General features: G+C 37.1%; 1 pseudogene; it reads right to left on the bottom strand.

Annotated features, from left to right (window-relative positions):
* Positions 1 to 40,912: 40,912 nt before the first annotated feature.
* Positions 40,913 to 66,155, bottom strand: LOC143589227 (protein trichome birefringence-like 34; annotated as a pseudogene).
* Positions 66,156 to 72,089: the final 5,934 nt, after the last annotated feature.

Raw genomic sequence — 72,089 nt, 5'->3', positions numbered from 1 at the left:
GCCACATAGGATCGATAACTCTAATAAAGTTGGTCTTCAAGCTTTTCCCAAGGACAATGACGGCCTCACCAGGATGATTTTCGTAGTAGCAACGGTTGGACTTTAGGTGAAGACCTTGTGGGAAAGTCTTCACAGGTACGTACCTCGTCGTTTTTGGTGGTTTTATCTTAAGCACGAGCTTCCTCCATCCCGTACGTAAATCTACCTCTTTAATACACTTACGGATCAGAATTTGCGGCTTAAAGAACTTAAACTCGCGGTTTACCTCAAAAAGCAAGTGTTGATGAAACCAATCTGCTTGATGATTTCCACCGCGGTTTATGAAAGGTCGACTTGCGAGGGTACGAACATCCCAACATGGTAGTGACAGAACGTTAGTGATATTTTCAAAGTACTGAACGTCGTTCTCCCACTTGATGATGTAGACCTTAAGTTCAGAATCGTAAAGCCAGGAAACAATATCTCCTTTAACAGTCGACATGGCCTTGAACTTTGTCTTCTGATTGGCTTTAGCTCGTGCGATCTCATCCTGCTTCAATTCTTCATTCACGTACCTGTACGCCTGAATAATCTTACGTGACTTTTTGCACTGATACTTAAACCATTCCCTAATATCCTTCACTGATGGATCAGGAATCCAATCAAACTTCTTCTCTTTACCTTTTGAGACCTTTTCCAAATGATCTTCAACAGCTTTTACATTTTCTTCGTTGAAGGTAGGAATACCCTCTTCAACATTGGATCATTGATAAAGGTCGGGGTATTCCTCTGTTGTCACATGTTGTAAAACAAAAGACATGTTCATCTCAGGAAATTTCGGATCTTGTAAAATTTCTTCATCGTTTATTACTTCCACGTCATCCTTAGCTTCCAAAGCATTATGCTCTTCATCATTCAAACCCAGCAGTATTGAAATCTGCTCACGTGTCAACGACCCATCAACAAACTGTCCCTCCTCTATCTCATCCGCATTCACCATACTCCTCACCACCCACTTATCATCCACAAATATAACATTATTAGCCTTTATCGACTCGATTGGTTGTACATTCGTCGTGTCATGATAAACAACCACCTGTGTATCCAAATTACCAACATCACTCGTTCCAGCACCAGAGGATGAGCCGTGAGCTTGTTTCGGCTCATTACCTCCAGCACCTGAGGCATCAGCATCAGGATCATCGTCATCATTCTCAGCTTTTTGAGTTGATCGCCCTTGCATGTGAGCTGAAGAATCAGATCCTCTTGTTCTTTTATTTTCACCCCATGAGACGTAACAATCTCATGGAGCTCCTTTGTCTCTTTCTAACAGTATGAGATAAATCCCATCAAACGCCTTTGATTAAGTAACATCTGCTCTTGAGCTTGACGATCGGCCGCCATTTAATTCTCATACAGATGTTACAAACTTAAGAGCATGTTCGTGTGATTTTCCTGAGGCATGGCATGAAAGTATGGAGGGATCGACTGCACAGGACCTTGAGGACGATTAAGCCTCATGAACAAAATGTCCATAGGCTATGTCGGCATCATAGTAGGTGTTGGAGACACCACCGATGTAGCAGCAGTAGGCCTTGGTAAAGTAGATAAAACAAATTGAGGGATCATACCATGCCTAGGATCCGAAGTAAGTGTAGTCGTCAAAGTCAATTCCGGGATGCTAGTAGTAAGCGGCACCGCCGGTCTTTGAGGAGTAAACAACCTTGGAACTTGAGGACCAAATTAAACACTAGCACATTGTGTTATACGACATTTGGCTGGCTCGTCAGAAGCAATCTCTTTACCCTTTCGTTTATGTGGTGATGCGGAAGAACTTACCAATACAACCTCAAACTAATGTTGGTCATCCCCTTGACCACCATCTCCACCATCATCTCCATCATCACCTTCATCATTTTTCCCACCTGGACCCTCTTCACGTTCGAAATCCGAATCATCGTGGATTCAACGATCATCAAAAGGACAGACATACGCCGGATTAGAAATGTGACCAATCAAGTGTTTGGTCCTCGGTGTATCCTGATGGTACAGCTTCATTCTTCTCATTGTATCAGCTTTAATATGTTTAAGCTTCAACACGTCATTTGAAGCGTTGGATCAATCACCAGATCAGGAATCGCATCCTGAATAAGCAACTGGAGAAACCGGGGATTCATAAGAAATTTGTTTTGATGCTTGACTAAACAGTTTTCGTTGAGATGATAGAAAATCATCTCGGAGAAATTGAACGGCTTTTTCAATATCAAAGCGACGAATGCCGACTGGAGCATAATCCGGCACTCGTCAAATCCACCCTTTCGTCCACCAAGGCAATGAATGAGTGCGTGCAATAAATACTTGTACGTGGGACACAAGTTTACCTTGTTATACATGGACTTTTCCAGTTCGCCAACATAAAATACTCGGCCGAAAAGACCACAGATCAACCCTATATCAATATCACACGGGTTATTCACATTATCACCAAACCTCAACACCCTTTGTATCTCCTCGGTTGATATTACAACCGGTTTTCCGTTAACCTCGGCAGCTATATGATCCTCAGACTCCACATATCGAGCTGAGTTCCAGAATTGACGGATAATACTAAAGCGAATCTCAGGGTTCGCTGTGACGGCATAACTAATACGTGAACGATGTATAAAATTTAGCATCTCCCTAAAAATATCCTCATCAGCAAAGTTCGTTCCAACAAAAGCGCAGATGTTATGCTACTTGTCGAACAGCAGTAACGGGAGATCCTGTTCTTGTGGCTGCTGCACTGCCTGTTGTTGTATTGGTTTTTAATCAGCTATCGGAGGATCCTGAACAATCTCGTCAGCCATAACTGAAAATATATAAATCCGAGATTTAGTAAAACGAAAAACAAATAATATAAATATTATAAAAAAATTTATTTAAAATAAATATAAATATAATTCGTTATATTTTTTGATTCTTTATAACGAATTGGGTGATTTGTTATATCGTTATCATGGAAAGAACACGAATTAGATATAACGAATCATGGTTAAAGAGATAACAAATTAAAGAACGAATGTGAAGTAATTTGTTATCATTTTTCATGAAGAAGGTTGATTCGTTAAGTCATTGGTAACGAATTGAACACGAATGAGTTTCAATTCGTTAACCTATAACGAATTAGCACCAATGATGTTCAATTTTGACTTGCATGAGTGAAAGTCAAAATTAACAAGAACATTGATGGTCAAACATTTCAACCCAGACTCAATTACCCCATAATACACGATGTAAAACCTTAGAAATGACCTTAATCATCTCGAAAACACATTGACGATCGATTTGTGTTGTCCATTTTGATTGGATCTTAGTATAAAATAGGTTAATTGATGTTTATGTATATAAGTTCAAAATCGATCAAAAGACCCCTGAAATGGTCATGATAATCAACGAAACTTATTGCGTTTTGATCCTCTATATCTTACGATACTTGATTGATGATCAAAAACAGGTTTAGTGACGATTGATTTTTCTGGAAAAAATTGGCCAGAGGTTTGCTTAGTGAAGAAGAAAAGTGAATAGTGAACGAATGAATTCGAATCGGTCTTCACAGTTCCCTATAAGCATTGAGTTGGCACTTTTTCCAAGACAACGAATCATCTGATTCGTTAATTTTGAAATAACGAATTAGTCGATTCGTTATCATATTCGTTACACGTGGAAACAAATTCGTTACTCGTGGCAAACGAATGAGTGATTCGTTAATACTTAACACGAATCAATAACGAATTAGAATTTGATTCATGCTTAATTCGTTATATGATGGATGACGAATTGGGGTCATTCGTTACAGAGTAGCAGAAGCGAATTAGAGTGTTAACGAATTGAGATAATTCGTTATAAATAACCCCATTCGTTATTCATAAATAACGAATCAAAATTAATATCTTTTTCAAATTTTCTCAAATATTCTTTTATTTAAGTTAAAATCTAAAAAACAATTAAAGGGATTACTCCATAGAATAGTAACCAACTTTGAAAGTTGTTCCAATCAGGTCACTGATGTAAACTTTTGTTTCAATTAGGTCATTAAACTTTCATTTTTGTTCCAATCCTAGATATTTTACCTGCATAGCAGGTAATCTAGGTTTTTTTTAATTTGTCAATGTTTTTACTTTGCATAATAATTTTTAAAGGTTGCGAAAATTAATAAAAATGCGAAATATAATTTTAAAATTCCGAAAATTTGTAAAAAAAGTTCGAAAAATTGCAATAAATTGCAAAAATTGACAAAAAAATAAAAAAAATGTTCAAAACGGGTCGGAACGGGTTAGGGTCAACATGTTCGGGTTAGAACGGGTCAAGATCGAAACTGGTCAAAACAGGTTTCGGGTCAGCTTTTTTTTTTTAACCAACGAATCAGCGCGTTTTCAACACGTTACAGCTCGTTTTAACAACAAAAGCTCATTTAAGCGATTTATTCAGTTCGTTTCAGCACCTAACAGCTCGTTTAAGCGATTTTTCAGCTCGTTTCAGCACCTAACGGCTCATTTAAGCGATTTTTCAGCTCATTTCAACATCTAACAGCTCGTTTAAGCGATTTTTCAGCTCGTTTCAGCAACTAATAGCTCGTTTAAGCCATTTTTCAGCTCGTTTCAGCACCTAAGAGCTCATTTAAGCGATTTTTCAGCTCGTTTAAGCGATTTTTCAGCGAGTTTCAACACCTAATAGCTCATTTAAACGATAATTCAGTTCGTTCCGACCCAAAACCCGTTCCTAAATCATTGTTAGGTGCTGAAAAGAACTGAAAAAATCGCTTAAATGAGCTGTTAGGCGCTTAAACGAACTAAAAAATCACTTAAACGAGCTGTTAGGTGCTGAAACGAACTCAAAAATCGCTTAAACGAGTTGTTAGGTGCTTAAACGAGCTGAAAAACGCTTAAACGAGCTGTTAGGTGCTAAAACGAGCTGAAAAACGCTTAAACGAGCTATTAGGTGCTGAAACGAGCTGAAAAATCGCTTAAACGAGCTGTTAGGTGCTGAAACAAGCTGAAAAATGCTTAAACGAGCCGTTAGGTGCTGAAACAAGCTGAAAATCGCTTAAACGAGCTGTTAGGTGCTGAAAAATCGCTTAAACGAGCCGTTAGATGCTTAAACGAACAGAATAAATCGCTTAAACGAGCTTTTGTTGTTAAAATGAGCTGTAACGTGTTGAAAACGAGCTGAGTCGTTGGTCAAAAAAAAATGGCCCGAAACCCGTTTTTACCCGTTCCGGTCTTGACCCGTTCTAACCCGAATATGTTGATCCTAACCCGTTCCGACCCGTTTTGAACATTTTTTTAATTTTTTTTACAATTTATTGCAATTTTTCAAACTTTTTTTACAAATTTTCGGAATTTTAAAATTATATTTCGTATTCTTACTAATTTTCATAACCTTTAAAAGTTATTATGCAAAGTAAAAACATTGAAAAACTAAAAAAAAAACCTAGATTACCTGCTGTCCAGGTAAAATATCTAGGATTGGAACAAAAATGAAAGTTTAATGACCTAATTGGAATAAAAGTTTACATCAGTGACCTGATTAGAACAACTTTCAAAGTTGGTTACTATTCTATGGAGTAATCCCATAATTAAATCAAATAAAATGAATAATAAATAAATCAATAAATAAATTAAACATCGAAAATCGTGTCCCAATGATATAATACCTTACTGATCTTACCCACCGTGGTAAGATGAAATACCTTAACGTGTTTTACGTTCAAAACACTTAACTTAAAATAACTTAAAAACACAAATAAAATGATTAAATAATATAAAAGGAAAATAAAAAATCTTTTTGGTATTTTTCTTTTTCGAGTCAAATTATTTACAAGCAAATCCGAAAAATAAGCATAAAGTAGAAAACAAAAAAAAAATTGTTTTTGTAAGTTTTACGAAAGCAATACATATTTTTGTATTTATGGTGAGTTTATGCAGAGAATCATATTGACTAAATTGCCCTTCCATCACAGTTTTATATTTCACCGATATTATGACTAGTGTTAAGTCGGTCATTGATATTGTTGTCCAGTTAAATCTTATAACAAACTTTCAAGTGTTTTTGTGATATGATTAATTGGTTCAATTAAAGCACAGAATATCAGAAACTAGCGGCCTCTAATCTTCGTTCAAGCTTAATTTGATTTTTACCGTATCACCCCAACTTGACTTAAACAATTATGTTGTCGATCAAAATTTTTGATTTTATAGATTTTGTTTGATGCACTAAGATTCTTTTACTATGAGTGAGTATGCGTGAGTCCATATGTCGGCTTACATACATTGTGTCCCCTGGGGTCCATTTCTTATTGGTATTAAGATGCGCGCAAGGGAGGAACAATGTATGACTAAGAGCGAATTTTGATCAAGTCAGTAATTCAAATTGTACAATGTACAGCAGCGATCAAGTTTAATGACTTTGGGTTTACTCTAAAAGCATTTGAAATATTCATGCATATGAATATCCAGATGATTATGCCACATAAAGAATCACAGTGTCCAGAATCCTAAAGCTTTTTAATCAAAAGTTATTTTGTTTTTGGTGATCAAACAGACATAAGGCTTGAGTATGACAGGCTATTACATTTTTGCCATCACTACCGAGATTTTTGATAGAGACTAACACCCCTTTCAATTTGGCATTTTTTATGTTTATATTACATACTTTACTCTAACTGCTTGTTTAAGACCTATAAATGCACCAATACAATTAAACACTCAGTCTTTTAAGCTTATTTCTTTTTGGATATGGGACCAGATGATCAATGTACTATCATTTTCTTTTTTTTGCTTCAAACTCAAAATATTTAAGGAGCATAAAAATAAATTCAATCGCCCTAGTTACTTTTAGTCTATAGATTAATGGTTATCCTATCAATCCACAAGTAGATTACAGGACCAAAACATGCAAGCTTGTTCCACAATGGAAACTTAAATAACCGACATAATTTTCAGCAAGAGAAATAAAAAACGCACAATAGTCACTCCAACTACTTTCCATTATCATGTAAATGCCTATCCCGAAGAATTACGAGTAAATATTAGGACCAAACATATACAAGTATATGTACTTCAAATATGAGTAAATGGCATAATTTTAAGTGAAAGTATACAAAATTCTTTTTGGTTTTTCTCTGTACATACTTTAAAAATACAATCTTTTTGGCTTTTCGGATTTTTCTATACAAACAGAAAATCACAATATTTTTGTTTTTTTAATCTTTCAATGTTTTTGACTTTTTTAAAATATTTTAAAACACGAAATCACAATATTTTGGTATTTTTCAAAAAATTTCAATGTTTTTGGATTTTTTCTATACGAACAAAAAGCACAATATTTTTGTATTTTCTATTTCACCCTCAAAACCCAAAACATAAAAATTAACTGAAAGAAAAATAAACAGAAAATAAAGATATCCTTGTTTCAGGATATCAGCAAGAGTTTTTAATCCATTTAAACCAAGCAGAAAGTTAAAACGTGTTTTATCAAATGCCTTTGTAAACAGATCGCATTTTTGAAAATTGGTGTGCACTTTCTCAATATCAATTAATTTCTTTTCAAAGCAATTCCATATAAAATGATATCGAATTTGGATATGTTTAGTTTTTGAATGTTGCACGGGATTCTTGGTGATACTTATAGCAGAAGAGTTATCAATATAGATGGGAGTGGTAAGAAACTTCAATCCGTAATCCTGAAAGTGTTGTTGGATCCATAAAACATGTGAACAACAACTCGAGGCTGCCACGTATTCGGCTTCGACAGTTGAAGTGGAGACCGTTGTCTGCTTCTTACACTGCCAGGAAACAAACCGACTTCCTGGGAATTGACAACCCGTTGTAATCGATTTAAAGTTGATCTTGCACCCTCCATAGTCCGAGTCAAAAAACGCAGTGAAATCGAAACTATCGTCCTTGGGATACCATAACCCGATGTCAGGATTACCCCTCAGATATTGAAGTATACGCTTTACCGCTGCCATGTGAGTCACTCGGGAAATTTCTTGGTACCTAGCACAAAAACAAATTGCAAACATTATGTCAGGTCGAGAAGCAGTAAGATACAATAAAGAACCTATCATCGCTCGATAAATGGTAGGGTCGATGGTATCCTCCAATACATCCGGTGATAAATTGTGACCCACGGGGAGAGGAGTTGAGGGTATTTTTCTGGCAGTTATCTTAAATCGGCTCAAGACATCGTTCACGTACTTCGTCTGATGAATGAAGATTCCTTTGTCTGACTGGTGAACCTGCAAACCTAAAAAGAAGTTCATCTCTCCCATCGAGGTCATTTTGAATTTAGTTAGCATTGACTTCTCGAAATCCTTACATAACTTGTCATTTGTTGACCCAAAGATAATGTCGTCGACATATAACTGGATGAGTAGCAAATCATCACCAACATGCTTATAAAATAATGTGTAGTCTACAGTCCCTCGCTTAAAGTCGTTATCAGTAAGATGGTCAGCAAGCGTGCCATACCAAGCTCTCGGGACTTGGTGTAGACCATACAGGGCCTTGTTTAAATGGTAAACTCGGTCCGGATAATCAGGATCTTTAAAGCCAGGAGGCTGCAAACAAATACTTCCTCATGTAATTCTCTGTTGAGAAAAGCATTATTCACATCCATCTGAAAAACTTTAATATTCTTGTAAGCCGCATAAGCCAAAAATATACGTATACCTTCCAATCTTGCGAATGGAGCATATACCTTAGTGTAGTCTATTCCCTCTTGCTGATGGAAACCTTGCACCACAAACCGTACTTTGTTTCTCACGATCAACCCACGATCGTCCTTTTTACATTTAAATACCCACTTCGTATGGATAGGCTTCTTAACTCTAGCGAGATTATCGATGAGATCCCATACACCCAGTAGGTTAAACTATTGCAATTCCTCTTGCATCGCTTCTACCCAAGAAGGATCTGCAAGTGCCATACAAGTAATCTTAGGCTCCACTTGAGATAGAAAGCAAATGTATTTGGCGAGATTCATGATTCCCGAAGAATGTAAATCCGCATAAGCACGCAATATGTTAGACTCACTTGAGGTAGCAACTTGATGACGTGTTTGCACACCTACATCAAGTTCCCCAATGATGTTGTCCTGTGGATGGTAATTATGAATCCAAAGCATAGGATTCTCAATCACAACAACATTGTTTGTTAAATTAGTGAGATTCTCCTTAGTATCATGAGACTATTCACCAATCTCATGTGTTTCAGGAAATGGAGCTGAGGAAGAATCAACAAACTGACTATCATCCGAAGATATAGAAATCACATCGGATACATCAGGAAGACCATCTTATGGAGCATCTTCATGATTAGCAGCTGAAAATCTTGGAGGTAAGTATTGGTCTTCCAAATACGCACGCACCAAGTCTTCCTCAGGTTTATCTACAGTTACAGTGAATGAATTAAATAAAATCTCATAGTCGAACATCCAAACAGGTCATTTACCTTGGGAAGGTGTCGTATACCTTTGGCAATCAACATGGTACCACTCCTCTACACAGCCCGAGTAAAGTTAAATACATGTTTCTTAGGTGATGCGTAACCTAAGAAATAACCTTCAATTACTTTTTCTTCAAATTTTCCCTCATCTTTCTTCAACATGGTATTTTGTATCATTTTTGTCAAAAACAACCTCTCGATTTTTATTTTGCATATCCAGACCCGAATCACCATTCACCAAAACCTAAAATAAATAAGAAATAAAAATCTTTTTGGTTTATGAACGAAAAGATGTAAACAAGACAAAATATATCAAACGAGTACATAAACGAAAATGAAAACACATATTTTTGTGAGTTGAGCAAGGAATCATATTGATCAATTCGTTCTTTTATCATGGTTTTCAGTTTTATTATGTCTGATGTTAAGTCGGTTATGAATATTGTTGTCCAACTTTTGTAACAAAAGATTCAGATACATCAGTGATATGATTAAGGTTCAATTAAGCACATAATATCATAACATGATCAATTTCTAATCTTGATTCAGGCTTATTTTGATCTTTACCATATCACCCCAACTTGACTTAATCCTTAGAACCAGCTGATCAAAACATTTAAAAATTTTAACTTTTTTCCAATCATAGCAACGACTTTCCACAACAAGACATACCCCCGTTATCAAGCAACACACCAAGCTTCCTTTGCCAAGGATGAGTATTCGCGATTTCATCTGTTATCTTACATACATCATATTCCCTTGGGGTACGTTTCTTAATGGTATTAAGACACGAGCAAGGGAGGAACAATGTATGACTAACATTTTTGATCAAGTATGTAGAGAAATTTTGTACATTTGAGCATAGCGATAAAGTTTAATGACTTATTAGGGGTTCACTCGCTAGAGCAGGATTTAAAGTATTCTTTTGAATACCCAGATGAAAACCGCATAAAGATCTCATGGCTCCAGAAGCCTAATGCATCCCATCAATACAGGGTTGAATGCCATAAAACCATAAACCATTGAAGTGTAGACCATGTACCAGACGCTTAAAACACTTTATTAACACTTTATTTTTGGTGATCTACTGAAATATAAGGATTAAGTATGACAGGCTATTATATTTCTGCCTTCATTACAAAGACTTTTGCTAGAATACTAACCCATCTTTCAACATGGCAATTTATGTTTATATCACTTATTCCCTTAATTGTTTGTTCAAAAGCCTACCCATACACTGAACATTAAGAAATTGACTTTTATTCTTCAATTTACCGGATTTGAAACAAGACAATCAATGTACTAACATCTTCCTTTTATGCTTCAAAACTCATTTTGAGGAACAATTTTCTATTGTTTTTGTATTTTTCACATTTTTCAATGTTTTGACTTTGAGTTTTTCAAATGTTTTTAGATTTTACCAAACGCCCCAGTTACTTTCCATTCTCAGGTAAATGGCTCTCCCAAATATCTATAAGTAAATATCAGGACCAAACATATACAAGTATATGTCCTTTAAATGTAAGTAACTGACATAATTTTCAGTGAAAGGGTATATCTGAATGTTTTCAGTTTTTCTCTATACATACTGAAATCATAATATTTATATTTTCAAAACCCATTTCTCCCCCTAATATCAAAAACCATTTAAAGAAAATATTTAAAAAGAAAATTTGACCAGGTGAACAGTTACTCAAAGGTCGGAATCCATAACCTCGGTATCACTCACTTTCCCACTGACCATAGACTTTATACCATTAGGCGCCAACAAATACAAAAATATGTTTTTATCAAAAGCTTTAGTAAAAAGATCAGCTTTTGGTTCATCGGTGTGAATTTTGTCTACGGTAATCAACTTCTTCTTGTAACAATCACGGATGAAGTGATACCGTATGTCAATATGTTTTGTTTTTGAGTGACTTACCGGGTTTTTAGTTAGGGAAATAGCAGCAGTATTATCTACAAAAATAGGAGTAGTAAGAAAATTCAAACTGTAGTCGCGCATTTGTTGTTGTATCCAAAAAACCTGGGAATAACAGCTAGAAACAGTTACATATTCGGCTTCACATGTGGATAGCGATGCAGTCGTCTGCTTCTTACACTGCCATGTCACTAACCTACTACCAAAGAATTGACACCCGGCGGTTGTAGATTAGTTCAGCTTTCAGCTACCATAGTCAGAATTAGAAAATGCTCTCAGCTCATATACATCGTCTCGAGGATACCAAAGACCAACCCCTGGATTCCCCTTAAGATACCGAAGTATCCGCTTCACCAACGTTAGGTGAGAGAACCTTGGACTGGATTGATATCGGGCACAAAGACACGTTGGATACATGATGTCTGGCCTAGAAGCAGTAAGATACATGAGGGAACTAATAATATAACGGTAAAGTGTTTCATCCACCTTCTCCCCGGTGGGATCAGGACCAATTCCATGATTAATCGAGATAGGAGTGCTACTCGGCGATGAGTCAGCCATGTTGAAATTTTTCAAGGATATCATTGACAAATTTTGTCTGGTGAATAAAGATCCCATCAGACTCTTGTTCGACTTTCAATCCCAAGAAAAACTTCAACTCTCCCATAGCTCTCATTTCTAATTTCGACTTCATAACCTCCTTAAAATCTTTGCACAACACATCGTTATCCCAAAAATAATATCGTCCACATAGACACGGACTATCAGTAAATGACCATCCATTTCCTTTGTGAAGAGTGTACAATCAAGGTGCCACGAACAAAACTATTGTCTAACAAATGTTGAGACAATGTGTCATACCAAGCTCTCGGGGCTTGATGTAGACCATAAAGAGCTTTGTCCAGAAAGTACACTTTGTCTTTGTGGATCGAATTGACAAACCCCGGTGGTTGTCCTACAAAGACTTCTACAACAAATTTACTGGTTAGGAAAGCAGACTTAACATCCAACTGGTAGACCTTGAATCCCTTCCAAGATGCAAAGGCTAAGAAAATTCTAATTGCCTCAAGTCTAGCAACAGGAGCATAGACATCGTTAAAATCAATTCCTCCCCTTTGATTATAACCAAGAACCACTAATCGAGCCTTATTTCTGACAATTATACCATTTTCGTCCCTTTTGCACTTGAAAACCCACTTGGTATATGTAACATCCTAAATATTACATTAATAAATAAAAGGAATGATGCTCGTTATTTAAATAAGGGATTAAATAAAATAAAGAGTATGGACTTGGGTGGGAAAGATGGAATAAGGGATGAGATGGGCCTTGGGTCCATGGGCTTGAGAGGGTATAAATACCCCCCCTTAAACCTCCCTAAAACCCTCATTTTTATCTTTCTTATTCCTTACACACTCTAAAACACACACACCCTTCCCTATCCACGGTTGTGAGCTAGGAAGAAGATCCAAGGCCAAACCAAACTATATCTTGTTAGATCTTTAATACATGAGCAGGATACAAGATTACTGTTCATAACCGAAGCTAACCGAAGCCTAGAAAAGGTATGTCCTTTGAATATAAAGGTATAGTTTTTATGAACAGTTTTCCATGAAAGCTTAACCTTAGAGTAGATTGGGTGTAGATGGTTCATAAAGTTGCAAACTTGTTGATAAAATGGACTAGATGAGCCTGTCTATGGTTACGGCTCAAAAAGGAAACCCCAGATCTAGCCTTTGAACGTTGTAAACCCATAAAGGTTCAGGCTTTATGGGTGAGCGGGCTAGACCTTAACCAAAAATGGAAACGGGGACGTTCAAGGGTTAATATAATACCCTAATATAAGTGAAAATGATAAAATACTCTTTGATTAGGGTAATATAAGGAACGAACAGGATCAACCCGTTCGATTACAATAGTTACATTCGATTACAATGGTTACATTCGCATACAATATTATGTTTGATTACATTATGGTTCGGATACATACAAATACCCGAATACAATCTGGACTCGCATACAATGAGTATTTCGATTACACAAGGCCTACTCGAATACAATGCCTAAGTTCGATTACATAAGGCCTACTCAAATACAATATGCATTTCATATACATGCATAACTCGATTACAATGAAAGGGTTCGAATACACATATGTTCGATTACATGTATGAATCGAATACAATGCTTATAATCGATTACACATATATATTCGATTACAATACACTGATTTGATTACATGTGAACTTGATTACAATACGTCAACTCGAATACAAGGGACATGATAGATTACATATGCATATTTGAATACATACAAAAACTCGAATACATTATACTTGTTCGCATACATGGCATACTCAAATACATTAATGTATTCGAATACAGCAGTCCGCATGCATTGTGTATTAGAATAATTACATGTCCTTGAACCCCATATGATTAGAATACAAATTGTAACCTCCATTCGAATACAGAAAAGGAGAAAGAAAGATTAGGCAAGTGAGTATTCAATTACAAAAGGAGAGAAAGAGAGGAACACATTGTATTCAAATACAAAGTATTTGAACACATTAGTGTTGAGGGTAAAATTATATTCTAAGTAAAATCTATTCTAATACAAGTCCATGCTTTTATAGAGCCATTAGAATAGACTAGACTTAGCCATTTTGGGCTTAAATATGAATAATGTGATTAGAACAAGTATTGATACACATGATTAATATGCAGTTAGCAAAGCTCAGTTAAAGAAGGGAATAACAATTAACGGAGAGCGTAACAGAATCCAGATGAGTTTCAAGCCCCATTTCCTTGTTATGTTTTCGGGGCTGTGTGCATACTCAATGTGAATGTTAATACACTTACCTTAAATGGTAAGTGTATGTCTTGATGATGAATGTAATAGTTATGTTTATATTATGAATGAATGTTTGATTGTACGTGAACGATCTTCGAAAATTGCACGTGTTGTTAAGGAAAGTATGTATGTTTATATTATGAATGAATGCCTTATAGTACGTTAACGATCTTCGGATATTGCACGTATTATTAAGGAAAGTATGTATAGAAAGTTAAGGATGGTTATAGGATGTGTGGAAGGTTACGGGTTGCATACCTAAATAATAAATGCGAAGGTTACGGGTTTTCATACCCTAATAATATATGCGAAGGATACAGGGTTGCATACCCTAATATTATGTGCGAAGTTTATAGGATTGCATACCCTAACAATATATGTGAAGGTTGCAGGGTTGCATACCTTAATAATATATGTGAACTTATAGGGCGTAATGCTCTTTAAAACGTAATGTATGGATATGAAAGAAAGAAGGTACGAAGGTAAGTAAGTATGTTGTAAACGAAAGTATGAAAGTATGAAGTATGTACGAACGTAAGTAATTATGAATGTGTAGTATGTTGTATGATTAACTATAACTCACTCAGCGTAGCTTACTTTTAATATGCACGTAGGTGAGTAGAATGAGACAGCTAGCTTGAGCAGGACACATGGCAGAAAAATAAGAGGCTGGAATCTGAAGACACGAGATGTTTTTATGTTTATTAATGTTTAGTTTGAAAGACAAGATGTTTGTTTAAGATAAGTTATGAAATGTTATGTAATATTGAATGAAGTTTTTATATTCCGTGAAAGTATTAATTAACTCTGATATTTAGAACTGTGTTTATGACTAAATCCAATGTCCAACGTGAGGCACCGGTAACGGGGCCTTACTAGTTGGTATCAGAGAAAAGTTTGAGAGAATTAAGCATCCTACATGATTAGACTCGAACAGAGAATGGGATTTAAGTAAGAATGGAAGAAGATGCCAGTTCAAGATAGCCATGTGTCACTCAAGCAAGCTAAGTAAAGGTAAAGTGTATGGTTAAATAATGTGTATTGATGTTAGCTTAATTGCTAAAGAAAGGATATGTGAATGTCAGGGGTAGGATTAATTGATTGTCTGATTTATTAACTGTTTAAAAGTAGAACTTAGCACAGATAGACTCATAAGGGGAAGTGTATAGGACACGGAAAGTAACGTGATCAGCAAATCAACTCTGGCCACTGTTATTACCTGTTGTTAGTGCACGGTTTTGTGACTGGTGATTTGCAGTTAAATTATTCAAGATTAAAGTAGTCGATAACTACGGAAAAGGGGGTGTCTGTTAGTGCACGGTATTGGTGTCCGTAGCGATCGAATAAGTTATAGATTGTCTAGAATGTATATTTATTGTAAATGGCCCATTCGCTATGGATTGTTTAGCGAATGAGGCCCATTCGTTAGTTATCTAGACTAGTTCATTAAGGTATGAGCCCATTCGTTATGGAAGCATAACGAATGAGGGCTAGTTCGTTAAGTTATTACCCATCCCATTCGTTAGTTATCTAGACTAGTTCGTTAAGGTATGAGCCCATTCGTTATGTAAGCATAAAGAATGAGGGCTAGTTCGTTATGTTAATACCCATTCATTATGTAAGCATAACGAATGATGTCTAACTCGTTATGAAGATATAGCGAATTAGAGTTAACTTAACGAACAGCATATGGCCTATATATATGTTAGCCATGCTCATAATTTAGGCGTGTACATATTTAGAGAGATGTAGATTTAAGTTAATGCTCTCCATAAGTTATTTCCATCCACCATAATGTATTCACTCTATATTATAAATAAAGTATCTATTTAAAGTATTAATCGTTGTTATGTAATCGATGTATCGACGCGTCTAGATCCGAGACGGGATCCAACACCTGTTAGCCTTACTATACTTGTACTAAATAGTTCCTTAAGTGATGATGTTCGTGTTTCCTTATAGAATACGAATGGCTGGAGCAAGAAAGATCCTTGGTCAAGGAGGTCGTACTGGACGCCGTGGTAGGCCCCACATTGTCCGAGAACCTTCTGGAGAACCAATTGTTAACTCTGCTGAAGGACCAAGTGAGACTCTGCAAGGGCCAAGCCAGAATGAAGGGTATCAACTCGATCCTGTTGTTCAAGCCACCATTGCTCAAGCTGTAGCTGCAGCAGTGACGAACCTGCGACCTGAAAAGTCTGTTGGAAGTCATGTAAGAAAGATGGCAAGGGAGAGAATGGTGACTCGAGTGAAGTTCGATCTGTGAAGGTTGATGACAGGAAGCGAGGCCGAGGTGGGTGTAACTACAAGTCGTTCAAAGGTTGCGATCCACCGAAGCTGGCTGGTTTAGGAAACGCAATCACTACTCTCCAATGGATAACCGCAATGGATAAAGTTATCCGAATTAGCGAGTGTCGTCTCGACCAAGTTGTGGGTTATGATAACCAATCATTCGGTGATGAAGCAATGTACTGGTGAGAGTCGGTTGAGCAGAGGAAGATTCGGGGAGAGATTAAGGCCTTGAAATGGGATGATCTGAAGGAGTTGGTAATGAAGAGGTTATGTGCTGATGCTGAGATTGAAAGGGCTGAGATGAAGTTCCTGAACTTGAAAGCGGGAAGGATGACACACCATGAGTATACCACTGAATTCAACCGAATGTCTAGGTTGGTGCCTGATATGGTTAACACTAAGGACAAACGGAACAAGTGCTATGTAAGAGGACTGCCGCAGAATGTCCGCATGCTAGTCAGGGCAAATAAGCCTGCTACGTTTGACTCAACAGTGGAACTCGCTGAGATGGTTTATGATGACTTGGCTATGGATGATGCTGTGGTGGGGGATGAGAGGAAGGATAAGAAATGGGTCAATCATGCTAAACGACCCCGTACTCAATTGTGGAACCCTAGGGATAAGAAGCAGAAGGTGTGGGAAAAAAGATCGTGTAAGACATGTGGTAAGATGCACGGTGGTGAGTGCAAGTGGTGCGTGGGGACTGATGTTTGTCGTAAATGTGGAAAGGCGCATGGGGGAGAGTGCAGAATTAGATCAAACGTATGTTATAAGTGCGGGAACGTAGGGCACTATGCTTATGAGTGCAGTGAGAAACCAGCATGTTTCTGGTGTGGTAAGATGGGTCACATGGCTAGGGAATGCACTGAAGTTCGAGGAAGCGGAAAGAAGGATGCTGAACCATCAAGACCAAAGACCAGAGCCTACATGTTGACTTAAGAATAGGCCAAGCAGATCCCAGATGTTGTGACAGGTACGTTTTTAGTGAATGGACTTTTGCTTCAGTATTGTTTAATTCAGGTGCGAATAGAAGTTTCTAACTACAACATTTAGTAAGTTAGCTAAAATGAAATGTTGCCGAGTACCTGAAACATTTATAGTAGAGACCGCTAATGACACCTCGGTTAAAATAATGAAGATGGTTAAGGATTGTAAAATAGAGTTAGAGGGACGTGAGTTCCTTGTTGCTCTGTATGTGATGACCTTAGGAGGGTTCGATGTAGTTTTGGGAATGGATTGGTTATCTGAGTTTGAAGCTCAGATAGTGTGTAAGAGTAGGATAATAAGGTAAAGTTCTTGGATGGTAGTGCGGTGACAGTTTATGGTGATAAGGAATGTTTAGGGCTTAATGTCATTTCGAAGATAAAAGCTGAAGGATTGTTAAGGCGAGGGTGCAGTGCCTACCTGGAGTATGTTGTCAAAGATACAGCCGAGACGAAAGAAATGAAAGATGTTCCTATCGTGTGCGGCTACCCAGAAGTAATCCCTGAGGATCTTTCGGGGTTGCCACTGGAGCGAGAGATAGGATTCTAGAGAGATTTAATACCAGGAGCCCAACCCGTCGCAAAAGCACCTTATCACCTGGCGCCGTCCGAGATGAGGGAATTAATGTCACAACTACAAGAACTCCTTGACAAACATTTTATCAGACCAAGTGTTTCCCCGTGGGGCGCACCGGTGTTATTTGTTAAGAAGAAGGATGGAAGTATGAGAATGTGTATAGATTATCGTGATTTGAATAAACTTACGGTAAATAATAGATATCCGTTGCCACGGATTGATGATTTATTTGACCAACTTCAGGGTTCGAGTTGGTTCTCACGAATAGATCTCAGATCAGGCTATCATCAGCTAAAAGTGAAAGAGGCAGACATCCCTAAGACAGCGTTTCGGACGCGGTACGGACACTACGAGTTCCTCGTGACGTCATTCGGTCTAACGAATGCTCCCACAGCATTCATGGACATGATGAATAGGGTGTGTCGGCCGATGTTGGATAAGTCAGTTATCGTTTTCATTGACGATATATGGATCTATTCAAATAGAGAGTCTGATCATGTTGAGCATCTGAGGGAAGTATTGGAGGTCTTGAAAGAAGAAAAGTTGCATGCTAAGTTTTTGAAATACGCATTCTTGTTGCGAGAAGTACAGTTTCTAGGTCACGTGATCAATCCTGAAGGGATTACCGTGGACCCAGCTAAAATTGAGGTGATAACGATTGGAAGACTCTGCTGAACCCGACTGATATACGAAGCTTCTTAGGGTTGGCTGGCTACTATAGGAGATTCATCGAAGGCTTCTCCAAGATAGCTGCACCGTTGAACGAGATGACCCGAAAGTCGGTAGTATTCAATTGCGGTATGTTCCAAGAAGAAGCTTTTGATGAATTAAAGAAAAGAGTCACGCAAGCTCCAATCCTTGATCTACCTGATGGTGACTAGCATTTGGTTGTTTGTACTGATGCTTCGCATCGTGGGTTAGGTTGCGTATTGATGCAACAAGGAAAGGTTATAGCTTATGTGTCCAGAAAGTTAAAGGTTCATGAAAGTACTTATCTGATGCATGATTTAGAGCTAGCAACTGTAGTACATGCTCTCAAGATATGTAGACATTATCTATATGGTACTAAGTATACTATTTACCAAGATCCTAAAAGTTTAAAGTACTTTTTCGAGCAGGAAGAGTTAAACACGAGGCAGAGAAGATGGTTGGAATTGATAAAGGTCTACGACTGCGATATCAAGTACTATCCTGGAAAAGGTAATTTGGTTGCTGAGGTGCTAAACTGTAAGAATGAGGAACTCATTGCAACAGTGAAGTCGTATAAGTTTATTGTTAGCTCGGATCTCTTTGAATAAATCATCAAGGTACAGTCTGAGATGTTGGTGGATGATGGACTAATGAAGAAGGAAAGAATTGTAGGGCAACAAGATGAACTGATGGAAAACATTCATGTTGTTAAGATTAGGTTTGCCCGTATGTGGATTCCACGCTATGGGGATCTCTGAGGTCGAATCCTAGGCAAAGCCCACAGGTCGAGATACTCGATTCATCTAGGATCCACCAAGATATATTAGGATTTGAAAAGAGACTATTTGTGGCCGGGTATGAAGAATGATGTGGTAAATTATGTCAATAAGTGCTTAACTTGTTTACAAGCTAATGCAGAGCATCAGAAGCCTTATAGGAAAATACAGCCTTTGGAAATACCATAATGGAAATGGGAACACATCACCATGGATTTCATAACTAAGCTACCTCGTACAGCTAAGCATCATGATACCATTTGGGTGGTTGTGGACCGTTTAACAAAGAGTGCTCACTTCCTGCCTATACGAGAGGCTATCTCGTCAGAAACGTTAGCAAGTTTATTCATAAAAGAGGTTGTGACTAAGCATGGGGTGCCACTGTCGATCGTGTCTGATAGAGATACTCGTTTTACTTCGAGATTCTGGAAGAAATTCCATGAAGCCATGGGGACAAGATTGAACATCAGTACGGCGTATCATCCTCAAACAGATGGGCACTCTGAAAGGAATATTCAAACCCTTGAGGATATGCTACGTGCTTGTGTTTTAGACTTTGGAGGAAGTTGGGATGATCATCTGCATTTGGCAGAGTTCTCCTATAATAACAGCTACTAAACAAGTATTGGTATGCCACCGTTCGAGATGATGTATGGAAGACGTTGTAAAACTCATGTATGTTAGGGAGAGATTGGACAAAAGGAGATGAGAATTCTAGAGGTTGTGCAAGAAACCTCTTCAAAGTTTGATCAGATCAAGGCAAGGATGAAAGCTGCTCAAGACAGACATAAGTCATATGCTGATAAGCAGCGACGACCAATTGAGTTTAACGTTGGTGACACTGTGATGCTCAAGGTCTCGCCTTGGAATGGAATTATTCGTTTTAGAAAGAGATGAAAAGTTCGAGGTACATTGGACCGTTTAAGATTATGGATCGTGTAGGTGAAGTGGCTTATAGGCTAGATTTACCCGAAGAGTTAGAAGGAATTCATCCAACATTCCATGTTTCTCATCTAAGGAAATGTCTAGCTGATGACACGTCTCATGTGCCATTGGTAGACATTGAGGTTAATTAACGATTGAACTACATTGAAAAACCCGTAGAGAAAGTTGACCACAAGGAAAAGCAACTCTGTCACAAGGTTATACCCTTAGTGAATGTGATATGGAAGCATCACAAGGGATCAGACGCTACTTGGGAAGTTGAAGAAGAGATGCGCAAGTTTTACCCAGACTTGTTTTAGTAATAGTTAGATTTCGGGGACGAAAACTTTTTAAAAAGCGAAGACTTGTAACATCCTAAATATTATACTAATAAATAAAAGGAATGATGATCGCTATTTAAATGTGTGTTAATATTTAATTAATGGATTAAATAAAATAAAGAGTATGGACTTGGGAAGGAAAGATGGAATAAGGGATGGGAAGGGCCTTGGGTCCATGGCCTTGAGAGGGTATAAATACCCCCTTAAACCTCCCTAAAACCCTAAAACCCTCATTTCTATCTTTCTTACTCCTTACACACTCTAAAACACACACACACACACCCTTCCCTATCCACGACCGTGACCTAGGAAGAAGATCCAACACCAAACCAAACTATATCTTGTTAGATCTTGAATACACGAGCAAGATACAAGATTATTGTTCATAACCGAAGCTAACCGTAGCCTAGAAACGTCAAAAGGTATGTCCTTTACATATAAAGGTATTGTTTTTATGAACGGTTTTCCATGAAAACTAAACCTTAGAGTAGATCGGGTGTAGATGGTTCATAAAGTTGCAAACTTGATGATAAAATGGAATATATGAGCCCGGCTATGGTTACGGCTCATAAAGGAAACCCTAGATCTAGCCTTTGAACATTTTAAACCCATAAAGGTTCAAGCTTTATGGGTGAACGGGCTAGACCTTAACCAAAAATGGAAACGGGAACGTTTAAGGGTTAATATAATACCCTAATATAAGTGAAAATGATAAAGTACTCTTCGATAAGGATAATATAAAGAACGAACTGGATCAGCCCATTCGATTACAACAGTTACGTCCGATTACAATGGTTACATTCGCATACAATGTTATGTTCGGTTACATTATGGTTCGAATACATACAAATACCCAAATACAATTTGGACTCGCATACAATGAGTATTTTGATTACATAAGGACTACCCGAATACAATCCCTACGTTCGATTACATAAGGCCTACTCGAATACAATATGCATGTAGAATACTTGCATAACTCGATTACAATGAAAGGGTTCGAATACACATATGTTCTATTACATGTATGAATCGATTACAATGCTTATGATCAATTACACGTATATATTCGATTACAATACAATGATTCGATTACATGTGAACTCGATTACAATACGTCAACTCGAATACAAGGGACATGTTAGATTAGATATGCATATTCGAATACATACAAGAACTCGAATACTTTATACTTGTTCGCATACATGTCATACTCGAATACATTAATGTATTCGAATACACCAGTCTGCATGCATTGTGTATTTGAGTACTTACATATCCTTGAACCCCATATGGTTAGAAAACAAATTGTAAAGTCCATTCGAGTACAGAAAATGAGAAAAAAATATTAAGCAAGTGTTAAGTATTCAAACAAAAGGAAAGAAAGAAAGGAACACATTGTATTCAAATACAAAGTATTTGAATACATTAGTGTTGAGGGTAAAATTATATTCTAAGTAAAATCTATTCTAATAGAAGGCTATGCTTTTATAGAGCCATTAGAAAAGACCAGGCTTAGCCATTTTGGGCTGAAATATGAATAATGTGATTTAGGACAAGTATTGATGCACATGATTAATATATAGTTAGCAGAGCTCAATTAAAGAAGGGAATAACAATTAACGAAGAGCGTAACAGAATCCGGGTGAGTTTCTAGCCCCATTTCCTTGTTATGTTTTTGGGGTTGTGTGCATACTCAATGTGAATGTTAATACACTTTCCTTAAATGGTAAGTGTATGTCTTGATGATGAATGTAATAGTTATATTTATATTACGAATAAATGCTTGATAGTACGTGAACGATATGCGGATATTGCACATATTGTTAAGGAAAATATGTATGTTTATATTATGAATGAATGCCTGATAGTACGTGAACGATCTTCGGATATTGTACGTATTGTTAAGCAAAGTATGTATAGAAAGTTATGGATGGTTATAGGATGTGTGGAAGGTTACGGGTTGCATACCCTAATAATATATGCGAAGGATACAGGGTTGCATACCCTAATAATATATGCGAAGGTTACAGGGTTTCATACCCTAACAATATATGCGAAGGTTGCAGGGTTGCATACCCTAATAATATATGCAAATGTTATAGGGCGTAATGCTCTTTAAAACGTAATATGTGGATATGAAAAAAAGAAGGTACGAAGGTAAGTAAGTATGTTGTAAACGAAAGTATGAAAGTATGAAGTATGTAGGAAAGTAAGTAATTATGAATGTGTAGTATGTTGTATGATTAACTAGAACTCACTCAGCGTAGCTGACTTTTAGTATGCACGCAGGTGAGTAGAATGAGACAACTAGCTTGAGCAGGTCACATGGCAGAAGAATAAGAGGTTGGCATTTGAAGACTCAAGATGTTTTTATGTTTATTGATGTTTAATTTGAAAGACAAGATGTTTGTTTAAGACAAGTTATGAAATGTTATGTAATATTGAATGAAGTTTTTATATTCCACGAAAGTTTTAATTAACTCTTATATTTGGAACTGTGTTTATGAGTAAATCCAATGTCCAACATGAGGCACAGGTAACGGTGCCTTACAAGTTGGTATCAGAGTAAAGTTTGAGAGAATTAAGCATCCTACATGCTTACTCGAACAGAGAATGGGATTTAAGTAAGAAACGAAGAAGATGCATGTTCAAGATAGCCATGTGTCACTCAAGCAAGCTAAATAAAGGTAAAGTGTATGGCTAAATAATGTGTATTGATGTTATCTTAATTGCTAAAAAAAGGATATGTGAATGTCAGGGGTAGGATTAATTGATTGTCTGATTGATTAACTGTTTAAAAGTAGAACTTAGCACAAATAGACTCATAAGGGGAAGTGTATAGGACACGGAAAGTAACGTGATCAGCAAATCAACTCTGGCCACTGTTATTACCTGTTAGCCTTATTATCCTTGTACTAAATAGTTTCTTGAGTGATGATGTTTGTGTTTCCTTATTGAATACGAATGGCTGGAGCAAGAAAGATCCTTGGTCAAGGAGGTCGTACAGGATGTCGTGGTAGGCCACGCATTGTCCAAGAACCTTCTGGAGAACCATTTGTTAACTCTGCTAAAGGACCAAGTGAGACTCTGCGAGGGCCAAGCCATAATGAAGTGTATCAACTCAACCCTGCTGTTCAAGCCGCCATTGCTCAAGCTGTAGCTACAGCAGTGAAGAACTGCAACCTGATAAGTCTGCTGGTAGTCATGTAAGAATTGCTAAGAAGTTAGGGGAGAAGAGTAAGAAATATGGTGAGGGAGAGAAGGGTGACTCGAGTGAAGTTCAATCTGTGAAGGTTGATGACAGTAAGCGAGGCCGAGGTGGGTGTAACTACAAGTCGTTCAAAGGTAACACCTCAGACTTTGGTCAATCTGACTTCGAGTACGAACACCAGAATTAAGATCTCCAATTATATTCTCTTCCAAGTGATATGATAAAGTTCGAGGCATAACTTCATCAAGAACTATCACATCATTAGGAAGATTCGTGACATTTTCATCAGAAAGCACAATCTCAGTAGCTACAGGATCAGAATTAACAGGATCAGGTTGAATCAGCGACACAATCACATCAGTATGATCTTCACCATCATCATCAAAAGAAGGTGAAGCCGGAGTATCATTAACATGGTCATCAACATCAAGCATTGTCTTCTTGAAGAACTTCACCAGAATATTGTTGAAATAACAGTGTGGCCATTTCAATCATTGAGTTCTTCTTCAGGAAATGAGAACAAATCCACAAGCTGTCACAGTCAAACATCCATGAATCACGTTCTCTTTGAAGAGGAGTAGCATACCTTTGACAGTCCACATGTTGTACTTGCGCAATACGGTTGATGATAGGTAAAAATAATCTTCTTAAAGGACTAGCATAACCCACAAAGAAACCATCCACAAACTTTGCACCGAACTTTCCATCAGGATCCAAAACAATTCATTGAGATCCGAAGGGCTCAAGCCACTTCAAATTAGGCTTACGTCTATTAAGTAGCTCAAAACAGGTTTTGCCATACTTCTTTACTGTCAGGACACGGGTAAGAGTATAACAAGCTGAGGCAACAGCTTCAGACCAACATCGTCATAGCTGTTTCTATCAAAGTACGGTTCTTTCGTTCAGCAACACCATTTTGTTGTGGTGTATTAGGAGCGCTAAACTCATGAAGAATACCCCGCTCATAATAGTATTTTAGCATAGGTTATTCCTGAACTCAGTACTATTGTCGCTTAGAATCCTTCGGATTAGCAAGTTATATAACATATCAAGCTTTTTGAACAAAGTCATCAAATTGTCCAAAGTTTCATCCTTCGATTCAAGAAACATTACCCAAGAAAAACGTGGGTAATCATCTGTGACCCTCAAGCAATAAAGTTCCCCGATGATACTTCTAACATTCACAGGTCCAAATAAGTTCATAGGTACCTTTTCAAACGGTAAGTTGATTGAATTGACAGATTTTGTCGGGTGTGACTTCTTCTTTTGCTTACCCTTCTTGCAACTCAAACACTCTGAACTCAAATGAAAACCCTTAACATTCACTCCTTCAACCAATTGATTATGAATAAGTTAGTTCATTTTCTGAACATTGATGTGACCCATGAGACGATGCCATAACACAGATTCTTTTTCAGAACCTTTGGTGACAAAACACAGAACAGTGCCTTGAGTCGATGACGCAACATTCATGTTAAGCATATAAATATCATTTTCCCTTTGCTTTCATCAAGATCCACTCTTCTGGAATCTTATACCCAGGCTTAAGAATCAAACAATCTTGATTTGTAAAGTGTGTTGAAAAGCCTTTGTGACAAATTTGAGGTAATGCTCAGCAAGTTATTCTCAAGCTCCGTGATGTAATTCACATTTTCGAACATTACTTTCCCATTCGATAACGTCCCTTCTCCAACAATGTGCCCTCCTTGATTTCCCGCAAATCTCACATACCCTCCTCGAATAGATTGAACATTCTTTAGTGGATGGAGAGTTCCAGTCATGTGTCGAGAGGCTCCACTATGCATTATCCAACGTGAGTCATTGGATCTTGAAAGCCCCTAAAAAACACACAGTTAGTGAAACAAGGAAACCCAAGCCTTCTTGGTCTTGGGTTATTTCATTTTTTTCATTTAAAACTTCCTTTAAATCATCATATTCATAATCACACAATGAAACAACAACTTGTTCATCAACTTGATTAACAACTTCTTTTAAAGACTCCGCAGCTTGGTTATCAGTTGGATTTACAACTTGTTTAATCGGTGGTTTTTCATTTTCATTACTTTTAACCTTTGCCACCCAGTTCTGACCAACAGAACTTTTCTTTTTATAAAAACCATCATTTTTCTTAGCATTTGAAGATTCACCGATTTCAAAAATCTTTTTGATGTATTCCTTATCTACAGCTCTTTTTAAAATCTTGATTGGTGGAGGTTTAGGTTTAACCACATAAACTTTAACATATAGTTTTTTGTTCACCACATGTTTTCCTTTTTGAGAAAATCTTTTAAGACACGAATAGTAAAAATGTCCTTCTTCATTACAACAGAAGGACTTCCTTCTATCAACAAATTTATTAACAGAATGGACATGATTCTCTTGGCTCTCTCTTTCAGCTTTGAGTTTGTAAAACTCATCATTTGATTGCCTTGTAAAGATAGCCTCTTTTTATTCTTCAGAGGTCTCACCTTTAACAAAAACAATCTTTTGAAAACCATCTTATGGTTTTACCGACTTTTGGTTGTCCTCTTTGAAACCAATACCCTTTCTTTAATAACAAAACTAGTTTTAGCAAATCTAGAATTTTGATTACCAGTTTTACCATTTGATTGGGGTTTAGTTTTCTCAAATTGATTACCAATTTTAACACTTTCTTTAGATGTACTTTCTGATTCAGACAGCACAAATTCAGCAGCTTGTTTGCCTATTTCACTATCACACTCAGAACTATGAACAGATTGAACAACTTGCTCATCACATGAACTATCATGTTGTGGTGAATCAGACACCACATTAAACGCCTTAAGAAATCCTTCAAGTTCTTTTGGAACATAAGAACTCCAAATTGGTGGCGTAACAGCATGATATTTTGGAATCTCTTTCAGAACAATATGATCCAAAACATATTGAGAAGAGGAATAACTTTTTAGTTTTGTTTCAACTCTTTCAAATTCAATTTTAGTCAACTAAAGTTCACTTTTGATTTCCGCTTTCTCATCCACATGTCTATTGATGACAATTTGCTTATCTTCAACCGTGTGAGTGAGCATAGAAATCATTTTTTCATCTTACGAAATTTTCATCCACAAGTTTTTCTCACACGATTGAAGCTTGTCATAAGCATCTTTCACATTTTGATACTCAAGAAACATTTTGATATAATTATTTTAGCACATTAAAATATGTTATCAAAGAATTAATAGCAAATTCCTTTTCTTCATGTGATTCACAAATATGTTTAACTTCTTTAGAATAAAAATTTTACCTGACCGGCCATGTTTGCATGAAGAAGATGTGCTTTTCCCACATCATGAATTATTTCTTGATCAACAATCTCAGATTTTTCACTTGCTTCACTCTTTGCTGCATTTTGAACAACCTTAGTCTCATTAGTCTCCTCCTCTAGCTCATCATCAATTCCGAAGTCATTTTTTCCGTGTGGAACTTCTTCACCATTGAACCAACCTGCAAAACTCTCAAACACATCATGTGGTAAAAATGACTTAAAGAATTCATTAGTAATTGATTCAAAACTTTTAGAAGAATCCTCAATAGTAGTTGAAATAACTTCTTCAGCATCACTCATTCCTTCAACCACATAATCATTTTCTACATCATCCTTGTTCTCTTGTTCTTTAACTTGTGAACATTCACCAAATACTTCTGCCACATTAGCTTTATGGACCACTTAATTCCAGCTAAACCCTTAATCCAGTTGAGCATGGCATGCCTTTGAGGACGAAGCTTCATGTTTCTTTGATCTCTCAGCTTGTGTAGGTGAACTTTGATGATATATTGCTTGTCGGTTGTAGTCTCGGCCAAAAGGATTGGGACTTCAATCTCCAACTTCAGAATTAGTACACTCTTTTGAAATGTCCCTTTTATTTGCATCAAAAGCATTTGACCTTTGACTTATCAAAACCGAGTTTATCAGTGGTTCCATCCAGACAATTCTTCCTAGTGATTTCTCTAAATCTTTGAGCCCTCCTCACCACACTTGCCATACACCAACGAATGTCAAGCATTTCCATCTCCTCGGGGTCAATTTGATCATAATCTACTTTTGTCAAATTATAATTTCTAATACAACCAGCGATCAAACACTCATACGACTCCAAGACAGATCCTAAGAAGAAATGTGTTCTTGAACATTCTTCACAGTACGTCCATTATTGTTTTTGATAATCAAAGCAATATTGCATTGAACAGCATAAGATGGTGGACTTGTGGTCTTTGATGATTAATCAGGAACAGCAGAAGTTGTTGAATTGGTTCCAACATAAGAACCTGTAAAGTGAGGCATGTTGGATGGTTGACTAGTTTAAGAAATCTACCAAAACTACTATTTGTAACATACGCACTTTGGATCTTCTGGCTCGGGGAAATCACTAATTGTGAAGAACTAAAATATAAATCAACGTCTTGAATTGCTGATGAACTCTTCATTCTTTGTTTCTTCCGAATCTCAAGCTCCTGAGCTTCCAATCTCTCAATAAAGCTGGCCAAAGTCAGTCTTGCATAATTGATTGGGTTGAATTGTTGAATCATTATGAATGTCTCCCAATCGTCAGATAAAGAATATGCCAGTTTATCAATGTATTCATACCCTTCTTTATCAATACCCAACCTTTTCATCTCATTAACCAGATGACAATATATTTCAATCATTTGAGGCATTCGTTTCACCTTTGACCATGGAGAAAATGTCAAACTATTTCTTTAGCATCTTTATTCAGCGAAGCCTCCCATATTGAACGACATGACCCATTGTGTTGTAGTAGTTGAAATATCTCAGATTTTATTGATTGTTGAAACAAATTCAACATCTTTTCCTCACGAATTAATCTAGGCTTGTCAGCCTCAGGTATTTGAGATAATCTATAACTTGTGCCATTTTCATTCCTCATAATGATGTACTCAACTTCAACAGCTTCCCAAGTGTCATAGTTCACAGCTTGTACATATGTTTCAAACTTATCTGCCCAATTAGGATAATCTTCCATCCTAAGTAGCTTCGGGGAATTGGTTGACGTCCCCATTTCATTTTCCAATTTAATATTATGAATGATCGGTGAAGCATGTGTAACAAAGGCATTTAAATCATCCATTTTTTGAAAAACTAATAACACACACGTATATCCTTTCACATATAACTTTTCAATCCGCATACCTTATACGGACAAAATTTCCCCGTATAACTTTGTTTTCCGTATAACCTCAGGTCAGCGTATAATACTATAATCCGTAAAACCTCTTATATGTTAAAACCCAACGTATAACACCTTATGCGTCCAAACCTTATACGCCATATAACAAACAACTTATATGGACAAAGACTCTGTATAACAACTTATACATGCACCAGCAACCTTATACGCTCGTACGGACTGTTCAACATTTTGAATCCAAATCTTGATTTTTAGTTTGAATTAATCCAATTCACTCTTGCAGAAACAACGACTAGGTATCCACGATCATAATGACCAATTGAATTGAAAATTTATCCATAATCTAGAGAATAATCAAAGAAAATGTAAACGGGTAATGAGTTGACTTTTAAAATCTTCAACAATTAACCTTTGAATGTGTTGTAATCAGTAGTAAATATGAGCCTAAAGCTCTGATACCAACTGTAAGTTCATGATCCTCATCATGCAATGTATCATGTACGTGAAAACATAATAATTTGGATCGATTCGATTATATTTGGTATATTAAATGAAATAGCGGAATTATATCATAAAGGAATGACAACATATTCTCTCATAAACATTGATATATTGATATAACACTTTTGAATACAAATCACAACTATTACAAAATTAAACATGAAAGCCCTATTTATACTGTCTACAGTGCTAGCGTATAAGATGAGTCACCGTATAAGCTTATACGCTACTACCTTATACTCTACACCCATAGTGGGCTAATTGTTCGGGCAATTTTTGGGCGATAGAGGCTACAACACCCCCCCCCCCCCCCCGGCGAAATATGGGGCGATGTGGGAGTGCGCCAACTATTTTTCGGGTGAAAAGTGTGTAGTATATATATACATGTATTAAATATTATTATATATGTTTGTGTAGGATATATATATATATATATTAGCCTACAACACCATTACAACCCTAAAACAAATTCCTACCCTTTGCAGACTGGGCGTCACGTGTCGCAATTCCCCCAATTTGTAGCGCCTCCACTACACATAGCCTAATAAATGTGATGTCACATCCCCACCAAAAGCGACGGAAACGTCGGGGCACGACTGATTTTCTATTTCACAACGACACTATTAAGTGACAATATTTAAACAACTCATTTAAATTCATAATATCATAAATAACCATCATTGTTCATACAAATAACCGAATAAATAGTCAAACAAGTAGATAATAGTTCTTCAAGTCTTGGTATTCTATTCATTAGTATTACAAATAACCGGGTCTTGGTATTCTATTCATTAGTATTACTCAACCTATGTTAAGTAACTATGTGGGTTATAATGCACTATTGCAAGACTCTTTGTTATATAAATACTAAAACAAGGTTTTAAACGAGTGTTCGGATTTGTCGGTTCGAGACTTGATAATTAACCAAACTCAAAGTCAACTTTCCAAAGTGACAAATGTTATGAGATGGCTCAATAAAATCCAAAAAGACTTAACCAAGTATATAGTTCTATTGTGAAGAACCTTAACGTCCGTTAAGCGAGTATTCGGTTTTATCGGTCCCAACTTGTTATAAGATCAAGTTGGATTCCGACATGCCAAGTATGTTGAGAAAATAATTTAAAATTAGTGTAAAATATAATTCTGAAGAAAAAGATGAGTTTCGGTAGCCCAAAATAAACTTGTGTGTCTAAAACGAGTAAACTCGGTTTAGTTCGGTTTCGGTTCGGTCCTTGACCCGGAATAAGACCGAGGATGGTTACCACATGCCCAAATACCATGGAACTTGTAAAATAAATTATAAATAATAATACTTAAGTTTTACATTCAAAATGTTAATAATAAAACTTTTACACTTAAGTTCGGTTTCGGTTCGGTTCTCAACTCGGATGAAACCGAGGCTAGTCACCACATACCCAATACCAAGAAACTAAATAAATATGAATTAGAAACTTATATAAATAGTAACTACAAGATTAATAAGCATTAAGACAATATATTAGAATAATCAATGATTGCAATAATCCTTCATGTAGCCTTGCCTTATAAGCCTGACACTTCACCGACCGAGACCGGAGAAGTGAAAGCTGAAGGAAAACAAGGGGGTATATATTATATATATGTTGCAATAACAAGCTTTAATTACTAATAAGTTAGAATGTAAGATTAAACTCAGTTTGACATTGGAAAGTCAAACTGTCAAGAACTTGAATAATAACCTTAGAAATCTTAGACTGAGAGAGAGATTTGATGAAATGAGCAGGGAAAAATGAAGGGAATAGGCTTGTACTTATAAGGTAAGTTTAATGGGTCATGCACGGGGTTTAATTTAAGTGTTTGCATGCAAATGGATGGAGAAAAAGGAGTCAAACAAACACAAACAACAAAAATCGAAATTGCTGCTGCAGAGCACCTTAGTGCGGTGCTAAGGGCTCTACCCTTGCCACTTTTGCCACTTAGCGCGGCGGTAAGTGTCACAAAGGGAAAATATGATTTTTCAACTTTGGCAGCTTTAGTCCCTGAAGTTCGTTTTGAGCGTTTTGGGGGCATTTTAAGGGTTGTAAATGGTGTTTTTGAGATCCGACAACCATAAAACAAATATGTAACATACAATTCATCATTTTTATAATATTGAAAGGTTCGGGATACAATACGGGTCGGTTTTTATAATAAAAACAAGTACAAGGGCGAATACGAAACGAATCGGAAAATGACGAATGTCACAGTATCCCCAACTTTTTGGGAATTTCGTCCCGAAATTTAAATAAGCTAACGAAAAAGAAGAAAACTGCCATCGGGTGTCGTTTGAAAAGAGGAAAATGTACTAGAATTTTATAAGTAAAAAAGAATAACATCAATCCTTAAATGACCCGCAAATCTTAATTATTCGATTAAAAAAACTACAGATGATCGTGTAAGCAATAGTAAGGTGTGAATCGAAGTCGGAAGTTATCAAAAGGAATATGGAGGTCTAACATTGAGGGACTAAAAGAGACTTGATAAAACAAAACATGTGAAAATAAGAATTTGAGGAATACAAATTTGAGGTTAAAATAAACATTTGTGAGTATGATTGCGTGAAATGTGATAACATGAGAATGAGGTGAGTTCTATGGGGTGACGTAAGCATGTATCAAACACAAAATCACAATAAAAATTTTGGTTAACTTGGCAAAATCATTGAAGAAATGTAATAAAATGTAAACACAGCTCCTATTGTGAAACCATTTACATAATCATGATTATAGTAACGGTTTTTAATAGCGCCAAAACTTGTAGACAGCCACACATAGGTCGTTAATTGAGTAGATGAAATAATGTGGAAAAATGCATAGAATTGTGTTTTGCTTGAAAAGCATAATACTCAAACATGAACAACATAGTCATGAAAATATCGTTTAAAATGTAAACGAAATTTTTAGCGAAAATGAGGTTTTTAAAGTAGTACACAAATTGTTATTGAATAACTTGAATTCGGTCATGAATAATCAAACACAAAATGAAATCTCATGTGCATAAAATTACCATCGAAACATCTCATCAATTGAAAGGAAAATCGTAATAATAGTGAGACTCGTAATGACGAAATCTGTAAATCCCTTATCATATACTCTTTTGTAAATATAAAAATAAAATCGAAAATAAAATCTCAAGTAAAGCCGTTCTATCATTTCCAAGAAAATGTATATAATAACAAAGCATCGCGGTAACGCGTAGTTAGAGAAACATCTAAATTGCTATCAAACGAAAATCTTGTAAGTTAAATTGTTAAAGGAATTTTGCATACGTAAAGCTGATATGATGATAGTAAATCATGAAAGAAATGATGCTTGCGATAATAAGAAGAATTAATTCACATCAATCGTTATCGAATAAAATTCATGTTACAATATCTAGTGTATGAAGCATTTATGAATGTGTCCCAAAAAGGATTCGTAAAGCCATGATCATTGAGTTTATGCAAAATAATGAATGTTGTAATTTTTTATTGAATAAATCTCGAATTCAACGTTTAAAATGAAACCTCGTATTTATAAAGTTATTATGAGATTATCTATCACCGTATGTGACAATATTTATAATCTTGAAAACATGTGTATAATTGTTTAATAGTCTTTGAAAACAAATCCACATAGTAGAATCTAGTTTTCATGACACTGTTATACTCAACAAAGATGATTTATAAAATATGAGCATAATACGTAAATCGTTATTCTTGAAAAAGTTTATAATTTAAAAATGAATATTTGAGCACATGATATCGTTATAAACACACTACTTGTATATATATATGTATATAAGTGTATATATATATATATAATATTTAGGGGAAAAATGAAGCTTGTGTGTGTATGGAGAGGGTTAGGCTCCGAATGGTGAATTGTTTGGAAATTTGGTGAAGAGTGAGTGTGTTTTGGGTATCTTGCGTAGTTGGGTTTTCTTGAGTTGGATTTGATGGGGTTTGTTGAGTTTAGGTCGTTTGAGTGGGTTAGGCTTAGATGACTTGTGTGAGTAGTGGTTGGGCTATTTGGATGAGGTTTGCTTATTTGATTTCGGGTTAAGTTGATGGGTTGGATAAGTCGACCTTGACTAGTTTGGGTTGAGATTCGGTTTATACATGTATTTTGCAAGGAGTGTTTGGGTTACTATTTTGATATCAAACTCTATGGTTGGATGAAAATGGTGTGGCGACATGGCTTGTGATTTGTCATAGCATGGGTCAAAGGATTGATTCATAGTTGGGTAAACTTTGGTTTGTATATGTTCGAGGCATTTGTGGGTGTGTTTTTCGGTGTCTTCAAATTATCAGGTTAGTGAATTTGATAGGTTTTCATGGCGTAAAAGTGTCGGTATTTAGGGCTATTTGTTGGGTTGATTTTGTACATCTTGGATTTGCATGGGGTTTGAGTTGGTAGGGGTATAACTTTGGTATGTTAGGTTTCGTTCATCTTGAGGAAAGATTTGATTGTGTGGGAAAACTTTTAAAGTGGAAGGATGGTTTGATTTAAGGTGGTAGTTTGAGATGAAATACGGGTTTGGAAACTTGTGGTTGCGTTTAGAGAAATTTTGACTAATAATAAGTTTTAAATTGAAAATATCATAATTTATAAATAATGATTGAAACATTAATGAAACTTTTTATAATAAAATTACAAGTTAATATTTTTGCGCAAAAACGGAACTTTCGTGAACCACCACGGATTGTTCGCGTTTTAGAAAACTCACGTCATATAAAAGGTTGTAATAATAGTTAGAGAAAGATATTTAGGAGGTTCCTACAAATGTTTGAAACGTAATGTTTTTATAAAAATATTGAGATTCAAGTTTGTGAATCACAACAATTTCTTTGCTAAAAATTTTTCACTAAAACGAGAGTTGTTACGATACGTCGGGCCGGCTTAAGCTGTAAAATAATTTACGAGAAAATTTGAAATAAACCAACCCGCGTAACTTAAATCGTTCTTGAAATTCTTAAAATTAAGTAGTGGAAAATATCATGGGAAACAAAGATAGTAACGTTTGTATTTGGAAGTTTATTGTAAAAATAAAAGCCGATTGTCATGAGGAAGCAAAATAAATTTTTATAAAGATCAAAATAAAATTTTTCTTATGAGGAAATTAAAATAAGTGAATTGAATGTCGAAATTTGTTATGAGGTATCATTATGAATGATGAACGTTGTTTTGGGAATAAAAATTTGCGTAATGAAAATTAATTTAATATCGTGTAACAAAAATATCATGGTAAGTTAAAATGACTGGCGTTGTGAATCGAGAAATCAAAATAAACGATTTTTGTCTTTAAAAATAGAATTTCAATGAGGTTTTGCATTGAGGATTTCAAGACAATTACAAGCTATAAATTTGTGAATTTCTTGAAAATCAAGGCAAAACTATCATAAGAAATTTAAAACGAGTTGAATCGTATAATAAAAATTTTATTTGTGAAAAGTTATAATGAACCAAAAATTTCATAATGAAAGTTGTTATGAGATAAATTTGGGTAATGAAAATTCTACCATGTGTATTATATAATATAGTGTAATTAAAATGTCGTGAGAAATTTAAATAATCAATATTGTGAAATGATAGTTCAAAATAAACAGGATTGTTATAAAAATAATTCTTAATGAAATCTTGTATAAGGACTTTAAAGACAATTTAAAATTTATATAATGGAATTTACTTGAAAAATCAAGGTAAAATTTATCATAAAACCTTTAACACAATGAAATTCATATGATAAAAAATTTGTTTATAAAAAGTCTTAATGAATGAAGATGGTATATTGAAAGTCATTAGGAGTAGTCGAAATATATTAACTTAAATTGAAGAAAAATCACAAAAGTCGAAATCTTGTAATGAAAATAGTGGTGTGAAATCAAAGTGAAAAAAAATAACTTTACTATGTGAAATCAAAACATATGAGAATTAATCATAACGGAAAAATAAAATTATATAAATGAGAATTTTATGATTGAGGATTAATATGATTAAATGGAAGGAAAAATTATTTAAATCCTTGAAACTTGTAAATAATGTTTTAGGATTTAAAAGACGGAAAAGTCGTGCATGAATCACCATGACTTAATGTCCTGACGATAAATCTTAAATAAAAATGAGATAAAATGTGGAGTCTTTCATGTTTGCGACTCAAATCACGATAATAACAACCAATAAAATTTGAGATACAAAGATATGTGAAAAACTATGTCCACGTATCACCGTGACTTTTATGTCTTAACATCAAAATATAAGGAGGCAACTGGAACGCTTGCATTCGACAACTTAAAGTGGTCATCTCATATGAGACAATCTTTAAGGAGATTGGATCAAAGTTAAGCTCGTGATCCATAAAACACAATAAAAACTAATGTTTTTGCGGTAAGGTAAGGATATCTTAGATTATTTTGAGATTGTTATTTATGATTTGATGAAATAAATAAGTATATAAATAAATAAGTGTAATGAACAATCGAGTAGGGTAAACACGTATAGGCAACACGTATAACGACCTAAAAGCATAAACTATACTAGGTCGTTATATCTAACCACCTATCCTATAGTCTATGGCTCTGATACCAATCTGTTACATCTGGACCAAAAGTGACAGAAATGTCCGGGCACGACCAATTGTCCATTGCACAACGACACTACTAAGTGACAATATTTAAACAACTCATTTAAATTCATAATGAATAACCATCATTGTTCATACAAATAACCGAATAAATAGTCAAACAAGTAAATTGTTCATTTATGTCTAATAACCTAAACGGTCACAAGATAATAGTTCTTCAAGTCTCCAAATCAACCAAGTAATAAACTGTAACATTGCACAAACTTAACTTTGTTACCATAAACTCTATATGGTAACAACCAAATATACTCGGATAATAGTTTCCCTATGCTACTAGCAATTAAGCTAAAATAGTTAGGGGAGCGTATGGTAATACTTAATAGTTTCATAGAGGCCAACCCGCCAAAAGAAATAAACATATAGCATGTAATCATGTAAAGCATACAACAACAAATTGAGCATTTATTTAAGTAACATATACTAAAGAGTTTGTGGTGTGAGACACAAAGTACAAATAATTTGAATAAGTATGCAATGTCACCCCCAAAACAGGGGATGAAAAGGTACTCACGTTAACTAAGTAACTTGAAGGATTGATTCGTGAATAATTGGAGCGGTCGGTTTAACGAGCAAGACGTAGATTAAATGGGTCTTGAGTTAGTAGATAGTTTTGAAAGGGTTTAAAGTAAAGTATATGACAAGTAAAGTAAATAAAGTTTATGGTTTAAAATGTAAATATTTGAGAAATTAAATAAATGTTTCTTGAAAAATAAGTTTAAGCGAAACCGGGTCTTGGTATTCTATTCATTAGTATTACTCAACTTATGTTAAGTAACTATGTGGGTTATAATGCACTATTGCAAGACCCTTTGTTATATAAATACCAAAACGAGGTTTTAAACGAGTGTTCGGATTTGTCGGTTCGAGACTTGATAATTAACCAAACTCAAAGTAAACTTTCCAAAGTGATAAATGTTATGAGATAGCTTAATAAAATCCAAAAAGACTTAACCAAGTATATAGTTCTATTATGAAAAAACTTAACGTCCGTTAAGCGAGTATTCGGTTTTATCGGTCCCAACTTGTTATAATCAGTTGGATTCCGACATGCCAAGTATGTTGAGAAAATAATTTAAAATTAGTTTAAAATATAATCCTGAAGAAAATGATGAGTTTCGGTAGCCCAAAACAAACTTGTGTGTCTAAAGCGAGTAAACTCGGTTTAGTTCGGTTTCGGTTCGGTCCTTGACTCGGAATAAGACCGAAGATGGTTACCACATGCCAAAATACCATGGAACTTGTAAAATAACTTATAAATAATAATACATAAGTTTTACATTCAAAATTTTAATAATAAAACTTTTACACGAAAGTTCGGTTTCGGTTCGGTTCTCAACTCAGGATGAAACCGAGGCTAGTCACCACATACCCAATACCATGGAACTAAATAAATATGAATTAGAAACTTAAATAAATAGTAACTACAAGATTAATAAGCATTAAGACAATATATTAAAATAATCAATTATTGCAATAGTCCTTCATGTAGCCTTGCCTTATAAGCCCGACACTTCACCGACCGAGACCGGAGAAGTGAAAGCCGAAGGAAAACAAGGGGTATATTGTGTGTATATATATATATGTATATATATATATGTGTGTTGCAACAACAAGCTTTAATTACTAAGAAATTAGTTAGAATGTAAGATTAAACTCAGTTTGACTTTGAAAAGTCAAACTGCCAAGAACTTGAATAATAACCTTAGAAATCTTAGATTGAGAGAGAGATTTGATGAAATGAGCAGGTAAAAATGAAGGGATTAGGCTTGTATTTATAAGGTAAGTTGAATGGGTCATGCATAGGGTTTAATTCAAATGATTGCATGCAAACGGGTGGAAAAAAAGGAGTCAAATAAACACAAAACAAAAAAAATCGAAACTGCTGCTGCAAAGCACCTTAGCGTGGCGCTAAGGGCTCTGCCCTTTCCATTTAGCACGTTGCTAAGTGTCACAAAGGGAAAATCGGATTTTTAGGGGCATTTTAAGGGTTGTAAAAGGTGTTCTTGAGATCCGACAACCATAAAACAAATTTGTAACATAAAATTCATCATTTTTATATTATTGAAAGGTTCTATATACAAAACGGGTCGATTTACATAATAAAAACAAATACAATGGCGAATACGAATCGAATCGAAAAATGACGAATGTCACATGTGACCTTCTAGATCATTTCAATAATTAAGCTAATGACATAAACGGTCCCTAATTAACTCGAGTCAAGCTAAACGTGCCCCACTCTTCTACTTGTCATACCCTCTCCCCTAAATATTCAATTCCTTGAACAATTTATTTGACATATTACTCATCTTTAATAGTTTTTCTAATAGTTTTTCATTTTATAGGACAAAATTTGTGCATTTTATTACGTAAATCCACTATTTATTTATTTTTATTAACAAACATTAAGAAATTTGTTTTAAAAAATGCAAGCTATCTCCAAAAACTATTAAAAACACTATCTAAACAATGAAAACAATTTATTTTTTTAAATGTATTTTTAAAATTATAAAAATGTTTATTTTAATTAAGGAAAAAATGTTTTTTTTTTCTTTTGTTATTATAAAAACCAAAAAATTGTATTAAAAATATAAAAAAAAATATTCTTAAAAAACGTGTTTTGAAGACAATAATAATAAAAAATAACAAAATGATATAAAAAAATAAAAAAAAAGTTTGAATTGTATAAATGTGAAAGTTAAGGGAGAGGACATGTTTAGTAAAAATGGAAAAGAGGGGGTCGTTTAGCAGCACCATTAACTTATAAATTTGACTTATCAATTACTGATGGATATAATTGCATAATATGAAAAGGACTTAAAAACTCTTGCCCTTTGATATCTTTTATGTGTGTATGAAAAGATGCAATAAAACACCACTTGAATTATCTCATACGTTAATCCCCATTAATCTAAGATATCCTAAGGGAAGTAAGAAAGATGATTAGGATCATGGTTCACCCTCTTCAAAGATAATCATTCTTACAAGTATGGTTAATTATATGTTTATCATAAATTTATGATAGAGTTTACATATTAGTGGTTATTATTTTTCCCTATGTTCATATGATACATTCAACAGAGTTTTGTCATGGTATGGATTATGTGTTGCAGGCTTTTTTCCATTTAGCTTGTGATGTAGAGAATTGCAACCCCATTGGTTGCTTTGCCATGGGGTTATCTCATTGGCTGATCACGTGAATGGTGGTTCAAATAGATTGCCTATGTTCGATATGCATCTTCTATAAATATTTATGAACTTAGCTGCAATATTATGGGTATGTTTGTCAATGAGTTTTTACGAGCTTTTAAGAGCTTCAAGCTTTTAAGAAAAAACTCATATTCAATAAAAAGTTTTATTTTATTAAGGTAGCTTCAAACATGTTGGTAGAAAAAGCTCAATATTTGAACGCTACTACTACTCGTTTGAGAAAAAACTAGCTACAAGCTTTTATATTTGAATTTACAAGTTTAATACTTGAACTTTTAACAACTTTTGTTAATTTATATAATAGTTATACATTTAACCCTTATTCAAAACTATCCCCATGACTTTTTTAGGGGTCGTAACTTTTTCACACATTAATAATTTATTAAAAAAATTACATTATAAAAATGAGCATTTTATTCTTTTTAATTTGAGAATGATATTGTTATACTTCTTTAACTTTAAAAAATTAACATACTACATGATTATCGGTTAGGATCGGTAACAAATCGAGTCATGTGAGCTAGAGTCATGTGTAACCAAATTAAGGTTAGAGCGAGTCGATACAAAACAGGTTAAGTTAGTTCTTTTCGTGTCGGTACACTTTTGAGTCGAAAGGAGTCAGGTTAGAACATTTTTTAGATTAGAACAGTGTCTGTTCAAAGTGGGATTCAGATCAAAATGGGTTGGTTAAAAAGTTATCTATTTAAAATTACTGTATATTTCAGCTTTGTTTATTGATTTTCGACATCTTACACGCTTACTGCCTTTATATGAATTACACGTCTACATTCGGGTTATGTATGCACATCATCAGGTAAATCATGTACCGACACTGATTATGCGGTTGATGTTAGGTTGTGCGTCCATTCCACCGCACCACGTGGGCACCCAGCTAGTTTAAAAGCTTCTGCTACTCTGTCAAACACCTAAAAATATTTAAAAAGCTACAGCCAACAGCTACCAGCTTCTAGTCATCAGCTTCCAGCCTTCAGCATCCAACTTTCAGCTAGTTGGTTGCCACACATACCTTAGGCCTATTTTCATTTATAGGAAAATCATGCCATGGTTTAACTAGATCTTTTCCTATTTATTCAAACGTGTTAATACTGAATAATAATCATTCCACAACCAATCAAATTAAATTTTTTATCGGTTAATTAAACAGGGTATTTGCATTCATTGGCAAACCTTAATCAACAAATAATAATATTAAAAATATAATACATGAATTGAAGATACCAACATCATATGTTGGCCATGCATCATGAATCATATTAATGATTTCACAATATATAGAAGGTATTTCAAGATATAATTTTGCCAATTAAACATTTTTTTTAATTACTATACATAATACATTGTTTAAAGAAATATAAATTATTACAGTCATTGAAGAATACAAGCAAGAATTAGCTCATTCCAAGTATCCGGGACACCTGGAAGACACCAATGTATACAATCAGCATATTATTTGGGGTTGGATAATTTTTTTGCTTTTAGGGTTGAATAAAACATCCTATGTATAGAAGGATGCGCGTCTTTTCTATATTGTGTAAGTTGTGTTATATTCATTAACCGCACATTCACCCCTTTTGTTTTCAACTTATCTAATGATGATTCCTGAAGAGGTATGTACCCGCCTTAACATCGAGCGGGGCGGGTCAACCACAAGATATAGACAAGAGGCTTGAAATCAAGATATCATGAAGGCACAAAGCCAAAACCTATGCGCATGGCGCATATCACATATGCTCACGCACCATATATGCTCACGCATATCACATCTGCGCGTGGCGCATCTGCGCGTGGCGCATATCACATGCTCACGCATATCACATCTGCGTGTGACGCATCTGCGCGTGGCGCATATTACATATGCTGGCGCATATCACATCTGCGCATGAAACATCTGCGCGTGAGAATAAAGAGAAGACCTCGCGCATCCTCAGGATAGGCGCATATCACACGTGCACATAATCAACCTCGTCCTTATCCAAATCAGGATAAGGACAACCTTGATTGTGCTCGTCAGACAACCTTCCAGAATGTATCCTTTAAGGAATAAGAATATGCTGATGTTGACAGCTGCCAATGAAAGGTGGACAACTCAGCAAAACCCATGTGCTACCACGTGATTGCACATGGGTCAGGTGAAATACCTGGGTCAGAGAATAATCAATGAAAAAGCACCAGGTGTCCTAAGGACACGTGGCGCAAAGCAACAGGAGGAGGCCAAAAAGGCCCTAATGGGATCTGAGCCCAATCATTGGAAACCCTAACACTATAAATACCACACCACCTCCACAAGGGGAGGTAAGCAAGAAAATACATTCCAATTCCTTACTCACTCTCAGATTATTATTATCCTCTCCTACAATCTCTTATTCTCACACCGGAGGGTTACCCCAAAGAGGACCCCTCTGTCCCTTTCTGAGGGATAAGTTCATGGTGCTGCTCGTTTTGTAGGTGGAAGAATTCATACTCCGGAGAACCATCGGTGAAATAGCATACTCATACCCGAGGAAAGTTGATCGTCTACCAGTGAGCCGATCCACGTTTCTTCATTGGCGCCATCACCTGTTACAACGGCAACAAAATCACCATCTCATCAGTTCTCTCTGAAAAACTTCACCATGGTTTCTGGTGTTCGAAACAGCGATCAAGTTCTGGAGGATATTGAACTTGAGGATGTTAATGAGGGACAGCAGTTTCTGAGGGTGCCGCGTGATTCTGCGCGCACCACCAGTAACTATCCCTTCATCACAACTCCTCATAGCCAGACTGAAACTCCTCCAGACGATCTCACGTTCCAAAATCTGACTGGCGCGAAACAAAAAGGACCAATGGGTCCAGAAGTTGAAACCAATGACCCTAAAGAATGGCTCATAAACGAACAACGACGTTTAATGGACAAATACAATGAGCTGGTCAAACACAAAAAGTTAGCCGACTTAACACAAAGGCTCGCGTTTGATAAGCAAACCATTCAAGGAACAACAAAAAGGGCGCGCGCGCCGGAAGATGGTCACTCTGCTCACACTGAACACGCTGATTTTAGTGATGAAGAAGTGCACAGCATGAGGAAGACGCGAGATACTCATGCAGGAGGCTCACAGCTCCGCGCGCACATGAACATAGCGCCTGGGGCCAAAGCCGATATGGATCTGTACACACCGTACAACCCACCAGCGAGAGGGCAAGTGGACGTAACCACACCATACAGGCCAGCCATCTTGGTGAAGCATTCAAAATTCACTGAGCGCATCGCGAAGGCTCCCATTCAGCACAAAACCAAGATTCCAAGTGGTTTGGGCAAGTACGACGGCACAACTGATCCAGACGATTTCCTACAAGGTTTTTACAACACTGGAAACCTAGAAAGCTGGACGATGCCAACATGGTGTCACATGTTTGATCGCTGCCTCACGGGCGCAGCGCGTGTCTGGTTCGAAAGCTTGCCGACTGGGCAAATCGATGGGTTCGAAGAGCTATTGGAGAAGTTCCAAGCTCACTTTGTGCAGCAGCGTAGACACACGCGCGACCCTAATGACATCATGCACTGCGTGCGCAGGAATGATGAAACGATTGAAGACTACATAACTCGTTTCAATCAGGAATCTCTTGCAATTGGAGGTATCACTGAGCAACTCTTGCGCGTGGCCTTTATACAAGGTACGCGCAGTGATCAACTCCGCAGAGCTCTCGTGAGCAGAGATGGCATGCCAACCACTTGGGCCAAGCTAATGGAAGCATCGCGAGTCTTCGCGCGAAATGAAAAACAAATTGCCCAAGATAGAGCAAGAGAAGAGGGCACCAAGCAGAAGCACCGCGCAACAACGAAAGGAGGGGCAAACAAAACTCTGTATGGTCCAGGTTGCAACAAACCAGTTTTTCTCCCGCAGAAAAGCAGGCGCAACCAAGCTCACCCCAGCCCCAAAAAGACAGTCGTAATCGCGGAGAGGGTGACAAGAGGGAAGGCGGCAGAGAGCCTAACAGACCTCTACCAAGAATATGGACTCCCCTCACTAAAACGCCTTCACAAGTGTTAAGCACAGAGAATGTCCAGTTTAAAAGCCCCAAGCCACTACACTATAAGGGACCACCAAACAGTGGCAAGTATTGTGAGTTTCACAAGTCCACGGGGCACAACACCGATGCATGCCACCATTTGAAGGATGCGATTGAAAGAGATGTGAAATCAGGCAAGTTGGCTCACCTGGTGAAAAAACCCAAGACCAGAGAATGAACAACCAGATGGAGCCTCAGCCAGCAAAAAGTTCAAAAGAATCTGTGTAGCCGAGGGAGGAAGACAAGGGCAAAGATCGAGAAAGAGAAGCGCGCAAGTCCAAGGAGATTGGCGTGAGCAACAAGTAATCTTCCCAAGAATCAGGGGAGGCCCTTCTATCAGCAGTCCTCTAGTCATCACTACACACATTGCTCATTATGAAGTGTCAAAAGTCCTGGTGGACACTGGCAGTGAATCAGACATCATGTATGAGCAATGTTTCAGGAAGTTGGATCCAGCAGACCAAGCAAGGCTCGAAATTGTGAATGCACCAATCTCGGGTGTTTCAAATGAAATCATTCACCCCTTAGGTCAGATACAATTTGAACTAACTATGGGGGATGAGAAACACAAGCCAGCTGAAATTGTCAACTTCTTGGTCTTGCCCACCACTTCATGCCACAATATGATCTTGGGTAGAGGAATGATTGCCCAATTCAACGCCATAACGTCGCCAGCGAACTGCGCGTTGGGGTTCCCAACACCAACAGGTGTAACATTTGTATACCGAGATCATTTGTGCGCAGTGACAAGTATTCCGCGGGAAGGAAGAATGAAACTTCCAATGGCAAACAACGCGCCAGAGGAATGGATTCTCAACCCAAAATTCCCAGAGCAAACAATCACAATTGGAGCTACGATATCAGACGACACAAGGTTGAGAATGAAAAGATTGCTCACAACGTATATGTCGGTCTTCGCGTGGCAACATTCCGATATGACTGGGGTTCCGCGAGACCTGGCGCAACATTCTCTCAACACGTTCAAGTCCGTAGAGCCAATTGCTCAAAAGAAGAGAATCATGGGGGATGAGAAGGCAAAGGCCATGAATGAGCAAGTAGAGGATCTACTGCGCGCAAACATCATCCGCCCAATACGATACCAGACATGGGTAGCCAATCCTGTGATGGTAAAGAAGAGCAACGGGTCATGGAGGATGTGCATTGACTTCAAAGACCTCAACAAAGCATGTCCAAAAGATTGTTACCCCCTCCCAAACATTGACGCGAAGGTGGACTCCGTGGCGCCATTTAAGCTCAAATGTTTTCTGGATGCCTATAAGGGCTATCACCAAATTCAAATGGCACCACAAGACGAGGACAAGACTGCCTTCAGAACCGACAAGGGTGTTTTTTGTTACACAAAAATGCCCATTGGTTTGAAGAATGCGGGAGCCACCTACCAAAGACTCATGGACGCGGTTTTCAACGAGCAAATTGGAAGACCTAGAAGTCTACGTGGATGATTTGGTGATCAAAAGCAGGGAGGAAAAACAAATGCTCAAAGACATCGAAGAAACCCTTTGGCGCCTAAAGGAAGTAAACATGAAGCTCAACCCGAGCAAATGCACATTTGGCGTAGAAGAAGGGAAATTTCTCGGTGTAATGGTCACCAAGGATGGTTTCAAGGTGAACCCAGAGAAGGTGGAGGCTATCCTTGACATGCCCTCACCATCCACCATGAAAGAAGTTCAAAAGTTGAATGGTAGATTGGTATCAAACAACAGGTTCCTAGCGAACCATGCAAGCAAATCTACCCCATTCGTTAACACATTGAGAAATTGCCTAAAGAAAAGCCAATTCAAGTGGACGCCTGAGGCCGAGCAAGCTTTCAGTGAGATAAAAGAATATCTGATAAATCTGCCTGCGCTCACAGCTCCACTTCCTGGCGAAACTCTAACATTGTACCTGTCAGCAGGAGAGCGCGCCATCGGCGCAGTGTTGTTGGTGGATCGCAAGGGAATCCAAACACCAATCTATTATGTGAGTCGGGTGCTGACAGATCCTGAGACGCGCTACTCCATCATGGAAAAGTTAGTTTTGTCACTAACACACGCGTCGCGCAAGCTTCATAGATAAGTCAATAGTCATCCTATTGAAGTTCTGACTGGTTACAACATCCAGCAAGTCTTGCGGCGTCCCGCGCTCTTAGGAAGGCTGACAAAATGGGCGCTGGAATTAGGAGAGCACACGATCGCCTATAAGCCCCGTCCAGTAATAAAGGGACAAGTCTTAGCTGATTTCATCGCAGAAATCCCTGAAGGAAAAATTGAAGAGGCTCAGCGCGAGGTAGACCCTCCGCGAGCCAATAATGAAGAAAATGTTTGGAGATTATTCACTGATGGAGCTTCAAACAATGAAGGGTCCGGCGCAGGCCTCAAGCTGGTGGATCCAGAAAGTCATGAGTATACTTACGCAATCAGGTTGGATTTCAAGAGCACCAACAATGAAGCTGAGTATGAAGCCCTGCTGGCTGGTCTGCGCATCGCGCACAAGTTCGGAGTTAAAAAGCTAGAGGCCCATGTTGATTCATACTTGGTAGCAGCACAGGTCAATGGCCTTTATGATGCCAAGGAGAACACCATGCCTCTGTATCTAGAGCAGGCGAGAAAACTCATCGAGCAATTTGACTTCTTCAGAATCATACATATTCCGCACAGTGAAAACAAGTCTGCCGACGCGCTGAGTAAGATGGCATCAACCAGCTTCGATCACTTTGGCAAAGATGTCAGGGTGGAAGTAATGAGCAACCCGTCGGTGGGAGCGAAGTCTGTCCTTGTAATTCATACAACACCTTCATCATGGATAACTCCATTAATGGAATTCTTGAAGGAGGGAAAGATACCGGACGATCGCGCACAGGCGAGGAAGATAAGACACAAGTAGCAGAACTACGAACTGCTTGATGGTACGTTATATCGACGCTCTTATCTTGGACCGCTCATGAAATGCCTAGATGCTGAGGAAGCGAGCTATGTGATCAGAGAGATACACGAAGGAATCTGTGGAATACATGCTGGCCCGCGCATGGTGGTTGCCAAGGCAATGAGCGCAGGTTACTATTGGCCAGGCATGTACTTGGACGCGTTAAAAGAGATCCAAAAATGCAAAGCGTGTCAGAGCTATGCGCCAAACACCATGCGGCCAAAGAACAACTTGATTCCGGTGACCTCCGCATGGCCTTTCCACAAATGGGCAATCGATATTGTTGGTCCCCTACCGCAAGCGCAAGGGCGAGTAATATTTTTGGTAGTGGCAGTAGACTATTTCACAAAATGGGTTGAAGCCAAGCCACTAGCAAAAATCACAGCCGAGGCGATGAAGCAATTTATTTGGAGCCACATCATATGCCGTTTTGGCCTGCCCATGAAAATTGTGAGCGACAATGGCAAACAATTCACCGACAGGAAGATATCCAGTTGGCTCAAGGAATTGCGCATCAACCAAATCTTTACTTCAGTATACCACCCTCAGGGGAATGGCCAAGTGGAGCGCGCGAACCAAAGCTTGCTAAATGGGCTGAAGAAAAGGTTGGAGGGAGAATCCCATTCATGGGTCGAGGAGCTACCTAATGTCCTGTGGGCGCACAGGACATTAAGCAAAACCAGCAATGGCGAATCCCCGTTCAGCCTAACCTATGGAACGGAGGCTATGATTCCAGCAGAAATTGGATGCCCATCCCATAGAGTGCTCATGATGAGTAAGATTGATAACGAGCGCGAAAGAAGGTTGGATCTCAACTTACTTGAAAGGCGCAGAGAAGCGGCTATCATCAGTGAAGCCAAATACAAGAAAAAACTAGAAAAGTATTACAATCAGCGCGTGAAAGAATGCCACTTCAAGAAGAATGATTTTGTCCTTCGAAACAATGAAGCTAGCCGCGCGATACCCCCGGGAAAGATGTCCCCCAATTGGGGGGGACCTTATCAAGTCTCGGAAGAATTGGGAAAAGGCGCATACGCTTTAAAAGATTTGAATGGAAAGAAGATCCCGCGCGCATGGAACGCAGCACAGCTTAGAAAATGTTTCATGTAAAAATTGTCAAGTTTGTAATCAAGGCTTTTTAAGCCATTATGAATAATGAGACGCGCTATCTTCTCTTAATGTGTGTTCTATTACCTTTTGCATACATGTTTCACACTTCCCTTTATTAATTTTGAGCAATATGACAACATTGTATTGACATCAAAACAAAAATAAAACGAAGTAAAACATACATGCGCGAGCTTCAAGCTCAAACGCGTTAACGAGTTTTAACTCTAAAACGTCAGGGCCTTAGCCCAATAATATGAGCCTTAGATCAGGGCCTTAGCCCAATAATACGAGCCTTAGCTCAAATCACTCACAAGATCCATCCTACATGCTGCGCAGCTAGACCATAAAAATACCTAAGCACAACTAAGGCAAAGCACATGCCAAAACATAGTTGTTAAGGTCTCAGGTCGAGGTCGCGCATGGAATTGTAATGGATATCAGAGTAACACATACTGACACGTAAAGGCTAAAAAACTCATAATTCCCTATAATAAATGTGCGATAACGTCGCGCAAAAGAGGAATAATGAAACGCCAAGGCACGTGTCAACATAGTCAGGATATTGCAAAATCACTTAAAATATGACAAGGATTAAGTAAAATAATTTCCTTACAACCTTGTTCTTATTTCAACGTGCAAGCATATCTTATATTCAACAAGCAAACATGCAATATAAAGAGATGAATGGGGAATGCGCAAGATGCGAATAAGGGAAAAACAAAATTTCATTCCAAAACATAGAAGGTTACAAATTTACAAAATGATGAGATACAAACTGCAAATAAAAAAAAAACATGAAGGGCTTCTCAAGTCTCTATGTCGACGTCAGCCTCTTCATCGCCCTCATCATTACCTCCCTCAGCATCTGGCGCAGCCCGCTCCTCGTCATCTCCAAACTTGCCATAGTCAAGCTGTTCGTCTTGAATGCAGTCGTCTTCTATCACAATAGTGTCAGGAGCGGGTCATTTGGCCACGCCAGAGCCGCTAGCAGAGGCAGCATTGCCCGCGCCATCATCGCCGCCACCAGCCCCTTCACACTCGTCAAGTAATTTCTTTAGAGCGCCGAGATCGGGCTGATCAGCAAGCAAGGCTATCTGCAAAGCATAAGGAAAAGTGTGAGTACAAAAAGACTAGGAAAATAAGTCAAGGTAAACTCATTAAGGTTAAAATACCTGCTCAAGGATGGGAATGGGAGTATTCAAATACTTCTCCCCCACCTCGGCCATGTCCGCGCAGACAACGTCGAGCTGATAAGGGTAGTCGGATGGGTTCTTCTTCAGCATGCTATATTCACAGCCATCCTTAAACCCTTCAGCTCGACCCACCAAGCGCGAGGCAGCGTTGCAATCCATCACAAGGGTCTGAAACTCGTCTGAGTATTTCATCGCATAAGCACAACGAGTCATACCCTGTGAGACTAGCCATTGGCGATCCTGCGCGAGGGAATAAACAGACGTCTCAAGAGCAGGAATCTGAGAGTTTAACAACTCAACAGTTTCCTTGGTCTGTTTCAGCTCCTCTCTGTCGGACGCTGCTGCCGCCAAGGCCTCTTTCCTTTCCGCTCGCGCAGCATCGAGCGCTTCTTGGCTAGACGCTGCCGTCGCCAGGGCTTCATCCTTCTCTGCCCGCGCGGCCTCAAGCTCCTTCTTCAGGCGCGCAACCTCACTCTCTAATGAAGATTTGTCAGTGATAGACTGCACAAGCTCTTGGTCACGCGCCTCTGCATCCAGCTCCAAGTCGCGCACTCGCCGCGCATACTTGGCCGCGTCCGCCTCTGCTGCCTGCAGCTTCTCCCGCGCAGCCTGCAGCTCATGCCCGCGCTTCACGAAGGCAGCGTTGGCACTTGCTCGGTTCTCGCTGAGTTCTGCTTGGAGTTTCTCAGCTCTCTCTCGAGCGTCAGAAAGATTCCAAGCAGATACCTTAGCCTCTTGCTTGGCCTCCGCAAGAGCATCACGCACCTTTACATAATCATAGCGAAGCTCTTGGGAGGCAGCAAAGAATGCTGACCCAGCGAAAAGATGGTCGTTGAGCAAGTCCACGCGGGCGCGCTCCTCCTGAAACCTCCTTTCAGCTGGAGGCACGGAGTGAGCCCAGAAGTCTTCACACACCCCCATGGACTGAAATGAGCTATCCTCAGTAATATTCCATCTCGGGCGGTATATGTGATCGGCTTCCTGCAAACACAAAGCAACGTTCTAGTCATCTAAACACTAATATGGAAGTCCGCGCAGCGGAGCAAAACGAACTTATACCTGCGGGGAGCAAGCAGAAAAGTCAGCGCCAGCCCCATGAGAAGACTGCGCCACGAAATCTCGTGGCGCTACAGGGCTTGCGCGGCCGCCATCGGAGTCTTCAAAATGGGCCTCCTCATCTTCCTCTGTAACAGGCCTTTTCTCCTGCGACCTGGAAAAATCAAAACCAGTCTCGCGAGGAGGGCTGCGCGCAGGAGGAGGTGAGGGAGGTCTCGACGCCGCGAGATCAGCGCGTAAAACAGCCTCCTGCTCCTTAGTAATCCCAATGAGGGGAGATTCAGTGCTTGCAGGAGCAGGAGCAGAACCAACGGCGCTGGCGCCGGCGCCAGCAGTGCCGCCAGCAGCTTGTGTGCCAGCTATAATGCCTATGAAAAAACCAACAAAGAGAAATGATTCAAGACTTGATCTAAAAAGAAAAAAGTCAGAAAATAAAAGCGCAATATATACCTTGGCGCACCGCCGTTCGCGAGTTAAACATCGCCATGAAGTCCATTTTCCCCCTTTTTGAGGGCAAAACAGGGGACTTCAAAGCAACCTTCGGCGCAGCCTCGGTACCTTGTTGCGCCTGAGGTTGATCCACCAAGGTCGCCGGCTCTACAAACATTTGAGTGAGCAAAGATTCATTAATAACTCTATCGGAATCACGCTCATAAAACCATAAAGTATAAACAAAGTATACCTGTTGAAGAGGAAACAGCAGGCGCAGCGCCGCTTCCCTTTTCCGCCGCGCGAAGAGAGGAGGTGGCGGCACCATACCTCGTGTGGACAGGAGGACTGCCCACACCTTGAGGCAAAGAAGACAAGGAAACCTTGGAGGTAAACCCCTTGGTTTTCTTAAGTCCCTTCGCCTGAGTAGGAGGATCCTGAGCAACAGGGGCATCATTTTTCTTCTGTTTTTTACTGGCCCCTGCGCCAGTTTTCCCTTTAGCTTTACGCTTGAGTTGTGGCACCTCAGCTTCCTCCTCCACCTCTTCTTCCGCGAACTCCAGCTCATAGTTCTCGAGCGCATCTACAATACGTGCAACAGAAATGTTAACCAAATTTGGTATTCTAAAGGCATAAGCATAAGTACAAAGGCCTACCAGGCGCATCGCTGTCAAAGCAAAATCCCAAATCAACAGGGATGAACATATCAGCGAAGCGATCGGGGAAGCCAACTTCCCCAGCGCCCAGCGCGACAGAGCCACCCTCCATATGCTCATCATAGGCGGCGTGGACGTACTCCTTGCTTACTGCATAAAACAAGACAAATGATATCAGCAAAACGAATTATATTCGCGCAGAAATAATGCAATGAGCTAATAACTCACATAATCCATCAACTTGGATAACAGGCTCAGTCGCGCTGTCGGCCCACCTCCTGCTCATGCCAACCCCCACCAGCGCCTCCCCGCAAATATTCTTGGCGGGGGATGGTTCAGCAGTCAACTTATTAACCCATGCGCCAGTTGGGTTCTTAAGAACATTCACATCCGCGGGAGCAAAAGTGATCGCGCGCATGGTCATGCGGATGGGAATCACACCAGCCTTAATATAGAAAAATTTCTCAGACCAGTCATGAAGGCTCTTGAAGGAAACAATGCAGCACTTGACCTTCTGACTGCGAGGAACAAATGAGAACCAAGAATCTTGGATTTTTGGCTTATAAAAAAATTGAAAGCGCCGAGGGGTTGGCTCCTCGCGCTGAGCTTTGCACATGAACTCAAAATGAGTCATGCGCACAAGTCCAAAAGGATGGACTTGGGATATGTGAATCCCATGAAATTTAAGCAGCGCACCCATAAACCTTGTCATCGGGAGACGAAGGTTGCAGTGAGTGAAAAAATGGCAGTATATGGAGATATAGCCGGTGGGCGGATCTGCCGCCGTTTGCCCGGCCGCCGGGAGCATACAGTCGTACTCAGGGAGAAAACCCTGAGAGGCGATGAGACTGTCGAAATCAGACTGTCTCAACTTGCAGGGAATCTCATCCCACCTCTTCACTGTCTTGCCCTTCCCCACCTCCTCCGACGAGGCCTCAGCAGCCCGTTTTCCCTTGCCGGTCTTCTTCAAAGTGGACATGACTAATGATTTTACACGGCGTCTGCTGGGGGAGATTGTGGCGTCTGGGTTATCAGACATACAACTGTGAATCAAACAGAGGTTACTTCAAGAACGGAAATCTGGAAGCAAAAGACAAGCTCTTAATCGGAATAAAAATGGAAGGAAAGAAAAAGCTCTGAAATAACAATGAAGATGAAGAATAACAACTCAAAAGGCTTGCTTTTATAGGCCCAGGAGAGAGAGAAACAGGTACTGATCAGAGTTCACGCGCCCCCACTCGCAGGTGCAGGCCAACGCGAGCGCGACACGTGTTCCTGACACTGTGTGAGGGGACATAAAAGGGAATGAAATAGGTACTGATCAGAGTTCACGCGCCCCCACTCGCAGGTGCAGGCCAACGCGAGCGCGACACGTGTTCCTGACACTGTGTGAGGGGACATGAAAGGCAACTGTAGCACCTCGAGCACACGAAAAGTCTGACACATGTCTCCATCTCTGACGCATGTCAGCACCAACCAACCACGTACATGGACGATTCATTTTAACCAAAAGGATAGAATTTCGCGCAACGATGAGAAATAAAAAAGGAAAAGACAAACCCTATTAAAAGAGAACTATTAAGTCTAATATCTATCTTACCTCGCTCGCGCGAGACAAGACACACATTAGATTGGGGGGCTTGAAGAGGTATGTACCCGCCTTAACATCGAGTGGGGCGGGTCAACCCACAAGATATAGACAAGAGGCTTGAAATCAAGATATCATGAAGGCACAAAGCCAAAACCTATGCGCATGGCGCATATCACATATGCTCACGCACCATATATGCTCACGCATATCACATCTTCGCGTGGCGCATCTGCGCGTGGCGCATATCACATGCTCACGCATATCACATCTGCGCGTGACGCATCTGCGCGTGGCGCATATTACATATGCTGGCGCATATCACATCTGCGCATGAAACATCTGCGCGTGAGAATAAAGAGAAGACCTCGCGCATCCTCAGGATAGGCGCATATCACACGTGCACATAATCAACCTCGTCCTTATCCAAATCAGGATAAGGACAACCTTGATTGTGCTTGTCAGACAACCTTCCAGAAGGTATCCTTTAAGGAATAAGAATATGCTGATGTTGACAGCTGCCAATGAAAGGTGGACAACTCAGCAAAACCCATGTGCTACCACGTGATTGCACATGGGTCAGGTGAAATACCTGGGTCAGAGAATAATCAATGAAAAAGCACCAGGTGTCCTAAGGACACGTGGCGCAAAGCAACAGGAGGAGGCCAAAAAGGCCCTAATGGGATCTGAGCCCAATCTTTGGAAACCCTAACACTATAAATACCACACCACCTCCACAAGGGGAGGTAAGCAAGAAAATACATTCCAATTCCTTACTCACTCTCAGATTATTATTATCCTCTCCTACAATCTCTTATTCTCACACCGGAGGGTTACCCCAAAGAGGACCCCTCTGTCCCTTTCTGAGGGGTAAGTTCACGGTGCTGCTCGTTTTGTAGGTGGAAGAATTCATACTCCGGAGAACCATCGGTGAAATAGCATACTCATACCCGAGGAAAGTTGATCGTCTACCAGTGAGCCGATCCACGTTTCTTCAATTCCAAAATTCTCATCATTTTTAAATCCGACCCACTATCCCAGAAATCGTCCTTTGTTACCGGTTCGGTTTCATTCAAGCAATTTTCGTTACCTTGCATGCCCCAGTCTACACCCCTGAAAAAAGCCATAAAATTATTTATGTGCTTATTAAATTATCTTAAGGAAGAAAAAATTGCAAATTTTGTCTTTTTAAATTAGTCAAATTATGAAATAGGTCATTTACCAAAATTAGGTTTATTATTTATCCTTTATTTGCAATTTTGCCTCGCTTTTAGTCCTTTACCCTAACGACCATCCAAAAACTCAGTTAAAGTCTATTATATGCCAAACATGTGATGGGTATAGTTATAATTTTCACCCCTCATGAAAAAAACATATGAATATAAAAACAAAATAAATTAACAAATTTATAAAACACATAGTTAACCTAACCCATCCATTGCATCCACAATTCCTTCTCCGGCTAACCAGTCCACCAACCCAGTCTTCTCAGGCGAGCCACCGTCACATTCTTCTCCAACGAGCCATAAAATCGCAAGATTAAATCGATTCTTGGTGTGAAACCAAAGCCAACTCAAGCAATAACGCCAACCGAGGACTGAACTCGAACCCCTCGTCACTCTTTTCTAAATCCTTCCTCATCAAATTAATCTCGATACGCCTTCCTTTTAACTTCTTCGAAAGACCTTCAATTAGCTATTTGGCCTCCTGAAGAGCAAAGTTTCGAACATCATTAGTCACGACATCAAATTCTGCTTTTCCTCCATAGCTTCCGCTACACCGCCACCGGTGCGGTTATAATCGCAGCAGGAGTGACTCAAAGCTGGACAACTTTCTCCTCTGCTACGGCGGAGACGCGACAGATAGATATCGATCGGTGGCTGAATCTGGGGGTTTGTTTGGGGAAATTATAGGGATAGGTCGATTGACGGTAGAACCATGGTTCGTGAATAGGTTATTGGATATTGAATGTCAGACAACGCGCGGGGTTTCAATATTTTCAAGATATCTATATAGTAAATCAAATGTTCGAACAATTTATTTGATTTGGTATGATCAACGGATTTGATGAATAGGGTTGGATTATGAACTGACTTTGATTGGGAATTGTTCAACAACAGATTAATTTGATTAGGGAATTCTTAAGAGCAAATGGATTAGGTTGGAGATGAAGAACATATTTGATTTTTTGGGGTCGAAGTTTTGATTTGCAATATGAACTAGCTTGTGGAATTGTTCATTTTTCAAGAATTGTGTGCTGACGGTGGAGAGAGTTAATGTGATGATTTAACTGAGTTTTTGGATGGTTGTTAGTGATAAAGACTAAAAACAAGGTAAAATTACAAATAACGAATAAAGAGTGAAACTCATTTTTAAAAAAGACCCATTCCATAATTTGACTATTCAAAAGAACAAAATTTGTAATTTTTCCCTTAAGGAATAAATTTTTATTTAAGAGTTGGAATATTCGAAGTTATTTGATTCAAGATTCCAGATGGCAGGAGCCCATTCTCCCCCAACTAAGCATATTATATGTTAGAACAGGTTACCTCTTATGAGTTGCAGTCATACTCATGAAATATGTTTGGGTCCTTTTATGGTTTATATGTGCAGTCAGCCAACTAGACCACTTTTCCAAAACCATCTTATAACCATCATGGTTGCTAACTATGTCATAGTTCTTGGAATCTGCAAATGATCCATACCTGATGAGGTACAACATTTTCAAGATTCATTTATCAAATTAAAGCTAAACTTATTATAAATGTATAAGTTTTGAACTCACAAGATTTTTAGCGTAGGCGTCCCCCACCACAGATACGAGTTGAACACAAGTATATCAGCATTAACCCAGTATTGTGCGTGTTTTTCAATGGATTGGATGCTGATTACACGCTCCATTGTTTTATGTTTTGATGGATGATCGGCATTTGACTCGACAAGCAACGGAGCCCAGTAGAAGTCGATTGATACATTGTATTCCTGTATTTTCTTATGGTATAAGCATACTTAACATATAAATTGGACTATAACAGTTGGTTCTATAAAAATACAAGAAGCCGAAAAAAGGGAAATAATTAAAACTAAAAGATACATATTATTCACCAGGTTAAAAAATATGCTAGGGAATTTATTGAACTAATTTAATACATTGCGTTTCACAAGTATAAAACGCATATCATGTTATATTTCTAAAATGGAAAGGAAATAAATAATAAACATGAATGGTCAGTTGGTTTTACACGGTTGTTTTCAAGTTCTAAATTGAAACTGTCACACCATTAAAACCGAATCGTGAACTGGATTCTTTAAAGAAACTAGCCAACAGGCTGACTTTCTTCGGTTTAGATTGTTCGGTCGGTTTATGATAACCGTTAAAAACCATACACGTTTATGAGTTTGTTCGAGACGAACATCCAGTTTAGAGCCCATCCCTTTACAGTTAATAAAGAAAATGATTGTGTTTTGTTTAAGTTTTGAATCAAAATCTTCACATCTAGACATCAATAACACAACATCATACATAAAGTCCATAATATATATGATGTAGCATTCGGATGTCTTTTATTTTTATATTTATTTAAATTTCCTATGTTATCTTATTTGGTTTTTTAGTTTAACTATGATTCTCACCTATAAGTTGAGATCAAGGGTTTATTGTTTATTTAGTTTTTGATTAAATTTGATATTATAAGAACATTGTTCTAACCTTTGGTTAGTTTATTCATCTTTGTTAACCATGAGTTTTTTGAGACATTAGTCACTTCCAAAACTACATTGTTATATTTTATAAGACTCGGGTACATTTAAAATAACATACTTATTGACCAAGATTCGGACAAGAAATCAACATTTTAGGGTGAATCAATATTCTACATATCCTTTTTAATAAAAAGTACTGACAGACTTTATTCTAGGTTTAAAAATTTATTATTACATAAAGATAATGTAATATAGAAAATAAAACCCTTTTTTATAGAGAAATGATTTGATGCTCACACAAACAAAGACTTTTGATAATGTCTGATGTTGTGTAAAACCCACATGTTTTCCTAATAGTTTTTATGTTATTTTGTGCTTAAACGTTAACGAATATCATTGGTTCTTGCGTGAATTTAAACTTTTGTGTATGTGATAGGTCCCTTGAAGAGAGCGAGAAAACGATTTAAATGGAGAAAAAATCAGCTAAAACGGAGCTCGGATGAAGCCGGTACGCGCGCACGAAGATAAACGAGCTGGAAGTCGAAAAACGTCAGAAAATGGCATGGCCGAGCTACGTGACCAGGTCATACCATTCAAGCAGCATGTGATGGATTCCAACATGTCCCAAGGCTGCCAAGAACAGCCAGAAATCATAAAAACGACTGTTTTGTCTTCTAGCGGGCTTTGTGGGTTTGTTTTAACCTGTTTTATATTAGGAATGGGTGTTTAATGATATATTTAAAAACCCTAAACCCTATGAACGATTTTTAATCATCTTTCCAGCCATCACGTCTGCTAAAGTCGAAATACCAAGGAGGAGGAGATTCCGGATCGGAGTTTTATCAACCGGTTGTCGGTTTTGCTTGTTTTAACTTTTGTGAGTTCGTTTTTGAGTTTTAGACTTTGAAACAAGTTCCAATCAGTTTGTAATGAATACTTTGAGTTTAATTATCATTATTATATATTGTTCATTCATTATGGTTGGCTAAATTTGTTTGAAGTGCTTAGGTTTGACGTTTAACGGTTGATTTATCACTTTTCGGGTGCTGATTTCGTGTTTGATTGTTTAGTTATTGTAAAGTTCATAATTTGTGATATTATTCCATGAACCTTGCTGCCATTAGATGTATTTTAGGTTGCATGAGCCCCGAGTAGTTGATTATTGCACGAATTTGTTTCGTGTGGTCGTTAATTGCTAGTTCGGTTAATACTGAGTGTGTTGATTGATTGTGGTAGACGCGTTGTAACACCCCGTAACCGCAGCGGAAACGTACACGGGATGCAACAGACACATCTGATATCAACAGCATTGCTTATAAAGAAAATACCACTACATTAACTTTTAACATATTACATTGTTGCGAGTTTCGTTACTGTCTAGGTGTTACACACATATTTTACCGATAAGACATTAATTTATATTCATTACAAAATATAGAGCAGCAAGCCTCCAACAAGTAGCACAGATCATTAAGCACATATCAATCATTCCAACTTTGGCATACCTAGAAAACATGTAAAGAAAACGGGTCAACTACGAATAGTTGGTGAGTTTCACTAATTTAAATAAACACTGACAGATCATTTTAATAACCATTTATTAGTAATGAAATTATGCTGGGAACTATGTTACCCCAGAACAATAATAACCTCTGGGAACTACGTTACCCCAGAACAATAATAACCCCTGGGAACTATGTTACCCCAGAACAATAATAACCCCTGGGAACTATGTTACCCCAGAACAATAATAACCCCTGGGAACTATGTTACCCCAGAACAATAATAACCCCTGGGAACTATGTTACCCCAGAACAATAATAACCTCTGGGAACTATGTTACCCCAGAACAATTACGCATGATAAACAATTTATATATTCTGTGCATCAAACATATATATATATAAATATACAAGTGTTTCCATACGATCGGTATGTACTTAAATACTTTAATAAAGACATGTTTTCCGCCCCGGGAAAATATTTAGAAACAGTTCAGTAAAAAGGGGCTCGTGAAAACTCACCTTTTTGTGAGTCGGTGGGTAATACAATGAACAGCTACGTGCCTGGATCTGTAATATAATATCTAGTCGTTACTATATAATTCCCATAAATTAAATCCGTGTTAATCGGCACATCTGGGGACATTGTTAACCCAGTACTGTACTCGATCCGGGGACAATGTTAACCCCGTGACACTCCTAAGGACTCAGATTGTGCCATTACTTAGAGTCGGACGGTCAAAATTTTCATTTTTATGTTTTCCTTGATTTGCGTGCCTAGCACGGTAATCCGTTTTTAGTTTCAAAAATGAGTTTATTCACACTTAACCCAAAAATGGTGTTTGACTGTTAATTTAGTTAAAGTGATGAAATTAGAGCTCGGTTTGGACACCCCGTTTGGCCGCGGGGCCCGTTTCCGTCATTTATGTGCCGGAAACAGTAAAATCGGGTAAAATTACCCAAATCATCCGAATTATTTTCGGATGATTTATTTTTACTTAATTTACTTAGTTTTATGAAAATGGTCAATTTTTAGGTTTTTATATACCAGTCAGCTCGCTTATGCGAGTTTTGCCGGTTTACACGTTTTAAGCTTTAGAAATTTGTTTTTATGTTCTTTTTAGCACAAATAATTACCCGTTTAGTCTCGGGTCTTGAAATTTTGCACAACACTTATTTTGACAGTAAGAAACTTTATAAAAATTTTCCAGATTTATTTTCTTATATTTACATTTATTTATCTATTTTTAAACATTATTAACACACTAAATATGTCAAAAATACCAAAAGACTTTAGAAAAATCCCAAATTTTTCCGGGATGATCCCTGCCATCCTCATAACTCCCTGGAATTTTTCCAGAACCCAAAACTCATATTTCAAGCCATTTTCACAAAAACCGAGCTAGAAAGCCCTAGAACTCGTTTTACCGAAAAGCCCCTTTAGACTTTTCCAACTGAGCTCAAATTTTGTGTGTGAATTTTATATGTTATAAAAAGCTTATCCTAAATTTTCCAGAATTTTTCATCAATTTTAGCTATTTTTCACCATTTTTGGCCAAAACCGAGCATTAAATTCACCAAATATTCATCTTTTATCCAAAAATTACCAAAAATTCACAGATCTCATATTTTCATGTGTAGATCATCTCTGTGAAATTTCGTGACCCAACTCTAAGCACACTACAATCTGTCCATAATCACTAAATCACACGAAAACCGAACTATCTTGTGTTTTCTAGCGTTAGATCGCAAAGATCTTGGTTTCTAGCCTTTGCTAGCCACTAGATACAACACTTACAAGCACAATAACACTATACCAAGCAAGTTACACCAACAATCAAACCATTTCTTTCATAGTGTCGGTTTTGATATAAAAACAAAGGTTTTAACCGTAAAAATCCGTTCTCGACTCTTTTTACTCATTTCTTGGACCAAGATCCCTTGTATAACTTGTATACATCTCTTGATCATGCAAGAGTCGGTTTCATCTCGGGTTTTCACCCGTCTTTCACATGGAAACTCATTTTTACAAGATTTCAACCGTAAAATTTCATTCTAAACTCTTTTAACTAATTACTTGGATCAAGATCCTTTGTATAGCTTGTATACATCCCTTGATCACACGAGAATCGGTTTCATCTCGGGTTTTCACCCATTTTTCACATGAAACCTCCTTTTCTCAAGATTATAGAATTAGAAACAAGAATCAAGCCTTAAAAACATGTTTATACCTTCAAATCTTGGTTAGAACTCAAGAAGATTGGATGAATGTGGATGAGAGTTGAGAGATTTGAGAGAGTTTTTGTTGAACAAAGAAAAATGGAATGTGTAAAGTGTGTGTGTGAGGCCGGCCTAAGTGGTGGTGTGGGGGGGCCCACATCTCAAACCATGGCCACACATTTGGATTACACAATCCGGATAATGTTGTGGATAGTCTGGTTCAGTTCGTTTCTCGTTTAAACTCGTAATTCGGCTTAAAACGAGCCTAAAATGGTCGTTTTTCGGGTTAAAATAAAATTTATATAAAACCGACTTAAAAACTTTAAAAACTCAAACCATGACATTAAAACATCATATTATTAATAATTACGCATCTTTTTCGGCTTGATCGATCGTCTCTTGCTTGGTTTGATGTGAAAGGTTTCGTTTATCGTACCGACGTACTAATAAATCGAAATCCTTTTTCTGTGCTATAATTTACTTATCCCGAAGCATTAATACTTCGTAAATATCACTAAACATTATATACTTCGTCTATAATGTAATTCCCGATTCGTTCGGGTTTCAATAATCGTTCATTGGTTAAATATAATTCCAATACGAGTCACTATATAATCGAGTATGATTCGTACTATGAATCATATATACTCGTATATACGTACTATAACTCATATAATCAATATTAAATGACACGTAAATAGTATATACCGGCTAGGGTATACCTGGATTTGCCGGAATCGTTACACGCGTGCCATTAGGGTTTATGTTTCTTGAATCATTTAGGTCAGTAGGATCATCCTCTTTGAGTTTGACCAAAACCTTAGGGGTTAGCTTATCTCTCTGCTTTAGTTGATTTAGTTACCCGTTGCGAGACCACATGCGGTTTTCTAGCTATCGACTAGGTTAGTTTGTAAGTTGAGTTATTTTATCCTTAATATTGAATTAACCCTCTCTTCCTAGGTTTGTAATTAGCTCGAGCCTTAGTGAGGATTGTAATTTTGATACCGACCATGTAATAAATCATTAGGGTACGTAAATAAACAACCGTAAATTAAAAGCTAAATAGACGTTGTTAGGGTTTTCTGGTAAAACTGACCGTAGGGACCCAGTTGCCTTGATTACATCTATCTTAGTTCATCTTTAGACGCCGGTTTCAAACACTTGTTAGCACCTGAGCCATCCTATACCCGTTAAGTCATCTTACCTAGGTGATTCATTTTCTTATTATCGTTAAATCTCGTTAAGTTTCCAGTTAGTTTCGTTAAGTTTCACCGTTAGTTAAGTTAAGTTAGTTTAGATATACAAGTTAAACAAATATATTATTTAGGCAGCACTTGAGTAGGGTTAGTTATCTGAGCCACCTCACGTGTCTTTGTGTTCGATACTCTGACTTCCTTAGTTTTTACTACATACGATCGGTACACTTGCCGGTTGTGTGAACTTAAGTTAGGATATTCCGTTTTAATTTAAAGCTTAGTTGTGAGTCGTAATTTTCATAGATACATTTTCGCACATCAATGTCACATCCAAACATGTCGTCGACGTCGTTTGTCCTACTCACCTAATGTGTTTGTCCTCCAATCAAATAATGCCACTTGGCTCCAAACAAGTCGTCACATATGAGTTTGGTGAACAAACACGTCTTCCAGACGAGCTTTTAAACAGGTCGTCCAGTCGAGTTGTTGAACAAAACAGGTCGTCCCAGACAAGTTTGGTGTATAAAAAGGTTGTCCCAACGAGTTTTGTTAAACAAATAACTGAATAAGTCGTCCCTTGAGTTATTAATAACATGTGACGTCTATTTTGGTCCTACAAACACGTCATTCAACCAAAAAAAACACGTTGCAAACGAATATTTGAAGGAAACATTTCTGGAACTCTAATTTTGTGACGACATAAAATGAATTTCTCTATAAAAGAGATGTTTTGAGGATTTTCTCAAAATAAAAAAATCTAACATATAGTGAAAACTTCAACATCTATCGACTGTGACCAGTCTATTAATTTTCATATCAGAACGATAAATTTGGGAAGGACGTACACAATGGGGTCGTTGGGGAGTAATAATAGCGGGTGAAGAGTTTTGTTGATGTCAGAAATTTTAAAACAAAACAAAAAAGTTTTATTTGTACGCATTCTTCGAATTAATGGTGTTTTTCACTTTTCAAAACTATTTATGTAATCTTCGGTTTTTTTGTTTTCTACATTTTTGCCCATGAGGTTAAATTAGAGTTTTTAAACGTGATTTATTTTTTATTGTTTTTACGGACTCACTTTCTTATAATGGGAAAATCATTAAAATATTCATGAATTATTGACAAAAATCAATATTAATATAAAGTGGCGGACTCAGGAATTATTTCCTTGTGGGGCGATATCGGGGCTTAACACTAATTTTAAGGGGGCGATCGAGATTTTCACATAAAAATAACACTAAAAAATAAAATTTAAGGTGGGCGGCAGCCCCCCTTAATTTCTTAATAGGTCCGCCTCTGTTAATATAGTACGTCTCTAAAACTTGAGCGCTTTACAAAAATTATGGACTTCAGAAGTTGACGTATGGGTGAAAGGTCTTGGCTTTGTGAGCTTTATCTAATAGTTGAACAAACAAATAAACGACTTAGTTTTTTATTCTAAATTCATTTTTAAACGATTCTTACAAATTTTAGACGCTTCTTGTACTATTTTTAGACGCTTCAGTACAATTTGTAAACGTCTCATACAATTTTTAGATGCTTTTGTACTATTATTACACTTTTTACAATTTTAGACGCTTTCGTACTATATTTAAACGCTTCGTACGCTTTTTAGATGCTCCCTACTATTTTTATACCCTCCATATTATTTCAATACAATTTTAGACACTTTAGCACCTTTTTAGACTTTTGTGTACGATTTTTAAACACTTCGTACAATTTTTTATGCTTCCATTCATTTTAGATGCTTCGTACGATTTTTTACCCTTCCATATGATTTTTTAGACGCCATTGTACGAATTTAGTCATTTAAGAAAAAACGCTTATGGATTAGACGTTTCCCCTTAGAAGAAGTATGCGTAGATGCTTCCTCTGAAACATACCATGTGTTAGGAAATAACTGGTCCATTTATGGCTATCAGATGAAGCTCTTAAAAGCCAGACATTTCACCCATGTATCAACTTCGGACGTCTTAATGTTTGTAAAACCCTACAGACTTCACATATTTATTTTGGATTTTATTCAATGATTCATGATTATTTTGTTAATTTTCTCTTTTATCAATGAATAACCTTACTTAAAAACGATTTTAATAATCAACAAAATGCACTATTGTTGGATTAAATATACTATAACAATTTCAACCAGTAACTACCATAATTTTCGTTGGTAATGGTAATCGTAAGAAGCAACTCTTTCTCCCCCAACTTGTATTTATGCAGTTTGAAATTAACTTACAACACTTGGGGTAATGAAAAAATAACTAGTCCATTATTTATTAGGGGTATGCATAGTTACTTCTAAGACCGTCCGTTATGGGGACGTTATGCAAGCGTTGTAGCCTATAACGCCGGGGCACACCGCCCCCCCCCCTCCCCTCCCCCTCCCCCCCGGCGTTTTGGCATTTTTTTTAAACGTTATAGATAAAACGCGATGAAAGGCTCCAATATAAAAAAAATAGCCGTTAGTTACCGTTGGAGGAGTGGAGAATAAAAAAATATATCTATATTATTATTTCATATATATAACCAACTCATCCCCAATCAAAACTCATTAAACTCATCAAACTTTATAAAAATTCTATTTCAACTCTATAATTTCTCACACAAAATTCACTATATACATGGATCCTCCATCTATATATAAACAGTTTTTCGGGCCCGACCAACAAGCCGAGGACATGGTGGAGGAATAGGCGGTTACGAGTGCGATTACGCTCGCGACAACTTATATGAGTTCCGTTACGAGTGCGATTAGCTCTCCACCACCCCCTGTTTCAAAAAGAGCATATATCGAACAAGATCATACCGAAGTCAACAACCGGTTGATGGCGGATTACTTCTGCGACTCGCCGAGATACAAGAACCCGAAGACCTTTAGGCGTCGTTTTCGGATGTCTAAAAATTTATTTATGCGCATCACCAATGATTTGGAGCGTGAGTTTGATTACTTTAAGCAAAAGCCTGACGGTCGAGGGACGCTAAGATTCACGGCTATTCAGAAGGTTACGTCAGCCGTACGCGTGCTCGCCAACGGAAACACGGCCGACATCAACGACGAGTATTTAAAGATGGCCGACAAAACAACTCGGGACACCTTGGAGTATTTTTGTTACGGTGCGTTTTGTTTTGTTTTTTTAATAGTTTTATCACTTGTTTACTTTAATCATTTATTTTATAAAGGTTTTGTAAAATATAGGAATATTGAAACTATATGAACCACATTATCTGAGAGAGCCTAACTATAACGATCTACAACGTCTTTACGAGGCACATACAAGGGTGCATGGTTTCCCCGGCATGATAGGGGGTGTAGATTGCATGCATTTGGAATGGGCTAATTGTCCAACTGCATGGCGAGGTCAATTCACACGAGGTGACCAATAGGGACCAACGGTCAGCCTTCAAGTGATTGCTTCATACGACCTTTGGATTTGGTCGGCATTCTTTGGTGTTCCCGGTTCCAACAATGACATAGCCGTCTTAGAGCAGTCTCCTGTGATGGAGAGTTACATATATGGGACCGTTCCTGTCGCTTCGTTTTGGGCTAACGATAACTTCTACCATCATGGGTACTATCTGGGTGATGGAATATATCCAGAGTATGCGATAATCGTTAAAACATTCAGAGACCCGATGGATGAAAAAAGACAGTATTTTAAGAAAGTGCAAGAGTCTGCGAGAAAGGATATCGAGAGGTGTTTTGGTGTTCTTCAACAACGATGGCATTTTGTTAAAAATCTTTGTCGTCTATGGTCTTTAGAAAGAATGAAATGTGTCATATATGCGTGTATCATAATGCATAACATGATCATCGAGGACAAGGGAAGAGCAATATGTCCAACTTTCATACCGGATCCGGATCCACCACGGACTCTGGCAAGTATGGAGCAAAGACTCGAAAACTCGGATTCTGTGCGGTCAAGAGAGATACATAACGCACTAAAGGAGAATTTGGTCCAACATATTTGGATGTATCGGCCTTTGCCTGGTGAAAACGATGATCAAAACGAGGGCAACAATGAAGACGATGATGAAGATGACGACGACGATGGCGAAGACGATGAAGACGAAGAGGACGACTGCGACGAGCACGACGACGACGAAGAGGGCGAAGACGACGAGTAGTTTTTTTTTATTTTCATGTAATATTTTTTTAATAAAATATTACTGTTATTTGATTATTCTTATTAAAAATTAAAAAAAAATCAAAAAAGTGTAAAAGTGACTGGGCGTCACGTGGCGCATAATGTCTGGAGGTGGAGAGTTATGACTACAGTCTGTTTTTGTAAAAAACCATAACTCTGATTGGACGCCACGTGACGCATAATGCGTGGTAGTGGAGTTTTATGACTACACGTTGTCTAAGTTAAATTGATAGTGATTCTGGCTGCGTAAATCAAAGTTAGGGACTGGCATTATTCAAACATTTCGTATAAATTACTATCGGTCGGTTGTTCGAGTTATAATATGGACTCCTAGTCAATTTGCCCTTTTTGTTTTACTTTATTTATTTAAATTTGATCTTTTAAAACTAAAAAAAAAAGAAAAGATTTGACTTGTAAGCTTAATTTTCAAGTTTTAACTTAAAAAGAAGGATGGGTGACTCACAAATGCCTTAAACGTGAACAAGGAGATATTGGCAAGTTTCTGCATCTTCTTTAGTCCAAGGGGGATAGGAGATTGAAGCATACAAACCATTGATAGCCATTGGTTCCTATTCACAGAATCTCCAACGAAAATTACCCTTTTACCCCTCAATCTCTCTAAGAATTTCTTTGGCATCAAATCTATACAAATTAACACAAACAAAAACAATAAAGCACAATATAACTTTAAAGTTCCAAGCTTAATGTTTAAACTATGTCATTCCTATTTCATAAACATGTATCGGTTTGGCTGATCTTCTCTTCTTATATCCATGTGCACACATATATTACCACTCAATTTACACTTCATTTTTACTAGATTTCGGTTGTAAGTTTCCTCATTTCTTTTGTTATTGTCATTGTGAGCGTAATCAAATGAAAATCAAGTGTTAATTTTTGATGATTATATAATTAGGATTACCATTGAGAACAAAAATGAAATTTTGGCGTGTTATTTATAAAATTACCGGTATGTTTCATTATCGGTCAATTGACAACAATTTATATTATTAAAAGCTAGTATAAAAAACAAATTGGATTTTAATAATCTAAGTTATTATCAACCGACAATTTACGAGTTATGTTCAGAGCTTCAACTTTAGTTGTTAGCGACAATCCATATGCCATAATTATCATAGATATGTACACAATTGCAGTTAATTTCTAGAATTTGATTGTAATTAGTGTCCTCCTTTCGTTCGTAATCGTATTGTGAGAAAAATTAGAGTGAAAATTAAGTATCAACTTTTAATGATTATTTGAATGGAATCACCTTTGACAACATAAATGAAATTAGGATTATAACTAATTAAATTGTATTTATGATCAATAAATAGATGAAAGTTTAAATTATTAAAATTTATTTTCATATCCATTAAAATATGTTTAAGATGGTCACTCGAATGTTTAAGGTACTGATATCTTTTAAAACCTAGATCGGACCAGCCGATCAGACCGGTTCGACCAGGGCCCACTAGGAAATCCGGTCCAGATCACTTATTATAATCGTTTTCTAATATCCCGGCCGGGTTTAATGGTTCATGGTTCAACCGAACCGATGAACCGCCGGTCTTACTTGTAAAGCCTTTTTTGATTAAATAAAAAACATTGTTGCTGCTTGGAATCAAACCATATATATATATATATATATATATATATATATATATACATATATATATATATATATACATATATATATATATATACATATATATATATATATATAGGTATTGGATCATTTCAGAAGTTTTTTAACAGCGAGAAGTGAATGTGTAACTCCATTAATCCCTAATTTCACTCCATTTCTTATGTGTAGGTGCATATGTATGTGTGTAGGTACGCATGTTTGTATATGTGTACATATGTTTGTATATGCGTATGTATGTTTGTATGTGTGTAGGTACATAGGTTTGAATGTGGCTCGGTACATTTATATGTTTGTAGGTTGGTTTGAATGTGCAATTAAGACATAAATACAACCAACCTACATATATATATGTAAAATCATATGAAAGGGAGTGAAACTAGGGATTAATGGAGTTATACATTCACTTCTCCCACTTCTCGCTGTAATATCACTTCACGCAAGATCCATCCCCTATATATATATATATATATATATATATATATATATATATATATATATATATATATATATATATATATATATATATATAGGGGTGAGATCTAGAGAAAACTCCTCTTAAAGAGATAACTAGAGAACTGGTAAAAAATATTTTTAACTATTTTAAAAAAAAATATTTTGTGATTTTTTTTCTTTCCTCTTTCTAATAAGATGATATTGTTACTAAAACAAATAATAATAAAAAAAACTTAAAACTTGTCGGTGTAGTGCAAATGTGCACTAATGTTATTGCATATATACAATAGTGTTTTATTGCATATAATACAACACAACTGCATTATACAATACAAACTATTGAATATATGCAAATACAACATTAATAATTATATGCAATACACACTATCGCATATATGTAATACAACAATAATGCACATATGTACTATATCGATTTTTTTATATAATATAACACTATTGCACATATAAAATACAAACAATTGCATATATGTTAATTAACACTATTGCACATATAAAATACAAACAATTGCATATATGTTAATTAACACTATTGCACATATAAAAATACACACTAGTGCGCATATGCATTAAGAAAAAGTCGATGTGTTGCATATATGCATTACAACGAGTTTTTTATTTTTGTTTTTATATATTTTTTTGTGTAAAGAATAACAACATATAAGAAGGATGAAAGAAAAAAAAATCTTTTTTTAATTAAATCAAAAATATTTCATTATTTGTTCTCTAGTTCTTTCTCTAAAGAGGAGTTCTTTATTGATCATTTATATATATATATATATATGGTGAGGTTATTTTAAAAGGTTATATATGTTTAAAAAGTATAGGAAAAAATTATGTTCTTTGGATCAAGCCTTTTAATGACTAAGATTAATTGTGAGTTATAATTATGTTGTTTATACTTTTAGAATTTGTTCTCCTAAATTGCATTATAGTCTCTTTCAAACTAGACAATTAAATTAATGCTTTCATAAATAATACTTCCATTAAATTCTTTAATCAGAATGTGTTTTTCAAAAGGACATTATTATTTTTTAATTATAAATAATAACTTCTTTTCTAAATAAGATATTAATTTTTAGTATATCCTTATTTTATAGGATTTTCATTTGATGAGTTTAATTTTTAATATGATAGATGTTATAACACGTTTAAGGGCTATATGGATTTGGTGAGACTCATACCCGTGAATTTAGGTCAAATGCATGAGAAGCCTTTATCCACCTATTCTAATAAAGTAAAATAATGGTAGACACATGTCGGTTTGTGTTATTTATCACATTTTTTTCCCTCCAAAACTAATATATGTCATATATCAATAATTATTCACCTATACTCTATTTATATTATATCTATAACATGATTGAATTATTCATTTTTTTTAAACTCTATTTACATTATATATACACTTTTACAAAAATAAATATTTACATGTTATATACATTGTTAGATTGTATTTCACAACATTGATGAAATCCAAAAAACAACAACAAATCGTGTTTGTTAAATATTAAAAAGAATATAAATTAAAATGTTATAATTAACATATGTATATTGTTGAAAATTGTTAATAAAAAAACAAAAAAAAAAAACTCTAATATGCTTTTCAATGTACGAAGTAATTTTTTTAGTCATTAAATTATAAAGTTGATCCATTTTTTAAAAATACATTTATTTATCTATTGGTTTTTTTGTACATTGCCATATAAATTTATAAATTATCAATTTATGATTTAAATCTATTTATTTATTTTTCCAATTGATTTAGTAAACTATACATATATTTGTTAAATTGTAAGGATAGTATATACCAATCACTTTCATATATTATAAAGTTTTATCATATTTAGTTTATTGGGGTTTTATTATCAAGGATTGCTTCGCATTTTTTGGGGAACTTATATTTAATTGTTACGGGTTAAAAGTTGGGAAATAGATCGTTTTGTACAAATTAACTATATTTGAATCAAATTTGTTAAGGGTAAAAGGAGGTCATATGAATATTTTTAAAATTTTGAGAATGCAAAAATATTTACGTCAAACTTGTTACGGGTTCAAAGTTTTGGCTTGAAAATGTAAAACAAATGAAAGGTAGAATTTAAAATGTGATTGGGGTTCGAATTTATTTTTAAGGACATTTTATAAAATAGTCAAAAGATTCGGGATTTTGCACATTAAGTATTTTTCCCATGACTATTAAAATTTAAGAAAAAATGACAAACACTTCCGACATGCCACATCCGTGCCTATCAATGCTTTTGTGACAATCGTCAATTTCAGGTTAACTCCGTTAACTCCGTTAACTCAATTCCGTCAATTCAAACTTAAGATCTTTGAATCTGTAACGCACACCTCATTACATTTAAACTAGGGTTTAAATGACGCTTGACACTTACTACATGTGTAGTCTTTCGGGAATTGCACCGAAACGCAAACGAGTTGATGCAAAAATTTGGTGAATAAACGAAAAACGTCAAAACAATAATTATGTGATAATTATGTGTTAGACTTATGTGTTATGTGATAATATTGGTTAAAACACTAACTCAAGATGTAAACAAGTTAGTTTAAGCTAGATAAGTAATATTTAGATGTTGAGGGACCTAGATGTATCATGTATTATTAATAATAATATTAATATAAACCTAACTCCCTCTTCCCCCTCCCTAAACCCGACGGCCAGCCTCTCTCTCCCTCTCCTTGCGATCGGCAGCCCCTCACCACCACCATACCACCCTTGTTTGATCTTGGTTTTCACAATTGAAGCATCATACACTCGTTTCTAAGCACCTCTCACATGTCTCTTGGCTATTCCTGCATTTTTAAGGTATAAAATGTGAAACCCTAATTATTGAATATCATGTATTAAGTGTTTTATGATTGGTATTGGCTAGAGGATGATTGATTATGTGTTAGTGTTTGATATTGATAGTCATATGTGATTTTGAATGGTGAAAGATTGATGAATCATTGATTTTTTGTAAACCCTAGAGGGTTATTACTGATTTTGGTGATTAATTACGTTCTTTACATGTTTGGAGTTATGTCATATGCATAGAATGCATGTTAGATGATCGTTTATGCTTGCTGAGTTTTGACAGCAGTGATTGTTAAACTTGAACGATGTGTAACTTGTTGAATATAAAGCAAACTGAGCTAATTATGAGTCTACAAGGTAGTACTCTGAGTCTAGTTTTCAGAAAGTCCAACCACGCTAATTTGGAGGTGTTTTGGTTAGTCAAATGATTTAGATGTAATTAAAGGTCAAAACTGGTACTGGACAGATTGTAAGTTATGATTAAACAACTGTAACTAAATTTTAATGTGGAAATTGGTCGAGGTTATTAACACTACAAGGTGCTATGTTGAGTCTAGTTTCTATAAAGTCCAAACTTGTAATTTTTGGACAAGTAAAAGTTAACTTTTATGATTTTACAAAAACGTTGTGCAAAGCTGAGTTGTTAGACCTGCTGTTAGGTTGTTTTGTAAATGTTATATCTCATGAACTACGAGACCAATTGGGTTGGTTCCACTTCTGAAAGTTGACTTGTTGAGTTAGGAACCTAACCCAAGTGGTCTTACATATATTGGATTTTTCGTTTAACGGGAATTTCAAATAACATTCTGTTGCGCATGAATTTGACTGTTATGAGTTTTCTGTAATGATTTGATTATTGTGAGAAACCTATGTGGAATAAAAATATAATAAAATATGTTCTGGAAACCCAGGACATATATGCTTTTGTGATGATTTTTGGTAAATTAATTGTGATGCTATGATCGGTGGGATAGACTAGTTTTTCAAGTAGAATTCTGTCGTTAAGAAACTAGTTGCTGAGTTTTGTGAAAGTTGCATGAAACAACGTGATTGCTAATTCATTATCGTGTTTTGACCAAATTGCCCTTGAGGGGAGTGATTGCTAATTAATTGTCGTTCTTTGACCAAAATGCCCTTGCGGGGAATAATTGCTAATTGATTGTCATGATTTGACCAAATTGCCCTCGTGGGGAATAATTGCTAGTTAATTGTTATGTGTTGACCAAATTGCCCTTACGGGGAGTAATTGCTAGTGATGTACATTATGAATACATGACACGTAAATAATTGCTCACACATGTAACGTATCACAAATACACTTGTTAATGTCACACACGATTCACAAACGAAACACGAAACATGTTGTGTGCATAGGTATTATGTGCCGGGTCTAGAGACTCGATAATATTCCGACACTTAGAAAAATCTCTTTGTTGTTTTAGAACGCTAGAGAGAGTTTTTCTGTGACGCGCATCTTGGTGAATTATTTTGGGAATACTTCGCAAAAAGTGAGTTCACTTACCCCTTTTAAACTGTTTTCAAACGCTTTTCACTTGGGGGAGATAACATACTCCGAAAACGCATTTAAGATTTTGTTAATATAGATTATATATCACTTGTAAAGACTAAGTGGCAAACGCAATAACCAAAGTCCTTCATTCACATCGAACCGTTTAATATTGGATAATAGCGAGTCATTGTTGAGTAGTACTACTGGGTTTGACAAACCCCACCCAACGCTAAACTCGACTGGAGGTCGAGTGGGTGTAATCTTGGCTAAACACATACCATGGTCGGGATAGACCTGG

Source organism: Bidens hawaiensis, unplaced genomic scaffold (genome assembly GCF_021521415.1).
Source record: "Bidens hawaiensis isolate Kalapana, Puna unplaced genomic scaffold, B.hawaiensis_p1.1 tig00037284_1, whole genome shotgun sequence".
In the NCBI taxonomy this organism is placed as follows: Eukaryota; Viridiplantae; Streptophyta; class Magnoliopsida; order Asterales; family Asteraceae; genus Bidens; species Bidens hawaiensis.
The sequence above is the reverse complement of the archived record's forward strand: the minus strand, read 5'-3'. Positions and strand labels throughout refer to the sequence as shown.